General features: G+C 40.6%; 4 protein-coding genes and 1 pseudogene across 4 annotated transcripts; 3 read left to right on the forward strand and 2 right to left on the reverse strand.

The window, feature by feature from the left end:
* The first annotated feature begins 6,825 nt into the window (after positions 1-6,825).
* Positions 6,826-10,869, forward strand: LOC130134751 (omega-amidase, chloroplastic-like; annotated as a pseudogene).
* Positions 10,870-32,044: 21,175 nt separating this feature from the next.
* On the forward strand, positions 32,045-34,323 carry LOC115674567 (WAT1-related protein At5g07050-like). The gene is made up of 7 exons (XM_030596979.2): positions 32,045-32,354; positions 32,473-32,535; positions 32,645-32,761; positions 32,874-33,123; positions 33,227-33,385; positions 33,467-33,618; positions 33,830-34,323. The coding sequence occupies exons 1-7, from the start codon at positions 32,149-32,151 to the stop codon at positions 34,092-34,094; spliced, it is 1,212 nt and encodes a 403-aa protein (XP_030452839.2). The 5' UTR covers positions 32,045-32,148; the 3' UTR covers positions 34,095-34,323.
* Positions 34,324-42,533: 8,210 nt separating this feature from the next.
* Positions 42,534-46,372, forward strand: LOC115674564 (cytochrome P450 98A2). Its single transcript, XM_030596976.2, has 3 exons — positions 42,534-43,115; positions 45,089-45,483; positions 45,617-46,372. Exons 1-3 carry the CDS (start codon positions 42,629-42,631, stop codon positions 46,259-46,261), a joined length of 1,527 nt encoding a protein of 508 aa, XP_030452836.2. The 5' UTR covers positions 42,534-42,628; the 3' UTR covers positions 46,262-46,372.
* Positions 46,373-50,372: 4,000 nt separating this feature from the next.
* Positions 50,373-51,388, reverse strand: LOC130134752 (secreted RxLR effector protein 161-like). The gene is made up of 2 exons (XM_056302410.1): positions 50,658-51,388; positions 50,373-50,397 (listed from the first exon to the last, which is right to left on the reverse strand). The coding sequence occupies exons 1-2, from the start codon at positions 51,386-51,388 to the stop codon at positions 50,373-50,375; spliced, it is 756 nt and encodes a 251-aa protein (XP_056158385.1).
* Positions 51,389-57,892: 6,504 nt separating this feature from the next.
* Positions 57,893-60,394, reverse strand: LOC115674565 (cysteine proteinase inhibitor). The gene is made up of 3 exons (XM_030596977.2): positions 59,963-60,394; positions 59,106-59,325; positions 57,893-58,198 (listed from the first exon to the last, which is right to left on the reverse strand). Exons 1-3 carry the CDS (start codon positions 60,158-60,160, stop codon positions 58,191-58,193), a joined length of 426 nt encoding a protein of 141 aa, XP_030452837.2. The 5' UTR covers positions 60,161-60,394; the 3' UTR covers positions 57,893-58,190.
* Positions 60,395-60,948: the final 554 nt, after the last annotated feature.

Here is a 60,948-nt window from a genome sequence, read left to right on the forward strand (position 1 = left end):
ACGTCTACCTTAAAAGTTTGCTTGATCATGCTCCTCTCTTCCCTAATCATATTGACACCATCAGCATGGTTCGGCAACGGATTCTGTTGGACATTAGGTGGTGGTTCCCTAAACGACAAAATACCCTTATCTATCAAGTTTTTAACTTTGTGCTTAAGCGTCATACAATTGACTATATCGTAACCCTTCTCGCTCATGTGAAACTCGCAGTATTTTGACAAGTCGAATCTAGGGAACCTATGAGGGTTATCTAGAGGAGTCTCTTTAACTATCATCCCTCTCTCTAATAGCATGGGAACAAACTTTGACAAGAGTCTAGGCAGATGAGTGAATTGCCTCGGTGTCTTTTTCCTAAACTCATAATTTTGGTACGCCCCTCCTCGGAACACGGACGGACTCTGGGAAGATGTAACAAGAGGCCTCGGCCCAGCTGGAGCTTGCACATATGCCACTTCTACCTCATTTTCTTTCCAATATGGGAATTTTCGATTTGCTCCTTCGTTTAACCTACCATCACGCATCGCTCCTTCCACTCTTTTTCCAACCTCCACTAATTGGGGGAAAATCAAGCATCCAGAACCAACCATCTTCAAATAAAAGTCATTGGATAAGGCTTTGAGGAAGATGTCCACTAGCTCCTTTTCATCGAGAGGGAGACGGACTTGAGCAGCTAAGGTGCCCAACACTCTGAACGATTCGCCCCTTTTCTTCTCAGTCCGAGTTAGCACTTCACAGGTCGGAGTTATTTTAGTGTTATATTTGTATTGGAGGATAAATGCCTCAGCCAACTCCTCCCATTTTTCCATCTTCTCCATTTCCAGTAAAACATACCACTGCAATGCTGGGCCGGTCAAACTCTCTTGGAAAGTTTGATTCATTAGGGGAACATTATGGGCGTACCTTCCCAATCGGTTAAGATGATATTTCAAGTGACTTATTGGGTTCCCCGTTCCATCATACTTGCTAAAATTAGGGATTTTGAATTTCTTAGGGAAGTTCATTTGAGTATATCGAGACAGATCCTCAATCGCATGTTCTTCGTACCCTTGCAATGCTCAGAGCTTTTCCTCTATCTTTGCGAGCCTCTTGTTATGCTCTTCCTCCACACGTGCCGCGATAGCTTCCGAAATGGGATCGAGTTCAACCACTACGGGTGCAGTATTCGATGTCTCTTCAACAACATTTCTCCTTACAGACCTCTCTACGGGCTCGGGGGCAGCTTGCGGTGCGGCTTGATTGGCATTTGGTGCCGCTAGTGCGGCCCTCACCTCATTGGTGAATTGAGTGAGTTGAGTAGCTAGCTCATTGATTTTGTTGTCAAGTGTGGTGAAGCGGGCATTTTGCTCCTTGATGTTCATCCTCGCTACTCTCGAGCGTGTGCGAATAGCATTTGGTGCCGACATATCTTCCTTGACGTTCATCCTCACTGCTCTCGAGTTCCATCATAAGAAAATATAAAATTAAAAGGTGTACAACTCTTGTTTTGTCACTTTACGGCATACTAATTCCGGCCTTCTTGTTTTATTTAATGAAAACAAAATAGGTCCTGAAACTACGGCTTCTTGGCGGTCGCCTATTCGCATACACTCGAGAGTAGTGAGGATGAACATCGAGCAAAATGCCCTTGTTGTTCGGTGAAGCGGGCTTTTTGCTCCTTGTTGTTGATGAGACATTGAATACTGTACACGTAGTGGTTGAACTCGATCCCATTTCGGAGGCCATCGCGGCCTGTATGGAGGAAGAGCATAACAAGAGGCTCGTGAAGATAGAGGAAAAGCTCCGAGCATTGTAAGGGTATAAAGAACATGCGATTGAGTATCTGTCTCAATACACTCAAATGAACTTCCCTGAGAAATTTAAAATCCCTAATTTTAGCAAATATGATGGGACGGGAAACCCAAGAATTTATTTGAAATATTATCTTAACCGAATGGGAAGATACGCCCAGAATTTTCCCCTAATGATTCAAATTTTCCAAGAGAGTTTGGCCGGTCCAAGATTGTAGTGGTATGTTTTACTGGAAATGGAGAAAATGGAAAAATGAGAGCAGTTGGCTGAGGCATTTATCCTCTAATACAAATATAACACTGAAATGGCTCCGACCCGTGAAGTGCTAACTCAGACTGAGAAGAAAAAGGGCGAATTGTTCAGAGCGTTCGCTCAAAGGTGGCACACCTTAGCTGCTCAAGTCTGTACCCCTCTCGATGAAAAGGAGTTGGTGGACATCTTCCTCAAAGCCTTACCCAATGACTTTTATTTGAAGATGGTTGGTTCTGGATGCCTGATTTTCCCCCAGTTAGTGGAAGTTGGAGAAAGAGTGGAAGGAGCGATGCGTGATGGTAGGTTCAACGAAGGAGCAAGTCGAAAATTCCCATATTGGAAAGAAAATGAGGTAGAAGTGGCATATGTGCAAGCTCCAGTACAGTTTGAGGCCCACTTGCTACATCTTCACAGAGAGTCGCCCGGTGTTAGAGGAGGGCGTACGGAATTATAAGTTTAGGAAAAAGACACCGAGGTAATTCACTCTTCTACCTAGGCCCCTGTCAAAGCTTTTTCCCATGCTATTGGGGAGATGGATGATAGCTAAAGAGACTCCTCGAGGTAACACTCCCAGGTTCCCTGGATTCGACTTGTCAAAGTACTGCGAGTTTCACGTGGGCGAGAAGGGCCACGATATAGACAATTGCACGATGCTTAAGCACAAAGTTCAAAACTTGATAGACAAGAGTATTTTATCGTTCAAGAACTGCCACCTAATGTCAAACAGAATCCGTTGCCAAGCCATGCTGATGGTGTCAATATGGTTAGGGAAGAGGGGAGCATGATCAAGCAAACTTTTAAAGTAGACGTCCCTAAGCTATACGAGTTATTCGTACTGGCTAGGCACTTCGAGGGAGAGGATGAGATCTCGATGGAGGAAAAGTTTGATTGTATTTCTAAAATGGTAGATATGGGTGTAATTCGGGGTGTTAAAGAGGAGGAGTCAGACAATATGATGATGTCGGTGGCCGTGTTTGAGAAGGAAGAAGTTGAAAAAAATGTCTGCCAAGCTTTTAAAAGTTATAGAAGTAGCCAATGAGGGTGAAGTGGTGCTTTAGACCATAAATGACAATGAAGGAAGCCGTCTAAACGTTGATTCCGAGCCTCGAACTATGAAAGTCCGCTGGAATAGTGAACTCACATAGATAGGGAAGTGATAAGCATGCCGGGTCAGCCTAATGGAAAGTTTGACTATAGGGTAAAATACTCGCCTCCCCCAAGCTTCTTTGTTAACCTGAAAGATGTTATCCGGGACGGATGAGGGGATATGGATGACTTGCCTAGGCTGGAGGAAGAGATGGTTAGCATGATTACTCCTGTAGTGATCGACCTATCCGTCAAGGAGGATCTGTGGACACATGAAGAGGGAGGTGTCGAACATGTAGTCATCGACCTTGCGTTTGAAGAGCTCAGTACCCTAGAAATCGGTGACCGCGTTATGAAGCCAGTAGTGATTGAACTTCCACTTGAGGACGAAGAAGACTTAATAGTAGAAAGAGCCCCAAGCTACGATGCCAAGGCGGTCCCTTAGAGTTATAAGACAAATGAGGTTGATGCCATCACCCGTTTAGGCCGTTGCTACGCGCCTCCTGAAGCAGTCGAGAAGAAAGCAGTCTCAGACGAAGAAGCGAAGCAATTCTTGGCGATTGTTAAAATGAGCGAATTTTATGTAGTGAACCAGTTGAGGAAGATGCTTGTCCAAATCTCACTCTTGGATATTTTCAAATCATCTGAGAAGCATAAGAACGCACTACTCAAAGTCCCTAATAAAGTGCACGTGCCAGAAAGCATCGACGAGGGTCAATTAGAAAAGTTTGTTGGATCCATTTTACCGAGAGATCAAATCTTGTTTGCTGATGAGGATTTTCCTGCTGAGGGCCGCAACCACACCAAAGCTTTACTCATTTCTGTAAAATGTCGCGATAAGATAGTAGCTAGGGTATTAATCGATAATGGGTCGGCCCTAAATATTTGCCCTCTAGCCACACTCCGTCGCTTGAGGATTAATGAAGAGAAGATCCAGACCTCAAGGTCTACTGTTCGTGCTTTCGTTGGCATGAAGAAGGAAGTTATCGGCGAGATCGAGCTCGAACTCCTGATCGGCCCTGTCCTCTTTCTGGTCAACTTTTAGGTTCTTGATATCCCTAGTGCCTTTAATTTTCTATTGGGACGACCCTGGATACACATTACTGGGGTTGTGCTGTCGAGCTTGCATCAGAAGGTCAAATTTATTGTAGATGGAAAGATTGTGACTGTGTATAGAGAGACCGACTTTAAGATTTTTAATGACACTACAATCCCGTACATAGAACCTGAGAGTAAGACAGAATCGAGCGATCAGACTTTTGAGTTAGTCTTGATGATCCATGTGCCCGTTGGGACTATTATGCGAAATCCAGAATTAGTTAAGTCATCGATAATGTCGAGCAAGGTATTGCTTGAAAACGGTCATAGCCCCAGGAATGGCCTGGGACTGCATGGCCAAGGCATTAAAGAACCCAAGTTTTCAAAAGACACGGAAGGGCCGGCTTAGATTATCATGGAGGCAATGGAGGTTGTGGTGACTATGGAGGCCGAGCCAAACTTGGGAGCCGTGAAGATCGTGGAAGTTTGTTTGGGTTAGATGAAGGTTGTCAGGGTTTACTGCTGTCCGAACTGAAGGAAATTTTTTCGGGACCGCCAAAGCTGCTGTAGGAGGAGGAGGGATCTGTTATGGGCATAGCCGATCTGTTCGAGAGAGAGTTCGCATGCGCCGTCATGGATAGCGAGGAGACCGAGTCGTCTACTAGTATTGCCAACCCTTTTAAGTAGGGATGCTACTTTTCCTAGTTTCGTTTTGTTTAGTCTATGTATCTCACTTGCATGGGAAATCTTCGTTAGGTTAAGCCACTGCTTTCATTTGTAATCAATGTCTCGGACTGTGAGCCGTCGGTTCGAGATCTTTAGTCATGTAAACGGCCTTATCCTGTTAATAGAAGCATGAGCATATTTTATTAGGGACTTGTGGAAGTACCACAAACGAGTCCTATGATGATGCTTTGAGGTTTAGACTTCCACACGCTTCCAAATTTTCAAAGATTTTTAGGGACATAGATGTCCAAGGATATGAGGATGAATCTCTCGTTGTCATTTTGAAAACTCTTTTGAAATGATTTCAAAATAAAACATATCATCAGTTGCAACAGTGTTTACCTGTTGGATACTAATCTCTTGCATAACATCTCAGGCATAGCATTCCGTATAATCATGATAGGAAAATATGTGATTCGGACTTGCTTGAAGAAAATTCTTTTGAGCCCAAAGACGGCGATAATGACGATGATCAGAAAAACATTGAACGAGATTGGATTCGTCATGAATAGTCTAAACAGCTGACAGTAGAACAAACGGTTACAATAAACCTGGGTGATGTGGAGAATGTCAAGGAAATTAAGATCGGAGCAGGTCTCTCCAAAGTTGAAGCGAAAGGATGGTCGCGTTTTTGAAAGAATATCAAGAAGTGGTCACATGGTCTTATGCGAATATGTCAGGATTAGATCGTGAAATCGTAGAACATGCTCTGCCCACTGATCCAGCTATACCGCATAAGAAGCAAAGGCTCAAAAGAGCGAAGCCTGAATTGTCGAAGAAAATTGAGGAATAAGTCATGAAGTTGCTAAAAGTGGGCTTCATCGAAGTATCACACTACTCTGATTGGATCGCCAATGTTGTCCTGGTCATGAAGAAGGATGGACGAGTCCGGGTTTGTGTTGACTATCATGATTTGAATCGAGCGAGTCCAAAAGATGACTTCCCGCTATCTCACATTGGTGTATTGGTTGACAGCACCGTGGGGTTTGAGTTATTTTCCTTTATGGATGAATTTTCAAGTTATAATCAAATCCGAATGAAAGAAGAAGATAAGAGTAAAACCTCCATTACCCTATGGGAAACCTTTTGTTATAAGGTAATGCATTTTGGCTTGAAGAATGCCGGGGCAACGTACCAAAGAGCAATGATCGCCCTGTTCCATGACGTGATGTACAAGGAAGTGGAGGTCTACGTAGACGATATGATTGCCAAGTCCAAACATGGAGAAAATCACATCGAGATGTTGCATAAATTATTTGACTGACTCCGAAAATTCAAGCTTAGGCTTAACCCCAACAAATGTGTGTTTGGGACAAAGTCTGAGAAACTATAAGGGTTTATAATTAGTAGTCGAGGCATTAAAATTGACCCATCGAAGGTTAAAGTCATTTGTGATTTGAAACCTCCCTCAACTGTTAAAGAAGTTTGGAGTTTGTTAGGAAGATTGAATTATGTGGCGAGATTCATTTCTCAATTGTCTGAGACTGCTAAACTTTTCTTTAAGCTCTTGAAGAAGAACGTCAATATCGAGTGGGATACCAACTGTCAAAAGGCTTTTGAAGAGATAAAGCAGTATCTTTCTCATCCGCCAATTCTGTCCCACATGTTTCTAAGGTGCCGTTGATACTCTATCTGACTCTTCATGACGAATCATTGGGAGCCTTGCTAGCTCAGAAAATGCCGAGTGATGGTAAAGAATGTGTTATACACTATCTTAGTAAAAAGTTTATTTCCTCCGAAATGAATTATCTTGGAGTCGAGAAGACGTGTGTGGCTTTAGTGTAAGCATTACGCCACTTGCGCCAGTACACACTCCATCATCGGATTTTACTTGTGACTAAGAACAATCCCATCAAGTACCTGCTGGAAAAATTCGCATTTGTCGGAAAGCTAGATAAGTGGCAGATTCTAGTGTCCGAATTTGATATCCACAGCATGGCACATAAATCCGTTAAGGGAAGAGCCATAGCTGACATGTTGGCAGAGAACAACGAAAGTTTTGGAGACCATGATCAGTTGGATCCCATAGAGGAGCGCGTTTTAGAGGTAGTGAGTGATAAGTGGACCATGTACTTCAATGGTGCTGTCAATTTAACTGGTTATGGGACTGGGGCAGTTCTCATTTCCTCGATAGGTTAACACTATCCTGTAGCCGCCAAATTGATGTTCCCTTGTACCAACAACTCAGAGTACGAAGTTGCATTCTCGGGTTACAATTGGCTGTCGACATGAAAATTAGGAAGCTACAAATCTATGGCGATTCTGCCCTCATCATTCTTCAGACCGGGGACAATGGCAGACTCGTGACCCCAAATTAATCCCTTGCTATGAATTCCTGGAGGAGTTGATAAAGGAATTTGAGGAGATCTTTGAATATTTACTCCGATCGTAGAATCAGTTCGCTGATACCCTGGCCACGTTGTCATCAATGCTGCAAGTTATGGAAGGGTTAGACAGCGAATCTCTGAAAATTGAAATTCTAAGACGTTCGACTTATTATTTGGCAATCGCAAATGAACCTGATGGGAAGCCTTGGTATTATGACATCATGACTAACTGCAAAAGGGTGAATTCCCTCGAGAAAGTGAACTGGCCGATCAAAAATATATTAGGAAGATAGCTACAAAATTCTTCTTAAGCGGCAATGCTCTTTATAAGAGGTCTTTCGACTCAATTTTGTTGAAATGCGTTGACCCCAAAGAAGCTAATCAGTTGATGAGAGAAATACATGAAGGGGAATGCGGCCCGCACATGAACGGCCATCTTTTGGCCAGAAAAATCATGAGATTGGGTTATTTTTGGATGGCCATGGAGGCCGACTGTATCCGGCATGTTCGTTATTGTTGTCGGTGCCAGATTTATGTGGATAAAATCAATGTACCGTTAAACAATTACGTCAAATGTCTGAGCCATGGCCCTTTTCAATGTGGGGGATCGACATGATTGGGCCAATTAATCCCAAGGCTTCCAATGGACATCACTTTATCTTGGTGGCCATTGATTATTTCACCAAATGGATCAAAGCAAGCTCATATGCCAATGTCACTACCAAAAGTGTAACCAAGTTCATTTGTCGTGACTTTATCACTCGCTATGGAGTCCCGGAAGTGATTGTTACTGATAATGGCTCAAATCTGAACAACAAGGTTGTTGATGGTTTACTCGACGAGTTTCATATTCGTCACCTGAATTCTTCACCTTATCGCCCACAAATGAACAGAGCCGTAGAGGCGGCTAACAAGAACATCAAGAAGATTCTGTCTAAAACAGCCTACAATTATCGTGACTGGCATGAACAGTTGCCTTAATGGCATACCAAACCTCGATTCGCACTTCGATAGGGGCAACTCCTTTCTCGCTTGTCTATGGCATGGAGGCAGTTTTGCCTATAGAAGTTGAAATTCCTTCATTAAGGATTCTCTCACAAGCTAACCTCTCTGAAGAAGAGTGGACTCAATAGAGATGTGATCAGTTGAACATGATCGATGAGAAAAAACTTAAGACTTTATGCCATGGTCAATGCTACCAAAAGCGAGTTGGGCTAAGCTCAGTTAGGTAGAGCACCTCGTTTACACATGCGCCAATGTTTTTCAGGGGAGTCCATCACATCATGTGATCAAAAGAATTTATCTTATCGAGAAATCCATGTCTTACTCCATAAGGTTTAGGGAATAAAACAAGAGAACAATAGCTTGACAAAAGGTTCTCGGTTCGATTCGGGTGCCCATTTCAGTTAAGCACTAAATAAAACCCATCCTTGATTTGAGATATTGATAGGGTGAATACCCAATATATTCAATGCTAGGCATAATGAGTCTAAGGACCTTTGCAAAATCCTTTAACTGCAAAGTTTGACCTCGATATTTTGAAACCGAAGATCTCGTGCTAAGGAAGGTGTTGCCCGTCACGCTAGTAACGGGTCAGAAGTTTGGCCCGAACTATGAGGGTTCGTATGTAGTTAAAAAAGCGCTACATGGGGGCACCTTAGTTCTTGTAGAAATGGATGGCCAAGAGTTACCAAAACCTGTAAATGTCGATTCGGTGAAAAAGTATTTTCCTTGAACGAAATCCAAGGCCTGAGAGCCACTTCTGATCCAAGTCATTGTAGGCTATTCACATTGTGCATATCATGCATCCATGCACACATATTTGTTTTGCAAGTTCCAGATGATTCACGAATTGACCCGCAATCGACTGAACAGTCTTGGTAAGCATTCAGAAAATCCAATCGGTTGATCCTAGTAAAAAATATCCAATCGACTGAACAGTCTTGGTAAGCATTCAGGAACCAGAACTGTACCCGGAACCGACGCTCTTCCTAGTAAAAAATAAAACCCTAACTTTTCTTCACAAATTTCTCTCTCTCGGTTGATCCTCCGTTGCGCCCTCTCCACTTCCCACACCCACGACTCGACGAGACCCTCTCGCCTCTCCTCGCTCCGTTCGGCGTCCCGCTCGCAGCTCTTCCTCTGTCTCCATCAACCGCGGTCCGGCTCATCCACGGCGGATTTCCGATTCCGGGTTTTTTTGGTGACCAATCGAGCGGCTTGTGGTGGAGGCGCAAGAAGGGAGCGAGCAAGGACAAGTAAGCGTCGATTGACGCCCGCGCTCCTCCTCGCCACTCCTCCTCGCCAAGGCATGGGCTCGAACCCCTCGACTTCGATCATCGATGCGACCTCGAAATTTGACGTCTTTTCTTTGGGTGGTGTGGTTTCAGTTTCAGATCGGGCTATGCCAACTTTCGGTGACGGCGGATAAAGAGAGGAACATTGCCCATGCTCGCGACGCGATTCGGGAGGCCGTGGACAAGGGCGCTCGGCTTGTTCTCTTGCCCGTGAGTCTCCCGCATTAGGTAGACTTAGCGAGGTTTAGGCAATTGTAGCCCGTCTTGAATGAAAAGGGTCATTGAGCATTTCGTGTAGCTGCGGAAAGTTTGGATGTGCCTCTCGATTGCAAAATGGGAAATTTATGGCTTACAAGAACTTTATATACCTTATCAAATGCCCTTTTGTGAAGGCGTGCACGAGAAGAAAGAATGGATAAAAGCATCTTGAGCGGGCACGTGTCTGTTTCGTCAGTTTTGGGTGACTTTCTGTGGCTAAGTTCTTATTGATGCTTATGTAATTGCTATGTTTTTATACTGCAAGCTTTGGTTTCCAGTAAAATCAGCCATATGTGCAACCTGCGCCGTTCTATAAAAGGAGGGAAAAATCACGTAGCTTGCCTCATGGTTTTGTTGACTCGTGCCGGAAATATGGAACAGTCCCTATTCAAATGATAGCTTCCTGTTTATGCTTTGAGGACATTGATGGAGGTTCATCTCCTTCAACTACTATGTTATTTGAAGTCAATGGTAAGGCCTTGAAGGTTACCATAGTAGGCGGTTCAATCCCGAGAAAGATGTGGTGATCGATTGTACAACGCTTGCTGTGTTTTTGGTTCCATTGAGTCTTTGAAAGCCAAGCACCCATAAGGTAACTTTTCTTTCCTTAAGTAACTATGTATGGAACATTTAGTTGCACGAGTCTTGGTCTATCTTTTGTTTGAGTTGTTTTCTTTTCTTTTCTTTTCTTTTTGGCTCTATGCAGACGTTGGACGTATTGGTATAGGCATCTGTTATGATATTCGGTTTCAGGAATTGGCAATGATTTATGCTACAAGAGGTAGGTTTCATTTCCTCTTCGTCTATTATGCATTTCCTACAATATTGATTTGCATCTTGGTCTTGTTTGCCACTAGCCAGTCTATTCGATTCGAAAGTAAGAAGATTTCGACGGTAAACATGTATGTCTTAAGTGGTGGACCTTTGGATTGTTTTCCTTTGATTTATTTTCGTTTTATCCCTTCCAATGATTTTTAAGTTGAACATCGCAAAGTAAGCCTTGCACAAAGGGGCTTAGGTTTGTATAAATGCTTTTACGACATTGCGATATGTCCTCTATTGCTTTTTGTATAGAAGATATCTCTTTGCAATATTGAGTCCTAATTAGCTAGTTTTTGCCTCCTCCACTATTATATTGTTTTAAGTTTCTTTCCTAGATTAATGAGGTTTGCTATTGGTGTTGCTAATTGGCCTTTTATTGACAATATCATTCTACTAAATATATTTGCACTGATCCATTGATAATGAAGTTATATGATGCTAAACTCTTGGTATTTTCTATTCTGCATAAATGGATCTAGGTTGTTAGATAATATCCCCTTTCTACTAAGTGAAATATTGTTTTTTAATAACTAGTCATTGTTGCGTTTATTTTCGTTTTGTTTAATTAAAAACGAAATTAAAAAAAAAAGAACCTGTTGAAACTTGGAACCGACCTCGGAACTGTGACGGGGTAAGTTCAGTACCACGTTTCGACGGGTAGGTTTCGGGTTCCAAAAATGAGGAACACGTACTCGAGGTAGGTTCCAGGTTCCAAGCAGAACCAAACCGGAACCTGGAACCGCTCACCCCTAAATCATGCCAAGTGAGAAATATTTAGGATGAGGAAAGGCAAGCCATTCTCAAACATGCCCCGTAAACGCTTCAAGAGTTGAGCGGAAAAGAAAACCCGTGTTGTTTGAGTACTAGGGATTCATTCACGAGTAGTACATGGATCAAAGTGAAAAGAAACATTTCTTTCATATATCCTACACACTACATGTGATCCTAGTTAAGCCCATTTGAGCCTTTAAATATGAAGGATTAACAAAATACCCCTGTCAAGAACTATCCCACAATGGGGCAAATATGGAGATTTCGATTGACATTATTTGGTAAAGAAGATGGAAAAGACTTCTTTGCTTTTATTTGCATTAATCTTTTTGTGGTAACTTAAGGTGAGTCCTTATGGAAGTTTGAAGCATCCCGAAATGAAGAAGTGCGTTTCTTTCTCTACCCAAACACTTATATCCTTTACTTAACTGAGTTAAGCCTTAACATTCATTTCAAAAACCCAAGTGGCGATTATCTCCCCACACTGGGGCGAGGCACATGATTTACCTAAGAAAATAGTGCTTATGTGACAATGTATATAATGTATTGAAAGTCCAAAGAGCTCAAAAAAAAAGTCGAAAGAGCAAAAGTCAAATGAAAATTAGGGGGCATGAAAAAGCAGCGTGCCTGGTACAAGCAAGGCCAATGCCCATAAAAAAAGGAGGAAGGTTGCATCAAGAGAAAAACTCTCGTGTGAAAAAAGAGGTCAAAGGAAAAATGCTGGCAGTAAAAGAAAAATCATTGCAAATGCAAAAACCATTAGAAAAAGAGCAAAACTCTTATGTTGAAATGATTAGCCGATGGACGTTCAAGACAATTTGGATTTCAAAAATCAATTGCCTTTGAAAAAGATCAAATGAGATGGTAATGATGCCATGATAATTACTAACTTTTAAATCTCTTTCAAAAAACTTGAAGCCTTTTGAGCCTTTCATCAAATCAGCGTTACAACTCGTTCCAAAGTCTATTATGATTGGCATAGTTCAAGCAGAAATTTAGATTTCCAAAAAAGCTATCACTTGAAGAAGTGAGGGCAAGGTTATCTTATCTTATCTTAAGGTTTCTTGATTTGTAAATCTGGCGGAGATGCTGATCGACAATTATTTCATTTCTTGGCCAATAATGCTTATCCACTGTTGAAACCATGACTAAACCCACATTACGGTCCTTTAAAAGACTATTGGATTGGTCAATGCATACTTATTGCGAAGGATTCTCAAAGCCTATGACACTGGTAGTGTGAGGTATATAGAGAGATCATGTGTACTTCCCACATTAATGGAGGGAATCAAACTGCCTTCTCGAGAGCTTGTGAGAAGCCCTTTCCGACTAAAGAGCTCTTGTTTGACATATTTAAAGAGCCATTTTCATGGGCCAAGATCATTTTGACAAAGATTTGTCTCCCAAGGGAATTTGAGAATTGATGATATTTTCCAGATCCAATGGCAATTGTGTGATGTTCAATGATGCCAAATGTTTTCCAAACAATTGAAGTTAGTTTGATTTGCTCATGCAATCAACATTTTCTCGGTGATGATATTATCTATGATTCTGCCTAGTACGCCTTCGCTACCAAAGTACTTGTTATAACACATTCCGTTAGATGTGTAAGTACCTCCTCGGAATTTTCTTAATATTTGGCTGATATGGTGAGTATTAGTAGCCCGAAACTATTCTTGCATGACAGGTCTCCTCACGTGAAACCTCGATTTCAAAAGATTCATGGGTCTATCCTTAAACTATGCTTTTTACAACATCAAGTCCTGAGTGAAAAACCTTAGGTGTTCCTTCAACGTTTTATTCCTACTACCGTTCATAAGGTTTTAGTTCATAGGCGGGATTTTTGCTATTTTTAGGGCTTTAGTCCCGATGCGGAATCTTCGACATTTATACGGTTTTAGCCCCTAGACGTACTTTCAGGGTTCTATCACATTTGCCGTTCATAGGGTTTTAGTCCCGATGCAGAATCTTCAACGTTCATAGTGTTTTAGTCCGTAGATGTACTCTTAAGGTTTTATGCCCTTTGCTATTCATAGGGTTTTAGTCTCGATGCGGAATTTTCGACGTTCATAGGGTTTTAGCCCCTAGATGTACTTTCAGGGTTTTATCCCCTTTGTCGTTCATAGGGTTCTAGTCCCGATGCGGAATCTTTAACGTTCATAGTGTTGTAGACCCTAGGGGTCCTTATTTTTTTTCCCTAAAAAAAAAATCCAACCACTCCTCTTGCCTCAAGTATTGCGCCATCCCATGCCCTCCGTCAACAAAATTTAGGTGTCTTTTGTTTTTTAATGAAACTTCTTTGAAACCCCATTCAAAGAGGGGCAACTGTTAACATCTAAATTTTGACTATCCATTTAGGGTTTAATTGCATATAAAATTAGGGGTTAATTTTAACCCCTAAACAAAAATATTTTCATTAAATTGCATAGGCGCCGGCTTCCGCGTGCAGAAACAGACAAGAGCGTCGGCCGAGCAAGGTTCGACGATTAGTCGACCATTTCTCCTGGCTATTAGCCTCGACTGGCTCAGTACCGGGGCGGCCCCCTTCCGACTGACCCAAGTGACTAGCCTCGGCGGCCGCTGGCCGAGCTCCAACCAGGGCCGTTCAAGCCCAAACGTTGGTTGGAGCTAGGCCAACGGACCCAGACCAAATTTTGATCACTATTGGTCTCCTATGACCACCTTAAGGCTATTCACAAGGACCCCAGCTCATCGGATGCCTACATGCTCGCTAGCAACAACCAAAACCAAACTGGCCTCACTGAGGCATTTCCTCAAACACCTGCCATGCATAGACAAAACAGGGGGTTTTCGACCTATTTCAGGGCCAAGGTCTACTCCGGTGGCTATGGCTCACCTCCGATGGTGAGTATAGACTAGGATCAAGAACGGTATGGGTTGGGAGCGAGTCCCGACCCACCTGTATAAGAAAACATGAGATAATAGGGGAGCTGGGAGGAATTGCCGGTCGGGGTTGATTCTGGGGGTCGCCAGTCGGTCTCCGGGCAACGACGAGGCCGGCTGGCTTCCTCTTCAGATCCTGCAAACATTCGGCCTCATCTTTTCTCTCAGTCTTGCTCAAACTCTCTGCAAATCTCGCTTTCTCTCTCTGGGTGCTCTGTTTTTTTACCAAAGGAGATCGACCATTCTCTCTCTCTTCTCTGCCGTTTATATAGCGGTCGCCGGCCGCTGCTCTACTCCATTGGATTCCTTGCACCAATCTACCGCTCCTACCAAGACTTTCGTGGCCAGCTTTGCGCGGTGGAGCGGGTATTTCACATCGTCCCAAGTGTGGTCAGGGCAGGAGAGAACATAGGAGAAAGGAGGGGGGACAACTGGGCTGAGGAAGGAGAAGAGGAGGCACGGGCTAGTCTGGGCCCAGCTCGCGCGCGGGGAAAAAGAAAAAAAGAAAACAAACTGGGCCCGGGCAGGGGAGAAAGAAAGGGCCGGGTTTACCCGATCCGACCTGATTTTTTTTATAAATAATTTTTTTTAGAGAGGAAAAGAAAAATATATTATAATAATACAAATGTGTCTAATTTCTACATGCAATGCAATTGAAATTGATTTTTTTTTTTGCTTTAGGAATTAAGGACATTAATCCCTAAATTTTTGCATAATTAATTTTGGGCAATTAAAAATAAGTGTCAACGAGGGCACATTGGTGAGAGAAACTTGAAGGTTCTAAGTGAAATGAATCTGTTGTGTGTTTATGTGGTGGAGGAACTGAACGTATACAATTAGGTGTTGTGACTCGAACAAACAACCTCAATTGCTTGTCTAACTCGAGTGTGATTATAATTTCCATTTTCTCGCTTGATTAATAGTGTAATCTTGTGTTGTTATTCATGTGAACATATGTCACAATGGCCAAATCATGTAAATTTAGGACAAGAATTATAACAATTCTGTTTCCATGTTTTTCTATTTTTTTGTTCCTGGAAACAAGTTTGGAACGGAAATCCGTTTGGTAAAAAAAATTTATTTTTCTATTTTCGGGACAAATTTTTAGCCAAATATAGGTTTGGAACGGAAATGAGAAGTTAAAATTTTCTACATTTCTGTTTTCGAAACAGAAACAGAAATAATAACTCTCTTTTATTACTTACCCTCTCCGTCCACCGCCACGCGCCCGCCACATGCCACCGCAGGCATTCCGCCACCTGTCCATTGCTGGCCGCCCATCCACCATTGCCCATCGTCGTCCGCTTGATAGCCATCCATGTCCGCTCGTCGACTTGCCGCCAGGAACAGAAATAATAATAACCTATCAAATGAATTTTTATTTCGAGAACATAAATTTAGTGCCGTTATCAAACGCTACATTTTGCTCAGAAACTCGTTGAAGGAATAGAAATAGGGCTGGGGAAGAAAAATTTTATCACTTGCGTCCTTAGTATCCAATTTATTTTCTTTATCTGTTTATTTTATTATTCGATCATTTGTTTCCGTAACACTATGATTGGGTAGGCATCTCTCTCGAACTGGATCAAGTATTAGCACCTCTTCAATGTTAACTAATAGCCTTATTAAACTCCAAGTTCACAACCATGGCTCTCTCTTTCTCTTTCTCAAGCAATAATGTCAGAAGAGTTGGAGAAGACAAGACCGAGAATCCTCAAATCCCTCGTCGAAATCGCAACTCTCCGCACGGTCACACTCTTCTCACACTCCCATATCTCCAACCGCCGATCACAATCAAACCTCATTCAGAGCTGCTTGTAGAACAATTGGTTGCAGCCCCGCAAAATCTCGCATCATTAACTCTTGGTAGTAAAGTTTGAGCACCCATATAGTTTTGAAACTTATACGGGATTATGACACACCATCAATGAATTAAACTGGATGTTTAGACTTAAATCTCTATAAACAATTTTATCTACCTGAAATCCTTATGAACCTCACAAGTGAGCATATTCTTTGGTTCGAGAGGATCCAACTCAAATTCTAGTATCTTGGTCTTGCTCGGCTAACATTATTAAAGCAATTTCGTTTGGTTCGACAAACCATTAACAACAGGCCAAAGTATTTCTATCAAATAAATTCATAAACACCAATCTTTGTAACTGTTCTCAATTTCGTCAATTGTACGTTCATGGGCTCAGTCGATGATGTGACAAGACTACTTGTGAACATTGGACGTGTGGCCAAATCAAACAACACAAACCTCGATGTCCTTTTCGTTTTCTATCGGTCATTCGTAATCATTTCCTTTCGTCTGAATTTATAAAAGGAAAAAAGAAATAGAAAGATTACGTGAAACCTCCGTGAACTTTCAAGGTAATATCTGTTTGCTCCCGAACTTAGCTGTTACATAATATCCATTGAATTATCATGTTAGAGTCGCTAACCATCCGTTATTTTTAGAATGTGTAATGCTAAAAGTGTATTTTCCTATCTTTTTTTAGGGAAATCTCTTTTTGACTCTTGATATTGCTGTAAAAAAATGAAAAAGGACATAGCAAATGAGAGAATACTAAGTCAATATAATACTGATATTAGAAAAAAAATCAAATAATAATCTTAAAAAAAAAAGAAAACATCTATTAAAATTTGATGAATATAGTCCCTTTTATCGATCTAAATAGGATTACTTAAAAAGGAAAAAAGAATAAACACAAATTATGTAAAAAGAGAGAATGCCTCAATGATTTTGCCATGAGTATTCTTCCTAGGGGTGTACAATCGGATAGGGTTTACACGGAAACCAGACCGGCCCACCTGAAAAATAGGTCCGGGAACCGGTTCCCATTTGAACCGGTTCCATTTTTTGAGAACCGGTCCGGTTTCCGGTTCCAAGTGAAAATCCACCCTAACTGATTTTAGAACTAGTTTTATATGGAGGTCCACTTGCAATTTTATATGGCCGGAATTCAAAGCATTAAATTAGGAAAGATGAAAGAGGTGATCATTATTTTTGGATAGTGTAACTCAAGGGCTTGTAAGCATTATAGGGAGCAATTTCCTTTTTTCTAAAATTTTTGTTCTGTAACGAAGAAACTACATATCTAACTGGAATATATGTTGTTTTATCACGTCTATTAAATTATTGGGACTAAGATAACTTGCTTTTGTATGAATACTTAAGATTGTTTGCACAATCAAACTTATAACCTTTGATTTGAGTTATAAGTTTTCCTATTTGGTACCTGGAAAAAATGAAACCAAAAAAAGGAACAAAAAAAACAGGTTCTCGGGAAGACCCTGGAACCGGACCGAAAAAATAGGGTAGGTTCCAAAACAGGGTTTAGGGCAAACAGGGTAGATTTGAAGTTCCAAAAACTAGGAACCAGTTATACCATGATTGGTTTCAGGTTCCAAGTCTAGAACCGACCCACCTTGGAACCAATCACTCCTAATTTTTCTCAGGAATAATGCCAAGTCTTCCTCAAAACTCGAGTTTGGAAGCAACTGAAGCTGTCCCTACTCATGATCACTAAAGCCTGAAGACATGGCGAAATTACCTTCTGCAATTTTCATTTGGTCAGGGACCCTTTCTTTATAGATTCTAAGGTTAACTAGGTTTGAATTATTCTTTCATGTCTGAGCTTGCATCCTCCAAGACTCTATTACCGCACACACCGAGGCGAGTAGTTAGAATGAACAAGAGCGCTTAAGAAGGGCAGCTCAGGCGGATTCTCTCGCAGCAGCTTTAACTGTGAAAAGGAGTGTCGCCATGAAATTTTTTATCGGCTTTTGGCGAATGCCTCGTAGTTATACCACATCTAAAGCTGCAGCGGCCGTAAGGTACTGCAACTTCAGAACACGAATTCCCAAACCTACGTACAAGTAACAACATTTCAAGCGAATGCATAGGTCAGAGAGAGAGAGAGAGAGAGAGAGAATGAGTTTTAACGTTCTTTTGAGGGCCTTAAGAGTCAGATTGAAGAGCACGAAACTTCGCAATGCTTAACTTAGCGCCAGAGATTAAAGCCTAATAACAACAGCTCACGGCCATAATCGGGCCGATCAAGAAGAACAGCTCTTGTCGGCCTCTTGGGATTGGACTCCTACCGTAGGAGGCCGAGCCCGGGCGTCAGTTTCCTTGGATTGCAATTTGCCCCATTAGGGTCTATTCAATTCAATCATGCTGTGCAATTCTGACCCACGAAAAGAAAAATATTCGTCTGGTGGCCTTAGTCTCGACAGCTATCCGGAGATTGAAAGCGATTTTCAGACAGCTCGAACAAACCGATTTCACGTGCAATTCGTTCGGCAAAAACTAAACTAAAGTTGCAGATCCCTTGATTTTCGACCATGCTTGGAACAAATTGCACTGATCCTTGAGAATTAACAGAAGTGACTGTAAGAATGTTGCCCTTCACTGTCAACATTACCACGGGAACAAATAACAAGGCAGTAGTAGTTAAGAAACATATCCGGTGGTGGCCAAAATTAAATATTTTTAAAGTAACTTTAACCAGGCCGAAAGCTTAATTGACGCTTGATTTTTACTCGTGCCCTCTTTCCCTCCTTTTGAATGTGATGCCGATCCTCCTTTCTGGTATATAGATTCTCATCTTCCGGCGACATCGATTTCTGAACCACATAAATCTCGTATGTGTCCCAGTTCTTTGCCTGATTGTCTATTCGATTTCTTGACTTTCTGTCCACGCTCAACCCCCAACATATCATCTAGTCCATAGTGGGAAAGTTTGAGGCAGCACACCATACCAAAGCATTGTCGGGCCTAATCATGAGCCTCTTGTAAAAATCAAAAGAAAGTCGGGAAGAACAGAACACCATTAGAGAGTGAGACTAAGCATGTTTTTGGCATGTTTATTTCCTTTTTTCTTCTTTTCCTATCGCAACATAAGTCAACCAAGAGCAATACGTGGAGAACCGTAGCCGTCTTGGCCGTGGTGGGTCGTATTGCGAAATGCGAAAGGGTGCCATCATCTGCGTAGCATTCCAACCGAGAAAAATTCAGACGTGGGGGATTAACTTTAATTAAGACCAAATGGTTCCTTAATTATTAATGTCCACGAAAGTGGTAGGCACTCGTAGCTGTCTTTGATCTCTTTTATCAAAAGGGAGATTACATTGCACGAAACACACTTGCAACTCCTAATTGAAGACAACTAACCTTTTCGTACAGAAGAAGAGATGTTGTAGTCCCAAAAGCCATCTTCCTAAGCATCAATTTGTCGAATTTCGACGACTTCTTTATACTTACTTTTTTGTTAATTATAAGGGTCGGGGGGTCATTCTTTAGCGAAGCCCGGTTCGTGCTTATGACCATAACAGCACTAAGACAACGTTAACTCCACGTTGATTTAATTAATAAATCGTATGAAGGTGATTCGGTGAGTTTCTGAAGTGCAGTCGAGTGGATTCCACTAAGTTAGCTTTGTTCTGTTCTCGTTTTTCTTGGACAAAAGGGAGACGGAGTCGTTTTTCTTCGAGCAGTGTTTTGTTCAGTGCAATCTGACTCTAACAAAGTTAAAGTTTTGTAGCTCAATATTTTATTGTTTTGTCCCTTCTTTAAAACAAAAATAGAAGAAAGACGGATGCAGATGTTCATGGATATGATCGTATTCTTTCAGAGGTTTTATGGTTATGTTTCGAGGAGTTCGTTTTGGGAATGTGAATCTAGCTTTACTAGGCTTTTGTCATGTAAATTTGCAGCCCAAATATATTAGGGTTAAATTTAAGTGAAGGCATTGATCAAGAAGAAGACATAGAAGGCAAGAGTCGAATTACACTAAGTTCAACCTCGATCTGGAGCTCTTCCGGCCTAACTTTGACTTGATATGTGTAATAGTTGATCTCCATCCGAAATTTACTTGGGGTTGCTTCAATTGAAATAAGAGTAAGAGCGCCTCGATCTACTTGAGCTAAGAGCGGGGATGGTTACAAATTTAATTAGCCTGTGTGAGAGGAAAGTTATTGCAAAACAAGATCTACTTGAGCACAGAAGAAGAAGACACGCTCGAGCTATGCCAAAGCTCTATCAAATTCGGCTTTCGAAGCGATGTCTTTCAATTTCAACTTTGGTTTTACGGTTAAGTTTGTTGGTTCTAGGGTGAAGTTATTTCAATTCCGGTGAAGTTTATTTTAAGTGTTTGAATGTCAATTTCTTTTATTTCCGGCGTACTCATCCCTTGATTTCTTTCATTACTCAAATCCATGTCCATTCCACATGAAAGACTTGCTTTTGTGTAAGTTTGATCACTTTGCGATCGGGCTCGAACCAGAATACAAAATTTTTGGTTTGTTTTCCCAATCACCTATCTATCAGATCTGCCTGGATCGATTTCCATCCAACACTTCACACATACTAATCGCTCGAGTTTCATTGGACGATGATTAAAAAAAATTATCAGATGTGTGGACATTTGAGGTTATTGCATGGTTGTCCTAGAGAAAGGAAATTCCATATCATGGCAAATTTTCTCGACCACATACGTAATATCCCATGAAACAGGTTTAAGGAGGCGTCCGCGTCATTAAATATTTGTAATCTGCCCCAAAATAAAAAAAGGCACTTTGGCGGGGGTGAATGCATTGGAAATTCGATTTCACCCAATGACAAGGGTTGATTAGTGAAGAAGGGCTCTTCAGTTGATTCCGAAACGAAAAGTAAATCTAAATCGCGTTATCTATTTCATTTTTCAATATTACATTATACCTTACTTTACCTAATGAAGAAACCAAAGTAATTCCCTCAATTATATTAATGAGGTGCTTCTTACTTTAGGATGTCGAATTCGAAGTTTAGAATAGTTGTTACGTAGTTTAGTCTGCCACGTTGAAGTAAACGGGTGACGGTGTAATCTTTTCTTAATCCATTTTGATTAGTTCACCTTCTGACCTTTGCTACCATCTTCGTGATTCTCATGCCATGGTCGAACACAAACCATCTATAAGCCCTAATTTTACTATGTTTATCTCTAAATACAAGTTTGACTTCACAACAATTAGCGCTAATTTAATTAACTTTTTGTTAATCTATGTATGCCATTGGTCTTCACTAAAAGGGAGATTGAGAGAATATTTTCCAATATGATTTTCATTGCTGTATTTCAATGATATTTATAGTACATGTACAAGGATGGCAACAACTAAAAATATGGAGAAAATCTCAACTAATTGATTGCTATTTACAACAATGAAAAGGTTGAAATTATGGAGGACAATTTGAATTTTAAACTGATTCTCTTATTCCCCTTTCTCAATTTGAATACATGGGCGAAAGCATGGTAAAGACTTGTTTTTTGTGTATGGCTGAAGCCACGAGTAGCATAGGCATCCGAAAATTCGTAGTTTTAGGTAGTTCAGGGGTTTGCCGAGGAGGCGGTGATATGAAGACTTAAGATTAAGGATATATGTGGGGCGGTTTGGAAGGCGTAGGTCCAAAAAGTGGGAGGTAGGCCGGCTTTGTGTAGTAGGGTTAATCCGGTTTCGACGATGTGTCGGTGACGCCTTTCAGCGGTGCTGTTATGTTGTGGGGTGTATGGAGGTGTGGTTAGGTGTGAAACTCCGTGTTTTGCTAAAAATGATTTGAGTTTAATGAATTCCCTGCCCCCATTGGAATAAAGAGTTTGTATTTTTTGTTGAAATTGTTTTTCGACAAGTGTTTTGAACTGTTCAAAAATAGGTGCAACATCGGATTGGTTGTGGATGGGATAAAACCAAATATAACGAGTGAAATGGTCAACAAAAATAACATAATAACGGAGACCATCAATAGATAAAGTAGACGTCGGACCTCAAACGTCCATATACAATAAATCAAGTGGATGTCTACCTTCTAAAGTTGAAGAATGAAATGATAGCTTATGACTTTTATTGCAACGACAAGAAGCACATGGTAACTTATTTCCTAGACTAAACTCATTTGACGATGGAAGTGAAAAATGCTTAATGGTATGACGTAAAATATCGATGATGCATGACCTAACCGATTGTGCCACGTAGTTGATCGCGTCCGCTCACCAACCAAAGCCTCGTGTGAGACATGTGGCTGCCAAGAGGATGGCAGCCATCGATAAACGTCGTCTCTAAGTTCTCCTCGAAGTAGCGTCGCCCCCGTGCGAAGTACCTTCACCAAAAAATGAGAGGCAAAGAATTCAATCGAGGCTCGGTTAGTACGACAAAATTGTGAAACCAAAATTAAATTTTTGGTTATGTTAGAAGTGCGTAAAACATTAGACAAATGAAAGGAAGTATGCGGGTAATATAATGTAGTAGAACCAATGTGAGTGATACTCAAACCTGAGCCATCGCCAATAACTATCACATCTGGGCTTTCATACTTGCTATGCAGAGATAAATTAGCGATATCACTTGTAACATGATGTGAGGCTCCTGAATCAATCAACCAACCCGCTTCTCGGGTTGAACATGGGCAGGCTGCAACATTTGCAACCGGAGCATGGATTGTGTCTCGAATACGGAAACAATTTTTGGCGGAGTGTCCCATGCGATCACAGTATTAACAAACGGGCTGGGAGCTATTGTGCTGTGGAGATCGTGAGTCACTGCTTCTGTGATCTCTCCAGCAGTCTGAATTGGGGGTGCTAAGGGAATTTTTAGAGTCTCTAGCAGGCTGTCCAGAACGGCTAGAATTGTTCCATCATGATGGGGCTCTCGAACCTCGAGTGTTTCGAGTGCTAAAATTGGCTGTTACCGGCAGGACTTGAGCTGCCGTTTCTTCATGTTGAAGGAACATTTTATAGGTGACTAATTTGTCGTGAAGTTCCTCGAAAGTGATTGTGTGTTCACGAGCACGAATCGCCGCTGCAATTTCACGATATTCCGGTCCTAATCCCCGGAGAGCATGGATGACAAGGTCATCATCATGGAGAGGTGAATCAATCATTGCCAACTCATCTGCAATAGATTTTAGTTGCTGTAAAAAAATCAAAAATAGAACAAGAGTTGCGTTTAACCTTTGATAATTGATCCTTGAGATGCATGATACAGGGATCGGGATTTGCTTGCGTAAAGTGTTGCAAGTTTGTTCCATGCACTTTGAGATGTTGCACAAGAGGCAATAAGGGGAATGATGGCTTCGGAAGTGGAAGCAAAAATCCCATTGAGCAAGAGTTGGTCTTGTTTAATCCAATGAAAGTGGGCAGCATTCGAGACTGTTTGATTGCCGCGGGTGATCTCTTCCGGTGGGCAAGGACGCGTTCTATCGATGAATCCTTTAAGGTCATATCCAACTAACAAGAACATGAATTGAGCCCGCCAAGAAGCATAGTTGGTGGAAGTCAGCTTCATAGGAAGTTGCGCACCAGCAGAGATTGCAATAAGTCCGGTTGAAGTGGTTACAGGAATTTCGAGGAGGATTATTTCAGAAGCAGAGTTTGTGGCAGCCATGGCTAGGTTTTTTTTTTTTTTGGAAGATGAGGTGGAAAAACAAGTTAAAAAACGGGATGAGAGAAGCTCCTAGGAGTAGACACGCTCTGATATCATAAAAGGGAGATTGAGAGAATATTTTCCAGGATGATTTTCATTGCTGTATTTCAATAATATTTATAGGACATGTACAAAGATGGCAATAACTAAAAATATAGAGAAAATCTTAACTAATTGACAGCTATTTACAATAATGAGAAGGCTGAAATTATGGAGGACAATTTGAATTTTAAACTGATTCTCTTATATTCACCAACATTTTACACGATAGAGTTGTGCTCGAAAAGTAGAAAGGCAATATAAAGATGACAAACAATATATCATCACGAACACTATTTACCCTAAAAGTAGCTAGCTAGATCGTGACGACGAGGAAAATCGAGTCGATGTTGTAGATTTATAATATGCCCATGGACAATGAGAAAAGAAATACGATACATCCAATTTTTTTTTGTTTAACTGATCCTCATAAATACATTCAAACTATCCCGTCCGAGTGTATCGGATAAGGCTTCACCCACGGAGCGACAAAGGCAAATCCTAAGGTTATTCTGGGTGCCTAACTGGAAGATGCGGCAACACAGAATCTACCCCATGCAAATCAAATGTTTAATCAACTCTTCTAGCAAAGATAAATGTTGCGACTACCATCTTGAGTCGCAGCGAGACATATATGGAAAATGAGAAACCATGCCACTATTTTTGGTCAAACGAAACCACTCTTTGCCTTTTCTTTCTGTATCTTGCTTGGTTTTATAGCTTCATTCATGGTGAGCAAGCACAACACAAACAGGATAAAAGAAGGAATTCATCATCAACTTTACTACTATAAGCTTTTCACGTCCCACGTCTCTTTTCGTGGCCGCATCGACGGCAAATCACTTGCTTTTGGTAGTGTATCTCCCTGTCCTATTGGCATGACCCCGATCATCATCAATATAAAGAGAAAAGTTTTCCAATTTCAAACGTTATGTACTTCTTGTGAGATTTGTGGGACCACTGTCAATTGTTCTAAAAGCTTAACCTTGTTAGATCAAGGTGTGATTTATTATTTAAATATTCTAACACTCCCCCTCATGCTTAGTCTAGTCTTTTTGCTTAGTACTAAGCGTGGAAAAATATTTAATTGGAGAGACAAATGGAGCCTGGAAATATTCGAACTCAGGACCTCCAGCTCTGATACCATATGAAATTTGGTAACACCACTGTCTATTATTCTAAAAGTTTAAGCTTGTTAGATCAAAGCGTGGTTATTATTTAAATATTCTAATACTTCCCACCTCATTGGGGGATGCAATCAAAGTCTTTCTGTCACATTCCCGCTGCATCCCCGAACAATGATCCTTTCTTCTTTTCTCCACGCCAATATAAAGCTCGGCTTTCGATCAAAAGGCAAAAGCATAACGAACAAGATAAGCTTAGGTTGTTCTAGTCCTGTGCGGCATGATTGGCCACATCTTTAGTTTCACAGAAAAAGGGCCAAGAGCAACACCATCTTGATCGATCGGTCGATCACCACGCTGCGAAGACTTGCACGGTTTCGAAAAGAATGAATCCTTTTGACTAGAAACAGCTTTTCTGGACCAGACATGAAAGACGAAAGATGCTGGTTAATGGTTCGATCATGGATGCCATCTTTATATCCAGAAATGGGAGTTTTCGCAAAGCCGGAAGATCATCATTCATAGAGTATTTGAAAGCTACAATTTCTTTCCTTCTGAAAGATGGCGACACCTTTGTGATTAGGTTTCTTCGGAAGACGAACCACTACTGCATTATTTCCAGTGACAGATCAAATTTTGTGGAAAATGTGGACGTGTGTCTTTCGATAAGGGTTTTTTCCAGGGAAAATTGCCGACCCAAAGGGAAAAAAGAAAAGAAGACGTGGGAAAAGAACGGTGCATATTCTTGCTAATCCATTCTCAGGCAATGAACGACGAGGAATTTGCCAAATGCATGCGTGAACGTTCCCTCTAAAACGTCTGAAAAGGACAAGCTTCGGCTCCAAGTGCACGAGAGCTTTGCAACAGTGGTCCTTCAGGAGAAAGAACTTTGTTAGTTTCTCATAATGAAATTAAAAAAATCTTTCTACTTTTCAATGTTGATGAAAATATCTTCTTCTTTTTCTCTTTGGTGCTTGAGCAAGTGAGTGCATTCGAAATCGTGTGTTAATCAAGTAGGTTTTGACGTGTCATTCTTTTAAGAGGTTACGCAGCTAATCTACTCTCATTGGAGTGGACAAAAAAATTCGACTACCAACTAGCCTCTAAGTTACTTATCTGGTCTATTTCTTCTTTAATTAACAGCTCATCATTTACCAATTCTGATATGAAATTACCAGCTTTAATTTAAGTTATTTATCAACTTTTTTCCAATTAAGTTTTTGACTTATTATGAGTTATCAATTCTTATTTGAGTTACTTATCAAATTTTTTTTTTCAATTTGCCAACTTTTCTATTGGGTTACTTAATCGGGAATAAAGTTGGAAAGTCACTAAATAAAAGTTGGTAATTTTATGTAATAGTTGGCAAATTTAAAGTGTGAGTAACAAAGTTAAAGAAAAGTTTTGTAAATGATAAGAGTTGGTTATGCAAAATTAGTTGGTAATTTAATCGGATTGACATTTGTAATCACTCTAATTAAGGTTGGGAACTTCTAGAAGGAATTGATAAATTTAATGTGCTAGTAAGCAAGATAAAAGAAAAAGTTGGCGATTCAATAGAAAAATTCAATAAATTTGGCAAAAAACAATCTAATAAATGTAGGACATGGTCATGTCACGTAGGACAACCGACGTTCATGTCAGCGATTTCCTGTCAAAATTAGCTAAAATGATTACATTGACTACAGGTTTAAGACTAAATTGACTAAATTAAAAGGTTTAAGACTAAATTGGTATCTGTATAATAAATTTAGGATTTTTTTTGATAATTTTCCTATTTAAATTATGACATAAAGGGAATACCTTTAACTTTGGCTATCTGTCGGTCAATCTTTACCAAACCCCAACTTCACCTAAGAAAAGGCAAAGCAAGAATTGAATTAAAAATGCGCACCCATTACAAGCGTTTGGAAAAATTTGTGACCTTAGAGACACTGTGCCCCATTTCCACACAAGGCCACCTCATTGGAATCTTCCACTAGTTACTTTTTTTCAAAAGCCTCATGCAACATGTTAAATTAATCCGTGACGACCCTTTCCATCATGCGAAGCGATAACACAACATCATCGAGAAATTTTTAAGTATCCTCACAAAATTTTATATGGGTATGAATCAAAGTCGCACAACTCTAAAAAATCAAATAAATATATTATGGGCTTTGTTAACGTTGCCTCAGTTCGTCATATGACCGAGATAATCGCGTTATCTCATTGACATTTTTCTGATATTTGCGCTCCAACAAGAATACGGGATCAAACCTGGCGGTGGGGTTTCCTTCCTCCTTATTTGGTTTTGTTTGCGGGCTCTGGGATGGTGGCGGATCTCGGTTACAAAAAAAAAAAAAAAAGAATACGGGATCAATGATTCGCATCACCAATGTATCTCCAGGAATTGCCTAGGAAAATTCCAACACAAGACACTTGCAAGGGGACCCATGCCCTTATTGCTCAAGGCACTCTTCCAACCATGATCTCACGACCCCTTTTTCTTATTTTTCTCTCCCATTGCAATTCACGTTCGTTTGTAGGACACTGTCCAAACGCTGTTCGAGAGAACGGTAATGCCCCAACTTTCCAATGTCCCCCAAATATCCACCTTGTGGCCGGCGGCATTTTGACCCGGACATGAAAGGAGGCCCCTATCATGGATTGTTGGGACATGAAGAACAACGATGATGAGGGTCGAAGAAAACTTTGCATTCGTCACCGAGCGAGGCAACTGTCGCGAACGAGGGCCGATCCGACGTCGTGTGACCCAACAATGTCGGTATGATGATTAGGAGCCCATTGGCTAGACCCGGGTGCTCCATTTGGCTCGAATGGGTCGAACTGTTCTAGGGTTACTGTTGCTTGCCTTTTGTGACGTGAGGCAGAAAAGAAAGGGCTTCTCGGTCATGGAGATATATGCAATCTCACTTGGTGTTTTCGCCATTTCTTTTTATTTGAATTGATGGCCACTTAGATCTAGCTTATCTCGAGGAATGTTAATCTGGCTGTACGATTGGCTTTCATCGCTGATGTGTTTGAATCAACTGGCAAGTTCAACAAATTATGGTTTTAAATGATACACCTATTCAAACTTGCAAAAACGCCATGAGCACAATTCATCATAAAAGCGTCTCACATGTCGATCATACTCCTTAGATAGAAAGAAAGTATGGATTTTTAATGGAACGACATCAAAGTGGAGCGGTTTGTCGAGTTTATGTCATGTTAGATTGTTAATGTACCTATATTGCCTCAAATTAATAATTTTTGGAAATCATATATGCTAGATTGTTTTTGTTATACTTTTGTTGTAGAGCCATCGCATTCTCTCGTGGAGTATACGTACGAGAATGCTTCTCAGCTTGGCTCTTGGATAATGCGACAAATGACCCTCTTAAAAAGCAAACGGAAATTGACATCAGCAAAGCAACTAGCGAGCGCATGCGATTCCCATAATTGGCACAAACTAAAAGCAGAGGTTCTCTAGTTTCTCATTTCCTTTATCGAAAAAGAAAAAGTAAGAAGAGAGAACAAAAACACAATGCGAAAACGAGAAGGGCTCTGATGGATAGGGCTCTTCATCCAGATTGAATTGTACGCTTTGAGCTGCCGATTAGACATAGTTTGCATCAAAACTTGCGAAGCTGTTCATCGAAGTAACTTAACATGTTCACCCAACATGTTCTCAGATTGTTGAGAGATTCCTGTCCTTTTCTGTGAACATCTGGATATTATAACCTTCAAATATTAGTAGGTGATTTCACATTCAATCTAATTCGTATTGGACATATAATAACTCGATCGATCAATTCACTATCTTCATGTTTTGTAAGCTCGTTTTCTATATATCTAGGGTCTATTCAAGATGTGGTTTTCCATATTCCACCCGGATAAACAAGGCAAAAAAAAAGGGGCTCGAAGCAAGCTTATGCACGACATGAAACGAGAAAGGAAGCGACATGAACATGGTGAATCTAGAAGCACGGGTTGATGTCATCCTTATCTAGGCATATTGCTAGATGCTGCATTGCCAGATTCTTAACACCCAGAATAGTTTAGAAGAGTTTGTGCAGATAATGATTCGATTTCCTACTGAAACGCATCGTCGCATTTGGGAGGATAATAAAACTGGGTTGGGACGTGATGATTGCCGTCTGTTCTTTGGTTACGTGATCGTGGGCCATTCCCATTAGTCGGATATCGGATCTTAGAAGTGCACCATATATTCTCCATCTTTATAGCAATAGTATATTTACATAAATAGCCTATGACAAATGAAGTGGATAAAGAATATAAGTTGGCAAATGGTATCGAATAATTCATAATGCTTGCCTAGATGTGCTCGAATACTACAAAAAAAGAGCCCAAAAATATAGCCATGTGATTGAAATATAGTATGAAGATCTGAATTAGGGTAAATAACTATCAAGGGAGTCCTTTGTTTGTTACAGCTCAACTATTCCTATAGTCTGAGGAATAGATAGGCTTTACGTCGACAAGGGCCAGCCGTCTTCTTTCCAGTTGGTGTTGATGCTTCGATTTACATTTTCCAACCAATATGTATATCCAAATATGGTGAGAAACAAATGAAAATGTAAATATATAAGAGCGAATATAAATTGAGAATTTTGCCAGTAGGGTCGCACTTAGTTCGAGAAGGCTAAAAGCGGTTTCGTCTCGTCGCAAAATTTTGCCTGAATATTCCTCCAGCACTCCTTGCTATGACATAAGATACTTGATCTATTTCGTCTAATCACATTGTGCAGAATATGGCCTAGCTATTCACAGTGGCTTATAAAATAAGCAAATTGATTTCCTTCTAAAAATGTATATCTTTTTAAATTCTTTCATATCTCTAAAGTGCTTGCATTGAAGAGAGATTAATTCAAAATCACGAAAAAAGAAAAGGGACGCTAACAGAAACAGCTAACACACAACAATATTGTACTCATACTTTGTTTTGTTTATTTATTTTGGACAAGCAATATTACTTTACTCATACTCGCGCCGATCATAATGGTTATTTTAGGAACTAATTGTGACAATTTTTGAGGTAAATGTGAATATCAAGAAAATTTGACTGCTACTTCAAGTATCACTTATGAAACTTAGATGTCTCGGGGCAACACTTCTAATTCATTAAACAATAAGAATCCCCAATAGGCATTAAACAATCATGTTTTTGGGTTTTTAACAGTTTAAGCATATGTGCTAAAGTCTGTCGCATTACTTGCTACGAGGTTTATATGTTTTTTTTATACATGTGGTCTTTTTCCTCTTATGAGTTTAAGTTTTGGGTTAAGATTTTAATATTACCAACATAATTATCTGAAACCAAAAAGGCAAATAAGTTCCTGATAGCATTATGCACAGCTTGGCACTTTTCTCCAATTTTGTCACTTGAAAATAATGGGGATTTAAGTTACAAAGAGAATCAATTCGCAGAGAGGATCACACACCTTAAAACTTCTAGTTCTAATCTTGCCCAAAATGATGTCTACAAGTAAAGCAACATCTTTGATTCCCTTTCCATTTTTCCACTCAAAAAACATGCGAATAATTCAAGGTAAGTGCAAAAAATGAAAAGCTCTCTTCTTACTACAGGATTCTTGATTGATTAAGCATCCAATCTCCATTTTATTTTACAGAAAATATAATTAACAATTCCAGGGGCTCATCGAGAACAAGTTCTATCGTCATCGAAGCATGTCAACCTGCCTCCGTGACTGTGCATAGTGCTCTTGCCACGGCAAGAGGAACAACAGAAGAGATGCTTATAAAGTGCACGATTAACTTATAATAACTACGGATACTACTGGAGTTCAGATGCTGCTAATTGACAAGTCTGATATTCTTAGCATGCTAGTTAAGATATCTTCAAGTTCAAGTGACACTGTTCTTGGGTTTGCTAGGTTCTTACTCAGCTAATGAAAACGTTTGCTGATTGGAACCAGTGCAAGAACTTGATCTTTGCTTCAAAAGAATGAAGTCTCTCATTCATTGTGGTAGCTATCAACTATAGCTACTTGAGATGTATTAGCTTGAAAGTTCTTGCGTAATACTTCAAAATGAGAGATCACAAATCATTTTTCATTTCTCCTCTGTGAACTGGTTTTTCACCTATTTTTATGCAAATAATAATTAGTCTTTTTTAATTACTCACTAGGAGACTAGCATCGCTCTTCCTTTTCTTTTATAACCCAAGGGGACAAGAAAAAAGGACCAGCTACTTGGAGCCCTTGAAACAGCCTGTCAGCACCATGATTCAGTTAAGTTCAGGCTTTTGGCCTGCGGAGGTGGCTCGAACCCGAAATCGTTTGTGGGATTTGAACGAATAACCTTCGGATCCTGAACTGAAATTCTATCCACATCCTCAATCAACCGCATTAATACTATGAGTGCATTATTCGTCCTTTCTTATTCCCTTGGTACAGAAGTGGGGCTAAATGACTCTTTTCAAAAATATGTGATGCATCATACCGCCGCGTAGACGATGTGATTGGGCCACCGCCATCGAATTATAAAACTCCTCTCTTCTTCTTGCATCAGCAAGCACCACCATGCCCTCTCTCTTTCATTTGCTTCTTTTTTTTTTCATCACCACCTCAGATCAGCAAAAATCCACTTGGTTAAACCATAACTAGTGGATCCCACATCACTCTCACTTCTCCCTCTCTCTCGAGCAAATATTATTGAATGTAATTCTAAATTGAACATAGACCATTAAATTCGATACGTGAAAATATTTAATTGGAGAGGCAAATGAGGATCTTGAAATATTTTAACTCAGGACCTTCTCTCTGATATTATGTGAGATTTTGTAGGACTACCGTTAATTATTCTAAAAGCTTAAGCTATTAGATAAACGTGTGATTTAATATTTAATTATTCTAACAGGTTTCAGGTGAATCCCATCAAATTCAATTTAGTACATATAACATAGTCACTGAATAATTATTTCTCCCTCTCCCTTTCAAACTCTCTCTCTCTCTCCCAAAAGAATATTCAAACAAGAGATGCAGAAGGAACGAACACTCACACGAGCGAGGCCAAGATTCTCTCGCACGTACCACCCCAGGAACTGTACCGTAGTGGATAAAGAAACACCCCCATGGCCTATAAATACCGACCTCGCTTCAGCAATCTGTACTTAGGAGACAAGCACAGTGTCCTCTTTGAAGTGTTTTCTTCCTCTGCATCTTCATCAACCCCTTCTTTCCCTCTCACCTTCTCTTCCATTTCAGTTCCCTTAGAACGACCCGAGAAATGGAGGGAAAAGGAGGGCGGTTGAGCGACTTCATGCAGAGGGCGAGGCCGTATATTGCGATGGTGTCACTGCAGTTCGGGTATGCAGGCATGAACATCATCACCAAGGTCTCCCTCAACCGTGGCATGAGCCACTACGTCCTCGTCGTCTACCGCCATGCCTTTGCCACCGTCGTCATCGCCCCGTTCGCCCTCATCCTCGAGAGGTACTTATATATATATTGAGCGACAGAGCAATCCATCCCAACTTCTGTTAGCTGCTTATGAGAGAGATCAAGAGGGACGAAGAACATGCGGGATTAATTGATTTGGAATAATTTGCAGGAAGGTGAGGCCGAAGATGACATTCGCCGTGTTCATGCAAATCTTTATGCTGGGACTGCTTGGGTATGTAATAATGAAGAACACTGCAGCTTTTATTTCTCGACTTCAAAAAAATATATTGTTTATGTGAATTCTTATGCTGTGTTTTCTTTTCTTGTTCCGCGGTACTCAGGCCGGTGATAGATCAGAACCTGTACTACGCGGGTCTGAAATTCACGTCCCCAACCTTCTCATGCGCCATGAGCAACATGCTCCCCGCAATGACATTCGTCATGGCGGTTATCTGCAGGTACCGCATTTTTTTAAAGTGATGGACTGCTCTTAGTATATCTAGCATCGTATCATAGACTTTATCCTTCTTGAGCATTCGATGACATGCTTACACTCAAACGGTGTAACAGGATGGAAAAGGTGGATATGAAGAAAGTGAGGTGCGTGGCGAAGGTGGCAGGGACAGTTGTGACGGTGGGCGGCGCCATGCTGATGACTCTGTACAAGGGAAATGTCCTCAACTTCCCGTGGTCAGAGCACATCCACGGCCATGCTTCGAACAGCTCTGAGGCGCCACAATCCGCCGACAAGGATTGGGCCAAGGGCTCCATCTTCCTCATCATCGCCACCCTCGCTTGGGCCGCTTTCTTCATTCTCCAGGTAACTTAACAAACACACAAGTTCATATATGTAGCTAAACACTCGTATATTCACTTATTAGCACTATGTGAGACGCTCATTTGTTCAAACATTGAAATTACAGGCAGTGACCTTGAAGAGATACACAGCACATCTTTCACTGACGACCTTGGTGGTGTTCATGGGCACTCTTCAGTCCATTGCTGTGACGTTTGTGATGGAGCACAAGGCTTCCGTTTGGTCCATTGGCTTTGACATGAACCTTCTCGCCGCCGCCTATGCTGTAAGGAAATTTACTTTAAAAGAAAAATCAACAGCACAACTTAAGTCTATATCATGACCAACATCGTTGCACGTCAAACAGGGGATAGTGTCATCGAGCATCGCATACTACGTTCAAGGGTTGGTCATGAAGAAAAGAGGCCCAGTCTTCGTCACCGCCTTCAGCCCCCTGATGATGATCATTGTGGCCATCATGGGCTCCTTCATCCTCGCCGAAAAAATCTATCTCGGAGGGTAAATTCCTCTCGTCGCCCTTGCAAATGTTTTCCTTTCAATATTGTCCCCATCAATAAAGATGCAGAAACTGTGGCACCATGATTGAAGAATGCCTTCTCTTGGTTTTTGTTTCTCCCACATAACTTGTGATCACGTCATCTATCAATAGGATCACTGTACTATATATTATGTATGTTAATATATAGTATTTATTCGATATGTGGTACAGGGTTCTTGGTTCTGTCCTGATCGTGGCCGGGCTCTACTCGGTGTTGTGGGGCAAGTACAAGGAGTTCCAGGAGAAGGAGGCAGAGGAAATCCCTGAGCCAGTCAAAGACCATCAAAACTGCCACACACTCGACATCGAAGCCGCTAACAACGACGACCTTGAGATGCAGAACCGCGGCTTCCAGGAGACAATGGCGCCGGTGACCGTGACCGGCCCGATCATCCAGCCTCCCATGGTCGCCGTGAAGGCCCCGAGGCCCAACTGATCTCCCACACTTTGACATTGAGAGAAAACTTGAGAGTTTAGTAATGAATGAGAATAAGAGGAGGGAAGAGGGAGGGGCTTCTGTGCTTTCAGTTTTCGCTCTTCTTCGATTTTTCACTCTTTGAAATTTTCTTTTTTATTTTTTGAGATGACTGACTAGCGGCCTTTGGTTCTCTGTAACACTATGGTTGAACACGAAAATTTGAGAATGCAAACTCCATTTTGTTTAATTTCTTCTAAATTTTTTTGTTGAGATAAATGATTTTGCATTGGACTAAGTATTTTTCGCGATGGATAATTTCGAGAATCTCCTCGGCACACGTGTCGGAACTGCTGATGTCTGATGCAGATTCCACTCGAGAGCCTAAGTGACTGACATATAGATTCCCATTAGAAACTCTTTGGTTGGGTGATCGAATCTTTATTTGATCTAGCATCTCATTTTTCTAACTTCAAGCTTTCTTTGCTCCTACAATTTCAAAATTTCAAAAACAAGAAAGAAAGAAGGAATAAACTAACATTGTGATTTCAAAGTAAATATATCACGAAAAGGTCACATGAATGAGTCATTTTTAACCCTCGGATAGTCACAACTAGATGAGATGTTGAGAGATTTTTACCTCGGAAATTGAAGGTCGTATGTTCAAATCTTGCAAATTACATACAAACTGCTCTGAACTAGGCCCACGTGTACAAGTCGAAGGCATGAGCCTTGCTGATGTATGGAACATGTAAAGTGTTTCATTGAACCTCCAAGTAATCGAGTTTTCTCGTCCGTAACCTTGAGTTATCAAAATACATGTAAAGAAGAAACAAGGAGGAGTTATGGTTCGGGACACGGCCCCCACTTTCTTTTTCCAAATTGGTATATTCTCTATTGCCTTTTCTTATGGTTGTATTGTCAAGACATACAATCAAATCGTCATTTCTTCGATAGAAAGAACAACCTCTCATTTCATCACGCTAGATTCATCTGCCATTATTGGGTCGTCAAATATGAACATTAACATCACACAGGTTCTAATTTTAAGTTTTTGTGATCAATCGCTCCACCTAGAATCATGTACTACATTAAGAACCGATTTCCATGTACATGAAACGGGCAATCTGTTATATTCAATTGGGATGGAAAAAGTTTGGGGTGTTTGAAGTCTCACATGAGGAAGGGCGATTCCTACTCATATCTTAATAAATTTGTTCATGGCTTTTGACAACACAATTGCTTAGTTGGATTATGGTTCATCTTGCTCTATGAACGAGTAAATATCTATGTGTGTGTGTTCGTGTCCACTCATCTGTTTCAACCTAGTTGTCACACACACATATATAGCATCCTTCCTTTTATTAAAGATTACGTTTTGCTACATAAAAGCTTATAGCTAGACAAAAAGCTTTCCTATTTGCTAAATTTAATCGGGCGTAGTTTAGTGGGAGAAGAAGAAGACAAGGAGGCAGCAAAATAAGGTGGTGGTGGCTATAAAGAGTCATTGAAAACACCCACTAGGGCATTGCCTTTTCTTTTCATTTTTCTTTTCATTAATCTTGTTAGAAAATTCAATTTCATTTATTTTGTCCCTTGATGGCGAAGTCTCCACGATAAATGATGAACTCTTTCTATTGAGATTTATCACAATACCAATTATTTTTAAGATCATTTCTTTCGTAGTTAGGTTATACTAAAAGTCCGCTTTTGGTCGCTAAACTTAGTGCATTTTTTCAATAAGAACTCTTGGATATTTCTAATCAAAGTTCTTGAACTTACATAAGTTTTGTAATCAAGTCTAGTCAGTTCAAACCGACGTGTTATTGGAGCTAGTAAGAATTTCCACATAGAAAGTTCGAGTGATAGCCGGTGGTGAGGTATTATTGCTTAAGGTCTTGTTGTGGGCTTCATCTTCGAAGTTCTTAGTCCCGCAAATTAGATGACAGTCCACGGCAGTAGAAAAATTTTCCGCGCCATACTCTTAAGTTCAAGGGATTGACTAAATAAATTAAAAGTTCAAAAACTTAATGGGAAAGAATGCGCAAGTTCAGGGACCAATAATGTACTTTCAACTTAGGCTGTATCTGCACTAGGTAACATGGTATTATACACTAATTGGTGGATTAAGGACCAAACATTAGTAGACAATTAAACAAATAGCCAAACCTAATCAGAAATCTCTCTCTCTCTCTCTCTCTCTCTCTCTCTCTCTCTCTCTCTCTCTCTCTCTCTCTCTCTCTCTCTCCATCACCTTGTTCGCCGTTGCCGTGGCCACGACTGTCAAGCTGCTTTGATACCGACAATCTTCGATATGGTTGTAGAACCCTGAGGTTCATCATCTTCAATGAGAGAGAGATGGGAAACCCAATTTGGAATTTTTAGTGATAGCTGAACTGTTTAAGGTATTAAGTTCACATGTAGATCATGGAAAGAAGTGAAGAATGGCGGTTTTATCACCGGATATCAGAGTTAATATTGCTATATATCAGCAGCCTAATGTAATCTTTTCTTTCATCCGCCATTTCCGGGCAAAAATTGACGAGGCCCAAAGAGCAAAAACTGGTGATCCACACTCTTATTGGCCGTCACCATCCATGGAATGGAAAAAATAATCATGCCAATCTTGAACATCTGATTTGCAATTATTTGAATAGCACCCCTCCCAAAAGAATTGATCTCCACATGCATGAGAGCAACACGTTTTATCACGCCAAAACAGCGAAAGATCGTGTCCAACAATGGCCACCAATCTAGCTAACTTCAATGACGATTTGCACCATCCCCACCACACAAAACCTCGCACCCGGAACTGAGTGAGCCTCACTGATCGCGCAACTTCCATGAACGTTGGTCGGGACTGTTCAATCGTGATTGTTGCGACTGCCACACCAAGCGACGGTATCGCTCACTAAGTGATGAGACAGCATAGGCACGCAAGTCTAATACGCGATAGCTGATAAGGACTTCAGAGGAATACTGGTATAAGATGCCTCTGGAAGAAGGAATAATGCTTAATCTGCATGGAAATCACTAGCAAGCTTCGGACAAGAGATTGTGCGTCTGCGATTCTCCACATAACTTTTGCTTCTTCCATATCTGCCTCGTTGTCTCTAATTAAGCACTATGTGTAGATCCTCTTGTCCTGTTGCCAGGAGACACTCGACTAAATATAACACAATAATATTGTTAACCCCCCACTAATGTCCTCATAATACAGTCTTTCCACGCATTTAATTACTCCCATTATTGTCATAATGGGTGTCGTCATTTGTTCACTTCTGGTAGACTTTTCTTGTCCCAAGATCATTGAAGCAAATCCACATTTCGCAATACACCAAAACATGAGAAGCATCCAAGATGTTGCTAGGGAAAAGTCGACCTCGAACGCTCGCTTCACTCCATTTAGTTCAAAAACCTTCCGTTTGCATCTCGAGTTTCGAAACTTATGGACCTAACTGGAGGAGGATTTACAGATTTTTAGATTCATTTAGTAAAGAAGCTAATGATCAGCTTACGTTAAGTGAGGTCTTAATTTAGACAGTCAAGCAACGCCATCAGAGAGTGCTGTTGTGATGAAGACAGAGAGAAGTATAATCTGTCAAGTATGGTGACCTGACCCTAGGGTTCAACCTTATCCATGCAAGATGTCATGAGAAAACAAGATGAAATTCAGAGGAAATGATGGTTCGGACACCATCGTTGAAAATTTGACCACCTGAATAGTGGCCAACACCTTTAAACTGTTTTCCTTTGTCTGATTCATCTCTCTCTCTCTCTCTCTCTCTCTCTCTCTCTCTCTCTCTCTCTCTCTCTCTCCATCAAAATGCCATCAAAATGTACTAGATTGGAAAAGAGATGATGTGGTCGAATGTAGATAGGGTATAGTGCATCCCAAGCATGGTGTCGCTATGCTAGAAGGCGTTTGGTCCGTGATACATTATACGGCGTTCATGTGATTTGATTTGTCCATACCAAATGAAAATGTGGAAGAGACGCCACAGTATTTTTCCAAGGTGCTCAAAGAGTATAATTTTGCGATTTGATTGAGCATGCACATCCTTATTCATGCTTAAGACATTCTATTTATAGTCATGAGTCTGTAGAACCTCACTTTTACGTTCTAAAACTCATTTCTAAGCCCAAGTTTTGGATGTTCACCCCTAGTTTTGGACATAGGCCGCACTGGCTGGTATCGGTTTTGGACATGTCCTTATAGTCATGAGCCTCTAGGATCTCGATTTTACATTATGAAGCTTGTTACCAACGCTTTGGACGTGTTCTTCACATTGTGGATGTGCTTCCCATGTTTTGGACACCACTGATTTCAATTTTCAGTAACAGGTTTGGTATCCATACCAATTGTTTCACCATGTATTCTAATCTGCTTTTGCCATGTGTCTAACCATAATCTCCACCGCTCCTATATTTAAAGGATAACATTTGACAAGAAACTAACCCTCCTTGCACTTTTCTCGAAATTTTAACAGGTTTAGGGTCAATGCTAGCCGCTTGTGCCGTATATCAAACCCTTATGCCACGTACATGCCAACCATTTTAGCCATGTGTCTTCCAACCACTTATGCCACTTTTATACCAACTACTTTGAGACAGGCGTATGTCAACAGCTTCTAACGCACCAATCTTCGTTTCCCCTCTTCGAACCAACCGGGCATGTCAAATTTTGGTGCCAACATTGGCCAATACCACTCTTGTACATGTCAATCCTCCTGTTGACCAAACTTAAGCCAATCACATTCCGATCGATATAATCTAATGAAATCTTATAAATATAAAGTCGATATCTTCCGATGTGTCCCCAAGCCGGTCTCTTTTTCAAAATGACCGATACCTGTTGTAGTCTTATAGCCATTTTTGGGTTCCCAGCAACATCCTTAACTTACTTTCTTAAAAATTGAAATGGTCATGATTCAATTTTTTTATTTTTTTTATTTTCGTAGGACCAAAACAGGTGCACAATCAATTTGGGCTACACTACCAATTTGAACATTTTTACCGACTGAAAGCGGGCTTAGCCCTTTAGTGGGCTTACTCTGCTGAAAAGGTTGGGCCTAGCAACTAGTATACTCATATGCTACATAACGAGGGATTGAGGCTCTTGGAGAGCCCAACTACTTCAAATCGATTATGAGAAGGCTTCATCTCAAATCTTAATAATCACCAAAAATCAGCAGGTTAATGTTAATCAGGTTAGGGTTAATCTTGGAAAGCTCGACTAAAATCGGTTTTCAAGTTCGAAAGTTGGCGTTAACAAGAAAAGGAAAAAGGTAAACAAGAGGTCCTAGAAAGGATGGACTTTGGAAATCAATCGAATCTTAACATCTGAGGATCCAACAGAGTCGTGGGCCTAAGTATTTCGGACTCAACTTAGGATAATGAGTCTGCCTAATTGTCCAGTCCCTTCAATGAACACAAGAAGATGTCTACCTAAGAAGAATGGCTGGTTCATTCTAATGATAAAATTAACGAAGATATATATGATTTCCACGTCGAACACCAACGCTGATACCCGGGTTAGAGGGTTGAAAACCAATGTGAACCGGAAGATTAGATGGATCCTGGGTGTCGAACCGAACCGACTCGAAAATTCTTGATTTTATCGCCTATATTCAGTTTGATTTATATCTAAAACATTCTCCGAGACACACAAATTTCTTCTGCGTACACTGGACGGTACTCTTTTCTCCCCTCTTGAAATGTGCGGGCTTTAGTCTTACTTGAAACAATGAAGCATATTTCTTCAATCAAAATGGCCAGATGGTCCAAAAAGAAAAAACGGAGATCGGAACTATTGTCCAGCGATAGAAAATGCCTCTCGGATTTATTGGCACATAGATTGGCCCTAGGAAATGCACTAATAATTTCATCTAAAGTAATTCGACGAGCGTCCGTCTATTTAGTCGAGCGTGAAATATTTATCTAGACGGGATCATCCGCAAATCAGGTCACTCACAACCTTACTAGCGATGTCATTTTAATACGCCACTGGTCCTAGATGGGCCTCATTGCGCCCAGAGCGAGGGATCACAATGAGGACAAAAGTAGGCAGTACTATAGTACTAATCCGAGACCTAGACTGGTTTGAGATAGATAGTCGAATCGGTACTTTGTTCCCGACTTGTAAGGATCTGGGCCTTACTAGCGATTTTGCCGAGGCAAACTCCACAAGTATAATCCAACATACCATAATCATTATCCGATCCACATATTCAAATCCAATTTGTCTCAGTCGAGATTCGATTTTAGCTCTCACCAACAAAGACGGCGACATCCGGCTCTTTCTCGAGCTGATAGACCCACACGACCCGATGATTCGCATGAAGGTGGGGGACCGATGCAAAATCGAGGGTACCCAGTGATTTTTCCCGGCTCGCGGAGCATCTGCCGCGAGTACACCCAAGTGGGGAAAGACATTGGACCCGATCTAGAGAAACAGAGACAATTGGAGATGGACAGACAATAAGTCGAACCCTTGATGTCGGATTTGGTCACCTAGTCGTCATCAAAAAAGTTGGTGAGTTTGGTCCAAAAGGGTAACCGAAAATTTAGAGGGAAAGGGTCTAATGAGTTTGGCAAGCGCCACAAGATAAGAAAAGGAAGAGCGTCCCCTTGTGGTTGGAATGATTGGGCAGACACAAAATCACGATAACAATAATATTATTATTATTATTATTATATAATAAGATTAAGATTAAGATGAAGATGAAGAAGAAGAAGGAGAAATTTCTCCATCTCACCAACCCTCCCGGCCTCACCAACCCCGAGAGGGGCCCCGCTTGACCCACCAATCACCGACCGCCACTTTTACACGCCACCAAGTCCTCACCCACCTTCGCATCCCCCACACCGCAATTTGATCACCCCAAAAGTTCTAAAAAAAAAAAAAAAAAACGCACATCACAAATTTTCCATTTCTTCTGTTTTTTCCCCTTTTTTTCCAGCTTTAAAAACCTTGCCAACCGACATGCGGCCCTGCCGGTAAAGACATTAGAGCAATGAGACTGGAAAGTACCAGGTCCGGGGCTTGATCCCCGTAAGCACCGCGCGCATATATACATAGAAGGAAGGAGCAATGCAGAAAGTAAAAAGCCGTTAAAAATCTTAATTAGCGATCATAGAATCTTCGCGCGCGTAATCATAAAATCGCATGTAAAAGCGCTTTAGGCACCTAACACTTTTTTTGTGAGTTTTGCCATCACGGTAGGCGAACCCCGTCTCGTCCGAAAACCACCCGAGAATCAACCACCCCGACACGGAATTAACGTGCGTAGCAATTAATGGCCAAACCTCAACGACCGATGATTGGACGTTAAGCGCGCTCCCCGTGCGTCTGGGGGTCCAGCCAAAAACCCACCCGGCAGCCAAAGCTGTCCGCACCCCACGGGAATGAATTTGGAGTTGCCCACAGTTTCGCTGAATACATGTACGAATACGCGTGCGTACATGCGTATGTACCGCGAGGAACACGCTTTCCAGTCTTTTTTTTTCCGGAGGCTCGGCCGTTACCGGCAAATTTCAAAAGGCGAACCGCGACGCGAATTAAACGGAGCCTAAATTGCGAGACGGTCTTCGGAGGCTAACGGGACATTTAATTAATTCGTGAATACACCTGACGGTCCTTTTTGGCATTAATTATTACTATTGTTCCGATTTTTTTTTTCTGTCACGGCCGTATGTGAAAGATTAGGGAATACAAATCGGTCTCGCCCGACTTTTCTCTCCAGTTGCTCTTTACCCAGAAAGTGGCTCGCCGTTCTCACCCACCCACCACCTCCCCTCAAGAAAGTCCCACGAGAATTAAATTTAGTGATAACAGTATAAATGGTGTCTGAATTTTAGCCGAATATATAATATCGTCCTTAAATTTTTAATATATATAGTATGATCGCTGAATTTAACCCAATGTGTAATGTCGTTTCTTGTTAATATTAGTAAATATTCAATAAAATCACTCATATTAAAATGTTTAGAAGTTCATAAATCACGTTGCATATTGATTTAAGACGCGCCATATGAGGGCAACAACAAAGAGTGATTAGTCTTTTGTGGTCAGAAAGAAAATACGTAATCATATGATCGAGAAATACGGTTTATTTGAAATACCCAGGAAGAAATTTAATTCGATTTTTTCTTTTGTGAAGTGGGTTGGGCCTAATGAGCTTTGACCTGGGTATAAAGCGGTTAGACAATTTGAATCAGGGTATATAAAAAAGAAAGTAAAATGACGATGCATATATATAATAATAATAATTTTGCACCAAAGACCGCGTTGAGAGGACATGCATACCCAGTAGTTTTGTAAAAACAAAATAAATAAATTGAATCACAGCAAGTGACATCTCATTCTTTGAATATTGAAAGTGATTTTGCCCTAATCATCACCATGAAGGCTTAGAAAGAGAAAAGTAAAAGCAATACATGTCCATTTCACCAACTCCCTCTCTCTCCTTATTAGACCATCCTATTTCATATACCATCAACCTCCCTCCTATATTCCAACCATCTCTTCTGCCTCCGCCCAGAAAGAATCACCAATGGCTCTCCCGCTGATCCTCGTATCGATCCCCCTCGTCCTCCTCCTCGCCCACCGGCTCTACCAGAGGCTACGGTTCAAGCTCCCGCCGGGGCCGCGGGCCTGGCCGGTCGTCGGCAACCTCTACGACATCAAGCCCGTGCGGTTCCGGTGCTTCGCGGACTGGTCCCGGGCCTACGGGCCGATCATATCGGTCTGGTTCGGGTCGACCCTGAACGTGGTCGTGTCGAGCTCGGCGCTGGCCAAGGAGGTGCTCAAGGAGCACGACCAGCAGCTGGCGGACCGGCACCGGAGCCGGTCGGCAGCCAAGTTCAGCAGGGACGGCCAGGACCTCATATGGGCCGACTACGGCCCCCACTACGTGAAGGTGAGGAAGGTGTGCACGCTGGAGCTCTTTACCCCCAAGCGGCTGGAGGGCCTCCGCCCCATCCGGGAAGACGAGGTCACTGCCATGGTCGAGTCCATCTTCAAGGACTGCACCAACCCTGGTAACGTCTCCTTTTCCTCCTCTTTTCTTTTGGCATTGTCAGCATTTTGTCTGTTCTGCATTAAAGAGAAGAGACTGATCTACCAACTTGTTTCGTTAGTAATGCAAAAACCCGTGATCAGTAATTAAACAAGCGAACCTCGTCCGAAACGACAGCATTTCCATCATGTCGCGCTCTACAAAACGATCTTTAAACGAGACTTAATGGATTCTTAGCAGAGGTTTGAGTTGGAAACACGTTTTCGGAAAGAACAGCAAAAGGAAAGACTCTCTTGTCTCAGTTTGTTCCGTAAATTCTGCTTCAATATGGCAAGGTCGTTGAGCACGGCACGTTGTTCTGTCAAAAAATAGGTCTAGGAAGGAAGGGGTCTTACGAAACTTTAAATGAGGATGTAACACAGTTGAACCAATCAACTCTTCTTCCCTGAGGCTGTATTGGGTGATCTCCGAATATCGATTAGAATGCGTGAAGGTTTTACTCGTTATCGAAGTTGATGTTTTGCCGATGTGAAAGGTGAAGTTTCTCACGATCAAGAAAAGCTTAAGTCTATAAATGAATGATGAATAATATTTGACCCTGTCCAACCAGGGATGGTTTGCTCTTTATCCATTTCTCTTCTCTGGTCGTAGGAATATAAAAAGATACATATAAAAAAGGTTAAAAAGTCATTTGGTCAGCCGGATCTGACAAATTCAACCTCGAACTGGGTGTCAGAAACGAGGATGATCTGGTGGTACTTGATTCGTGTTGCGTTTGCAGTTGTCCTGACCACGACGTTGTTAGCAAATATTACGCATTATGCACTCGAAAAAACGAAATTTTATCAATTTTTAAAGCGGGGTTTTTCATGTATTTTGCACAACCAATTAGCTTCGATTAAAGCTGGCCCGAATTTGCTGTTGATTAATTTCAAAAGATAGGAAGAAAGGGGTGGACCGTTATTTAATTATAGGGGCCTTCTTCATTGAATGTGAATATTAAAGGGTTGGTGGCCACCGCCCGCCACCATCCTGACATAATTGCGGGCGAAAGAAGAGGAAGGAATTGGTCGCCGAGACATTGACTTTGGCCGTTTGGCGTTAGGATAGAATAAAAACTTTGATGTTCTCCATTTCCTTGGCAAATGCCACGAAATTGGAGTCGCTCGACCACCCTACCAATCTTAATGCATTTGGATTTCAAGTGGTCCGAACACGAAATTGTTTACATCATGATATACGAAAAATCGAACGCTTATATTGTGTGTGTGCTTCGTGTACACAAAGTGGGCAATTTTGGGCAAGTCAATTTCCTTGGAGCCCTAGGTCGATCTTTCCAACTTCTCTTTCCGTGTATGAATTTAAGACAGCTTGTCGCATTTAAAGGCGATGAGCAGTGCCCTTTTTGGCTCACCTAATCATTAAACTCTGTGGGTGCTGACCCAAAGAGCTACTATCTCTTCCATTTATTATGATGCTTGAGAGACTTCTGAGCCAATGAAGAGGGAAAAAAACAAACTATTCATGATGCTGAGAGCGACAGCATTGTGACTGGGTAATATTTCAAGCCGTCACGAGAGAGAGATTGTTCTGTCTATTCAATCCAATTCACGAGATTAAGATCACACCCCTCCTTGTTTCTCCCTTGGAAATAAGTCGTGATGTGGATGTGGATGTGTAGTGTGGTACTCCAACTGCACTTGAAAGCTTGGATTCTGGGGCTAAATGACTTGGCCACTATTAAGGGCCATGGAATGAAAATTTGCTTGTGGATGGTGCCAATCTGTTTAGGATCTTCTTAAAACATCATTAGTGCATTGATTGAACTCTCTCTTCTTAGGAAATTTGGCTGCTTCTGCTTTAAGTAACTAATTATGTTTGATATGATGAATGATTCCGAGTCGAATTAGCGGCGTTGGTTGATTTCGGCATTTTTAGCCCTCCTTTTTGCGCGCGGTTTTGTTAAAAATACAGTGATTTGTGATACGGGTGCAGATAATTTAGGGAAGAGCCTGCTGGTGAAGAACTACTTGGGAGCGGTCGCCTTCAACAACATAACAAGGTTGGCATTCGGGAAGAGGTTTATGAATGCCGAGGGTGTGATAGACAAGCAGGGTCTCGAGTTCAAGGCAATCGTGTCCAATGGGCTGAAGCTTGGCGCGTCGCTTGCCATGGCGGAGCACATCCCGTGGCTCCGCTGGATGTTCCCACTGGAGGAGGAGGCGTTTGCCAAGCACGGCGCGAGGAGGGATCGCCTCACCCGGGCCATCATGGAGGAGCACACGGTGGCCCGTGAGAAGAGCGGGGCCAAGCAGCATTTCGTCGACGCGCTGCTCACTCTCAAGGACAAGTACGACCTCAGCGAAGATACCATAATAGGACTCCTCTGGGTAAGTTTAACGACTGAATCAGACACCGTGAAAACGCCTGGTTTATTCCTAAACCAAGATTTCTATTGCAAAGTTTAGGAATTTCCTTGAAATTGGAACTAACTCTATAGTCCACACCATATTCATTATGCAGGACATGATCACGGCAGGGATGGACACGACTGCTATTTCAGTGGAGTGGGCGATGGCCGAGCTGATCAAGAACCCGAGGGTTCAACAAAAGGCCCAAGAGGAGCTCGACCGGGTCATCGGGTTCGAGCGCGTGATGACCGAGTCCGACTTCTCGAGCCTCCCTTACCTCCAGTCCGTTGCCAAGGAGGCGCTCCGGCTGCACCCTCCGACCCCGCTGATGCTCCCCCACCGGTCAAACACCCATGTCAAGATCGGTGGCTATGACATCCCCAAGGGGTCGAATGTCCACGTGAACGTGTGGGCCATCGCCCGTGACCCGGACGTCTGGAAGAACCCACTTGAGTTCAGGCCCGAGCGTTTCCTCGAGGAAGACGTGGACATGAAGGGCCACGACTTCAGGCTGCTCCCGTTCGGCGCGGGCAGGCGAGTGTGCCCTGGGGCGCAGCTCGGGATCAACCTGGTGACGTCCATGCTGGGCCACCTGTTGCACCACTTTGTCTGGAGTCCGCCACAAGGGACTAAGCCAGAGGAGATCGACATGTCCGAGAACCCCGGGCTGGTCACATACATGAAGACGCCTCTGCAAGCCGTGGCCACACCTAGACTGCCCTCGGAACTGTACAAACGCGTGCCATATGAAATGTAATTTCCCCTTTAATTGCTTTAGATTTCGGGATTTTTGAACTTTCTGAGAAGATTGTAAAATTTGGAAGATGTCATCGTCGTGGACTCATGAACCTGAAGATGGTTTGAATAACGCGATTACGATCTGGGAAGAGCAAGAGTTGTGCAGGGAAAAGGGAGACTCCGTCGAAAGGTGATCCTCATATGAATCAAAAGACTAGTTCATTCGTTTAAAGCATGTCATGGTAAGTTTGGCATAAACTTGACAGAGAATTACCAGGAAAACAGATGGCCAATGCCAAGCATGGCATGATGAAACAAGACATTGAGTTTGGCATCATAGGAAACTGAGCATTTACAAACGATTCCTAAACAAAAGTATGGTCGGCCCCGCCGATGTCGGTGAGATGATCGAATGGTTGCAGCGGCTAAATGGTTGCTTGCAAGTGGAGCCAACAGTTGTGGCCACCGCTGTTAAATGCAGGGCAACATGCCAGAAACCGACTCTTCTGAGTAGGAGAACACGGTCTCTTCCTCTAAAATGGGGAAAAGAAAACACGAATCCTTCGCACAAGAGTTCCTTCCTACTTACCATTTTAAAGCGTGGCTAGTTTCACGCCAAACGAAATTCAAAGAGGATGACTACGAATTACGAATTGGCCTTCTCAACTCCAGCTCAAAAACAAGTTTGGGTGGTCAGTTGAACCCACCAAAAAATCAAACTAGGAAAGTTCTAATTTTTTCAGGCTAAAATAGAGGGTTTATAGTTTTTATATGGACTAAACTTCTTGGTGGGAGGGACGTATCTGTATCTAATAGCAATCTGATCAGAACGTATATACTAATGATCAATTCTGAGCTGTAAAGGCAAACACATAGTCTTCAAAGATAAGTCAAAAATCATCATTCGATTTGCAATATTTCTCACTGATCCTTCTTCATAAAGAAGAAGAGGGCAGAAATTTCCAATAATCAAAGTAGTTTTTAACCCGAACGCACCATCGCATGGCTTAATCCAACAACGAGTTTGTTGAGCCCGTCACAGAGGAGGTGCTCGACCTTGTCGATCCAACGGGTCACGACCAAGGGTTCGCCAGTGACCCAAATGTCAATTTCTTCATTGTAGAACACAATCGCGAGTGAAGAGAGAAGCTCTCGCTAATTTTGACCGTTCGGGATTGTTGAGTAGGAGTGAGTGAGCTGTGATGGGAAATTGTGTGAAGAAACCGAGTTAAATATAAATAACGTTGTAGGGGATGTATTAGTTAGCAAGTGTCTGCACAAATTCTTGATCCAATGTTCGCCTTTTTGAAAACAACCCTCGCCTGGGCAAGGGTCACCCTCACCAGAGAAAACTAATTCTCTCCAATTATAAAGTTTAAAACTAAAGTTAAAATTTTCTTTTATACGGGATTCGAAATAGTAATACATTCTAGAGGATATTCTCTTCCCATTTTTTAGTCTCTGTAAATCATAGATGATAACTTCCTCTTTTAGGTCTTCGTGGATGCTCTCATCCTTGCCATGGACCTAATGTTCACCTTGTTGACCTTTGCCTAGGCAAGGGTCGCCCTCACCGTGAGGAAACTAAGGTAGCGAATGATAATCATTCTGTTCCAGAATGAGTTCTTGAAACAGAAATAGATTTTTTCATTTCTGGTTCCAGGATGAGTTTCTGAGAAAAGAAACCCGTTTGATAACGACAAAAAATTTCTATTTTTGGAACAGAAACCCGTTTGATAACAGCACAAAATTTCTATTTCCTAAAACAAAAACCCGTTTGATAAACAACACAAAATTCTATTTCCAGGAACAAAAATCCATTTTTTAGAAATGGAATAAAAATAATTAGAAAATCCAAAAAATTCCTAAAAATCTCAAAAAAAATCAAAAAATCCAAAAAAAATTGAAAAATTCTAGAAAAATTCATCACAATTTCCAAAAAATAAAGAAATTCAGATTTCGGGAAAATAGGAAATTTATTGAATTTTTTCAAAAAAAATCAAAAATTTCAAAACTTCATAGAATGGCTTAAAATACCTGTGGCCACCCACTTTTAGTGAAATTTAAATTTTTTTAGGTGTCCAAAAAAAATCAAAATTTCAAACTTCAGAATAGTTTAGAATACATGTGGCTACCCACTTTGAGTGAAATTTAAATTTTTTAAGGTGCCCAAAAGAATTCAAAAACTCAAAAATTTCAAAACTTCACAGAATAGCTTAGAATACCTATGGCCACCCACTTTGAGTGAAATTTTAATTTTTTTAGGTGAAAAAAAAGCAAAAAATCAAAAATATTAAAACTTCACAGAATGACTTAGAATATCTATGGCCACCCACTTTGAGTGAAATTCAAATTTTTTTAGGTGCCGAAAAAATAAATAAAAACATAAAAAAATCAAAAATTTTAAAACTTTACAGAATGACTTAGAATGCCTCTAGCCACCCATTTTGAGTGAAATTTAATTTTTTTTAGGTGCCCAAATGGTATTTTTGATTTTTTAATATTTTTTTGACACCTAAAGAAAATTAAATTTCACTCAAAGTGGATAGCCACATGTATTCTAAGCCATTCTGTGAAGTTTTGAAATTTTTGATTTTTTGCTTTTTTTTCTTTTTTTTGGCACCTAAAAAAAAATTTCATTCAAAGTTGTTGATTGGTGGCCACAGGTATTCTAAGTCATTCTGTGAAGTTTTGAAATTTTTGCTTTTTTGCTTATTTTTATTTTTTCCCGGCACCTAAAAAAAATTAAATTTTGCTCAAAGTGGGTGGCCACAGGTATTCTAAGTAATTATGTGAAGTTTTGAAATTTTTTATTTTTTTATTTTTTTCGGCACCTAAAAAAATTTAAATTTCGCTCAAAGTGGATGGCCACAGGTATTCTAAGCCATTCTGTGAAGTTTTAAAATTTTTGATTTTTTGCTTTTTTTATTTTTTTAGGCAACTACAAAAAATAAAATTTCGCTCAAAGTGGGTGGCCACAGGTATTTTAAGCTATTCTGTGAAGTTTTGAAATTTTTGCTTTTTTGCTTTTTTTTATTTTTTTTGGCATCTAAAAAAAATTAAATTTCGCTCAAAGTCGGTGGCCACATGTATTCTAAGCAATTCTGTGAAGTTTTGAAATTTTTTATTTTTTTATTTTTTTCGGCACCTAAAAAAATTTAAATTTCGCTCAAAATGGATGGCCACAGGTATTCTAAGCCATTCTGTGAAGTTTTGAAATTTTTTTTTTTTGCTTTTTTAACTTTTTTCGGCACCTAAAAAAATAAAATTTCGCTCAAATTGGGTGGCCACAGGTATTCTAAGACATTCTGTGAAGTTTTTAAATTTTAGATTTTTTGATTATTTTTTAATTTTTTTGGCATCTAAAAAAATTAAATTTCGCTCAAAGTGGGTGGCCATAAGTATTCTAAGCCATTTTGTGAAATTTTGAAATTTTTGATTTTTTTATTTTTTTATTTTTTTCGGTACCTAAAAAAATTTAAATTTCGCTCAAAGTGGGTAGCCACAGATTCTAAATCATTCTATGAAGTTTTGAAATTTTTAATTTTTTGCTTTTTTTTCCCACCTCAAAGATCGTGACTTTCATATGAACATGTGTTTTGAAGAAAGAGTTCTCTCAGAAATGATTCTCATTTTTTGTCTAGAAATAGAAAACCTACTTTTTTTTTGTTCTGATTTCTGGTTCAGAATCGGTTCTGGAATAAAAAGTTGTTCCAGAAATAGAAAAATGGAATTGCGTTACCAAACGGGTTTCTGGTCCAAAGCTATTTCTGGGAACAGAAAACCAGTTCTGGATAGAACCAGAATGGTTATCATGCGCTACCTAATTTTCTCCAATCATATAGTTCAAAACTAAAGTTAAAATTTTCTCTTATACAGGATTCGAAATAGTAATACATTCTAAAGGATATTCTCTTCCCTTTTTTTAGTCTCTGTAAATCAATAGATAATAACTTCCTCTTTTTGGTCTTCGTGGATACTCTCATCCTTGCCATGAATAAGCTCCTTAGACAATTACTCAATAGGGCTAAAGGCTAGAGAGAGAGAGAGATCTTAAACATACTCCATCATGCATCACAGTCTTAGGAGTTGGGAAGAAAGTTCATTAGAAACAGCTAACAGATCAGACATTAGAAAGAAGCAAAGCCATACAAACTGTTAATGATAAAAGAGTAACTTAACTTTATTTCAGAGATAACAAAGAGTATTTATAGACTTAAGATTAAGCCTAATACATTTACACAAATACCCCCAACTTGCTAATACTCTAAAGTAATAAACCCAACACTCCCCCTCAAGTTGGAGCGTACATATCAAAAAGTCATAACTTATGACAAATATATGAAACTCGTCCACGTCGAAGAGGCTTTGTGAAAATGTCTGCTAGTTGCTCTTCAAAACGTGTGTGTACCAACCGTATGTCTTCACAGTTCACCTTTTCTCGAACAAAATGACAATCCACCTCTATATGCTTCGTTCGCTCATGAAACACTGGATTGCTAGCAATATGAATAGCAGATTGATTATCACAGCACAGAATAGATGATCCGGTCATAGATAATCCAATCTCAGCTAACAACATACGAACCCATTGAAGTTCACTGGTAACATTAGCCATAGCACGATACTCAACCTCTGCACTAGATCGGGAAATAACAAACTGTTTCTTACTTTTCCACAACACAAGATTACCACCAAGAAATACACAGTATCCCGAAGTAGATCGGCGATCCATAGGGCAACCAGCCCAATCTGCATCAGAATATCCTGTCACCGCCAAAGATTCAGGGTTAGAATAACCAGCTATACGAAGATGACCTTGATTATGGAACACAAGTCCTTGACCTGGAGCTCTCTTCAAATATCGAACAATTTGTAGAGCAACTTGCCAATGATTAGTACGAGGAGAGCTCATAAACTGACTCACCACACTAACAGCAAATGAAATATCCGGACGGGTAATGGTAAGATAATTTAACTTGCCTACTAACCGATGATACTTCTCTGGATCATGAAGAAGTTCTCCCTGTTCATTGTCAAGCCTCACTCCAGGATTCATAGGTGTGTCACCAGGCTTAAAATCATGTAAGCCAACCTCCTTAAGAATGTCGAGCATACTTTCGCTGGGAGAGAGCAATGCTACCATTGGCATAGGCAACTTCAATGCCAAGAAAATATCGCAGACGACCTAGGTCTTTAGTATTAAACTCCTTTTGAAGAAACTGCTTGAGTTGTCGTATGCCTTCAACATCGCTGCCTGTAACAATGATATCATCAACATAAACAACAAGAATAACACATCCTTTTGAAGATGACATACTAAATACTGAGTGATCCACACTACACCGATGCATGCCAAAAGTAATAACCGCATCACTGAACCGGCCAAACCAAGCACGAGGAGATTGCTTAAGCCCATAAAGAGCTTTTCGCAATAGGCACACCTTCTCCCCCTGAGCAACAAACCCAGGTGGTTGCTCCATATATACTTCCTCGTGAAGATCACCATGAAGGAAGGCATTTTTGACATCAAGCTGATGAAGAGTCCACTGAAATCGAGCAGCCAAGGAAATAATGATACGAACAGAAGGAACTTTGGCTACCGGAGAAAAAGTTTCATCATAGTCAATACCATAAGTTTGAGTATAGCCCTTTGCCACAAGACGCGCCTTTAAGCGCTCAACTGAACCATCTGGATGGTGTTTGACAACAAAGACCCAGCGACAACCTACCAATTGTTTATGAGCTGGCAAGGGAACGAGCTCTCAAGTCTTATTATGATGTAAAGCAGCCATCTCCTCATCCATAGCGCGAGCCCACCCTGGATGGGCCAAAGCCTTTTGGACACTATTAGGCACAGACACAGAAGCAAGAGATGACACAAAGGCAGACATCTGAGGGCTTAAGTTATGATAAGACACAAAATTAGAAAGAGGATACCGAGATCGAGTACGGTGAGCAATAGGAGAACTGTCAGGAGACGGTGGAAGAGGATCGGAAGCCTGGACCGAAGTTGGTGGTGGTGGTGGTGGAACGCTTGCTGGTGAAGATGTATTACCCCAAACAGAACGAGAACCACGTGTATAGACCTGAAGAGGGGTCGGTGCTGGTGAGCCTGGATCCGGTGGAGTAGCATAAGAAGTAACAAATGGTGGCTCCTGCTGAGATGTAGGTGCAGAGGGTGGCAGAAGGTCCAGGGTTAAGGGTGCTTGAGGACGATCATCGCCAAAGAATGCTTTATCCTCAAAGAAAGTCACATCAGCAGAAACATACTCCCGATGATAAGTGGGATTATAACAAACATATCCCTTTTGAGTTCGGGAGTAACCAACGAATATACATTTTTCAGCACGAGGTGATAATTTGTCTAATCCAGGAGACAAAGAATGAACAAAACAGACACATCCAAAGATACGAGGGCGAACAGACCATAAAGGACGATCAGGATGAAGAAGAGCATAAGGAATAGCTCCTTTCAGCACGGAGGACGGAAGACGATTAATAAGATGACATGCTGTAAGTAGAGCATAGCTCCAGAATGATTTAGGTATATGAGTGTGAAGAAGAAAACGAGCAACATCCAACAAATGACGGTTCTTACGTTCAGCAACTCCATTTTGTTGCGGAGTGTGAGCGCAAGAACTCTGATATAAAATACCATGAGATTTGAGAAACGGAATAAAGGTAGATGAAGAAAAGTACTCACGAGCATTGTCAGTACGCAAACACTTAATAGAACAATCATACTGCGTACGTACTTCATGATAAAACTGGCAGAAAGACTGAAAAACTTCAGTCGATCTTTTATTAAATATAACCAAGTTGTACGAGTACAATCATCAATAAAAGTGACAAAATACCGAAAACCAAATGAAGACTCTCGACTAGGACCCCACACATCGGAGTGAATTAACTCGAATGGATGTGACGTACGACTCAAAACACGAGGAGAGAAAGACTCACGATGGTGTTTACCTAACTGACACGTTTCACAATTAAACTGAAGACTTGAACTAGACACGAAAGGAAACCGTCGGACTATGTCTGCTGATGGATGACCAAGACGACAATGTAATCGATAAGGATCATCCACAGCTTTATTCTGAACTGTTGTAGCAGCAACGATAATCTCAGGTTCCAGGATGTACAATCCACCAGCTTCACGCCCACCACCTATTCGGCGTCCAGTCTTCCGATCTTGAAGAACACATGAAGACGAAGAAAAGATAATATCGCAATCAAGATCACGAGTAATAGAACTGACTGATAATAGATTGTAAGGAAAGTGTGGAATATGGTAAACAAAAGGTAAGGAGACAGAGGAACTCAATGATACACAACCTGTACCAGTAACTTTGGATTAAGAACCATCTGCTAAGGTGACTGACATAGAAGGAACAGATGAGGTGGATGTGAGAAGACGAGGATCACCAGTCATATGATGAGTGGCACCCGAATCAATAACCCAAGAACGAGGAGGAGCTGTACTGGACAATAGACATATAGGATCATTACACTGTGCTAAAGTAGCAGTAGGACCAGAGACAGCACCACTCTCACTCTGTCGTGCTCTGACCAACTCATCATATTCTGCACGAGTCAACTGTAATGTACCCAGTCCAGAAGAAGATCCAAGGGAAGGAGTCCTAGGCTTAGTATCAATAGAAGCATGTAGACCCCGCAGTTCAGGATGGAGGTCATAACAATAATCAACAGTGTGCCCAGAAAGCTGGCAATGAGTACAAAAACGGATCGCTCGACCACCACCACGTGCTCCTCTAGAAGTATTACTACCACCACCACGAGCGGTACCTCTGCCTTGAAAACCACGACCACGACCACGGTAAGAACTATCAGAATTCCATTGTCCACGGCCGTTAATACGACCACGAGTCCCTTGACCTCCACGAGCCATCATAGCACTACTATATGAAATTGTTGAAGTCTTGGGACTGGAAGTGTAACGAGCAGCTCGAGAATACACTTCTTCAATGGAAGGAAGAGTGCTCTGAGAGGTAATCTGTTGACGAAGAGCACTATGATCTAGACCAAGGCTACGAAGAAAGAGCACGGTTATCATGTCCGTTTCTCGTTGCTGCATCTGAGTAACTGTGGTAGCAGGTGGAAAATAAGACTTGAGGCGCTGATGCAAAGATGCAAAACGAGCATAATGTTCTGCCAAACTAGCATCACCAATTTTGGCTTCAAATAAAGCCTCCCACATGTCACAAATTCGACTCATGTTATTCTGGCCAGAATACAGTAAAGCACACTTTGTCTATATCTCACGGGCTGTAGTGCAATCCATGAAAAGATGACGAATAGATTCAGCCATACTTCCACATAAAAGTGTACGCAAAGTAGCATCTACGTACTTCCATTCTTCTAGACTAGCTGAATCTGCAGGTGATTCTTCTTCAAGCCATCTAGACTGGCGATTAGAATAAATAAAAGTCGAAAGAGCCATCGACCAAGAAGGGTAATTGGTACCGTCCAACTTGATCAAGGTATTGTGCAGATTAGTCATACTATAATATGAACCAAACGATACTGAACTTGAAGAAGTACTAGAGGAGCCCAACCCCGAAGTAATAGACGGTGAATTAGATGAACCAGTAGACATCCTCACAAACCACTAATCATTGGAAACTTAGGTAGCGAATGATAACCATTCTGTTCCGGAATGAGTTACTGAACCAGAAATAGATTTTTCTATTTCTGGTTCCTGGATGAGTTTCTGAGAAAAAAAACCCGTTTGATAATGACAAAAAATTTCTATTTCTAGAACAGAAACCCGTTTGATAATGACAAAAAATTTCTATTTCTAGAACAGAAACCCGTTTGATAACAGCACAAAATTTCTATTTCCTGAAATAAAAACCCGTTTGATAAACAACAGAAAATTCTATTTACAGGAACAAAAATCCATTTTTTTAGAAATGGAATAAAAATAATAAAAAATCAGAAAAATTCATAAAAATCTTTAAAAAAATTCAGAAAATCCCAAAAAATTGAAAAATTCCAGAAAAAATCATCAAAATGTCGAGAAAATAAAAAAATTTAGATTTCGGGAAAATAGGAAATTTGTTGAATTTTTTCAAAAAAAATCAAGAAATCAAAAATTTCAAAACTTCACAGAATTGCTTAGAATACCTGTGATCACCCACTTTTTAGTGAAATTTAAATTTTTTTAGGTGCCAAAAAAAATCAAAAAATCAAAAATTTCAAAACTTCACAGAATAGTTTAGAATACATGTGGCCACCCACTTTGAGTGAAATTTAAATTTTTTAAGGTGCCCAAAAAAATTCAAAAACTCAAAAATTTCAAAACTTTACAGAATGGCTTAGAATACCTGTGGCCACCCACTTTGAGTGAAATTTTAATTTTTGGAGGTGAAAAAAAAGTAAAAAATCAAAAATTTCAAAACTTCACAGAATGACTTATTAGAATACATGTGGCCATCCACTTTGAGTAAAATTTAAATTTTTTTAGGTGAAAAAAAACATAAAAAATCAAAAATTTCAAAACTTCACAGAATGACTTACAATACCTCTAGCCACCCACTTTGAGTAAAATTTAATTTTTTTTAGATGCCCAAATGGTATTTTTTTTTTTTTGGTTCCTAAAGAAAATTAAATTTCACTCAAAGTGGATAGCCACATGTATTCTAAGCCACTCTGTGAAGTTTTGAAAATTTTTCTTTTTTGCTTATTTTTATTTTTTTTCGACACCTAAAAAAAATTAAATTTCACTCAAAGTGGGTGGCCACAGATATTATAAGCAATTATGTGAAGTTTTTTATTTTTTATTTTTTTATTTTTTTCGGCACCTAAAAAAATTTAAATTTCGCTTAAAGTGGATGGCCACAGGTATTCTAAGCCATTTTGTGAAGTTTTGAAATTTTTTCTTTTTTCTTTTTTTTTTTTTTTTTCGGCACCTAAAAAAATAAAATTTCTCTCAAAGTGGGTGGCCACATGTATTTTAAGCCATTCTGTAAAGTTTTGAAATTTTTACATTTTTGCTTATTTTTATTTTTTTGGCATATAAAAAAATTTAAATTTCACTCAAAGTGGTGGCCACAGATATTTTAAGCTATTCCATGAAGTTTTGAAATTTTTTATTTTTTTATTTTTTTAGTACCTAAAAATTTAAATTTCACTCAAAGTGGATGGCCACAAGTATTCTAAGCCATTCTGTGAAGTTTTGAAATTTTTGATTTTTTGCTTTTTTATTTTTTTAGACTTAAAAAATAAAATTTCGCTCAAATGGGTGGCACATGGTATTCTAAGATATTTTGTGAAGTTTTTAAATTTTAGAATTTTTTTTTTGGCAACTAAAAAAATTAAATTTTGCTCAAAGTGGGTGGCCATAGGTTTTCTAAGCCATTTTGTGAAATTTTGAAATTTTTTATTTTTATTTATTTTTTTCGGTACCTAAAAAAATTTAAATTTCACTGAAAGTGGGTAGCTACAGATTCTAAACCATTCTGTTAAGTTTTGAAATTTTTGATTTTTTGCTTTTTTTTCTCACCTCAAAGATCGTGACTTCCATATGAATATGTGTGTTGAAGAAAATGAATTCCTCAGAAATGGTTCTCACTTTTGTTCTAGAAATGAAAAACCAACTTTTTTTTGGTTCTCATTTCTGGTTTCAGAATCAGTTTTGGAAGCAAACTTGTCCCGGAAATAGAAAAATGAAATTGCGTTACCAAACGGGTTTCTGGTCCAAAACTGATTCTGGGAACAAAAAACCAGTTCTGGACAGAACCAGAATGGTTTTCATGCAGCATCTTAACCCGCGTATGTAATAAATAACACACCCCACTTATTATATAACTTCTGCAAGTATCCGCAAATCTCAGTAACCCCACATGTCACTCCAACTAGTTCAATCAATTCAATTCAACCACACTAATTCAGTCATTCCAAATTCAGCTACTCTAATTCAGCCAGCCAAACTCAGAACTCTATCCATACAATTCAGAACACCATTTAACCCTTCGTAACATCATATAATAATATATAACAATCAAGCCTCATAAATCAACTACCCCACATCCAAATGTCACTTTCAGCAGCCAAATATCACTTCCACACAACCCTCGGCCTCAGAAACTCCCCTAATAACATCGATTTATGGGTTTCAATACATCAAAAACACACGAGAGATCTGAGGCGAGTGAATTAATGGTCAGACAACACTGATTTCTGACCTAGATCTCGCCGGATCTGAGGTCGCCGGCCCTGGGCGACGCCGGACGAAGGGTCGCCGGCCCTAGGCAACGCCGGACGGAGGTCCCCGGCCCTGGGTGACGCTAGACGGAGGTCGTCGGAGGTCGCCGGCCCTGGGCGACACCGGACGGAGGGTCGCCGGCCCTGGGCGACGCCGGATCTGAGGTCGCCGGCCCTGGGCGACGCCGGACGGAGGTCGCCGGAGGGATCTACAGCGGTGGTGGCTAGGGTTTGTTGTGAGAAGTGTTAATTTTAGGGTTTAGGTTTTTAATTTGTGCTCTGATACCATGTTAATGATAAAAGAGTAACTTAACTTTATTTCAGAGATAACAAAGAGAATTTATAGGCTTAGGATTAAGCCTAATACATTTACACAAATACCCCCAACTTGCTAATACTCTAAAGTAATAAACCCAACACAAACAAACTACATACGCAAGATCATAAAAAGTTTTAACTTTATATGTACATAGTGACTGAATAGGTACTATTTTCCCAAACTCGATGTGATATCTCAAACGTCAAAGAGCTAGATAGCGCAGCTCTTCTGCATATGGACTCAATTTACCATACATGTCCACAAATTCTTTTACACATACCTCATAATTATTTTAACATGGAATGGATGTAGTCCACCCATTGATATAGATAAAGTCTGCTATTTCTCCTTTGCTTCCCCCCTCACCTTCAGAAGCAACCGAGATCTGGCAGAACTCTCAGTGACCTACACGTTAAGCAGAGGTTTCGATCAGACACCCAACAACAAAGCAGAAAAGCCACTGCTCGGGGCTGCTTATTGTCTTATTGTTTTTCTCACGTGGTTAACCAAAGCGTGCAACTGCTAGCATTCACTTGCCTCATGAGCTTCAGCCATAGCCACTAGAGCACTGGCCCAGTTCACCACTAGAAAAATCCCCCAACCCCAAACACTGCATTGAGGTTAAACAGAAAACCAAGAAATACTTCTAAAGAGCTTGGAGATTTGGGGCTGGGAAACAAAATGTCTAGTTAGACCATATGAAGAGCCATGATTTGAATGCGCTTAATTTAAACTCGACAGAGAATTACATAGTAAAAGAGAGAGGAAATGCAGATGAGTTGCAGAACGACATGTGGCATTATCCAGATATAAATATATGAGTACTCATTACACCATTTTTCGAGATTCATATTGACATAAAGAGCGGGCAGAGAAAGATGGAGATGAGAATATGCAGTTAAATTTGAAATAGCTCTCTGAAGCCATAAGATGAATTGGAATATTCACAACTGTGGACAGTTTTGGCACAGACTATTTGAGCCTCTGAACTAATTACGACTTACAATAGTCACTTCATATAAAAATATCGGATCTTTTTTAAATCACCAACCAAATTCAAAGTTTTCTTTCCATCTTGGATTCCTACGGTATGACACACTACATTCTGTAAATTTCATGCACAGTAATACCCCTCATGCATTCAAGTAAAATATTCTACATCAATCAGCTTTAATCCTGATTCATGCTAATGTCGCAATGACCAATGAATCTTTTCTTTTTTGTTGATTTTAGATTGGTTGTCCTGGAAATGGACAATCAACAGCTAAGTAAAGTCATGGACAAACAGGTTAATTTGTGCTTAGCTCGATACCTCGTTTAACGCCAAGATCAGAAGTCATGGAGGTGGGCACATCCTGAGCATACTTGAACTCCTGCAGCTGCTTGAAGTTCATCCACGGCTTCACCCACACTTTCGCTTCATAGATCTTCTTCTTGCCGGTATCAACAGCCTCAAGGGTAAGATGGTACATAGTCCCAGCGACTACCTGCTCTTTGGCCTTCAACACACGAGCAAACTCGAGAAGCGCATTCTGCGATGAATCAAATGGCACAATCGAAGATTCAGAGGAGATCAAATGCAACAACCAGACAAAATGAACAATAATGGCTATAAGTCTAGTCTAAATGATGCTCCAATTACCAAACCTTAAGGGTGCCTTTGTTTCACTTAAAAACTGCGTGATAAAAGAAAATATTTTTCATGAAAATCATTTTCAAGGAAAATGGCTAATTTTCATTTATTTTGTGATTTACGAAAAGTGATTTCCTTCTCGCTAGAAAGAGGAACTTATTTTCCTCAATCTACTGTTCTCGATCTATGGAAAACGATTTACCTAGATTGATTAATTTTTCATCATCTAAACATCGGAAAATCGGGAAACAATTTTCCCAAGAACAATTTTCTGTCAAACGAACGAAACCTCAGTGGCACCAGCAACCCTCTGCGTTATTACGCAGCACCTTGAGAACAAGGTAATCCCGGAAATAAATCCAAACAGATCACCAGAAAAATGGATAACTAAAGTCAAGATATGCTCGACCAGATTACTTTATCAAAAGCAAAACATGCTTGTACAAGATCAACCAGACTTCGATGGAAGGAAACACCAAAGAGGGCAAGAACCAAAGAAAGAGAAGGAATCAAAAGGGGGGAAAAATTAGAAAGACCTCATTTTTATTGTGCTCCTCAACAGCGAAACGAGCCAGGCTCTCGATCTGGGCGCTGTTCTGATGACCCTTGCAGTTATGAACCCCTCCAGGCTTCATCCTGATGATCTGGCCATGCCTGCACAGACCCACTTCGCTCGACGCACACAGGACCACCGCCACGACCGCCAGAGCGGCGCAGAACTTGTTGAGCTTCATCGGGACACTCGTAAAAAAGCGATCTTTGTCCTCCCCCACCGCAAGAAATGGATTCCTCCGTAAAAATTCTTCCTTTGTTTGCCAAAACGATACAGAAACGGATCGAGAGCGTTCGCGTGTGACTTAAGGAGGGGGGAATCTTCTCTTCTTTGAACGGTAGTTGCGGATGGCGTAGGTGCTAAGGAAAAGTCTCGAAGCCGGCATCGTTTCGGAGAAATCTGCGTACCGGTCAACGGTGGGAGTGAGCCATACGATGGAATTTTGATTGCCCTCCTCCATCTTTCTTCCTTATTCGAGACAATTCCTCAAAATCCCCGAAACTTTGTCACCATTGCATAATAGTCCCTAAAAAAGTTGCAGAATGGCCCCTCTTAAGACTTTAATTTCCGTTACAGCTGCTGGTTTTTCAGCCTACAAAATCATTCAGTACTAACCGAAAACGGACCAGTTCATATTTACTGACCGATGTAATCTCTATTTCATTTTATTAACCATGCATCGCTCTCTTTCTTCATTAACCATGCAGCAGAGCTTACTTTGATGAAGAAACAAAATTGAGTTAATGGTTATGCAAATGAAAAAGTTTACGGCTGCAACACAAAAAAACAAATCTCTAGGAGCTTAATCTACGGCTTTTTCAATCACTGGCTGCGTTTAGTAAGACTTTGCCAAAGCCCTTTAGGGCTTTAAAGGCCTTGGGCAAATACAAACGTGTTGGGCGAAATTTTTTGGAGAATCTTGAGAAATGCAATTGCATTTCTAATAGCCTTTAACCCAAGGCAGGTCCA

Source organism: Syzygium oleosum, unplaced genomic scaffold, assembly GCF_021117445.2.
Source record: "Syzygium oleosum isolate NSW1041296 unplaced genomic scaffold, Sole_v2.1 Sole_v2.23, whole genome shotgun sequence".
Classification (NCBI taxonomy): domain Eukaryota; kingdom Viridiplantae; phylum Streptophyta; class Magnoliopsida; order Myrtales; family Myrtaceae; genus Syzygium; species Syzygium oleosum.

Bases quoted from the DNA above. Each gene is read 5' to 3' on its own strand.
- LOC115674567 (XM_030596979.2), top strand. From the start codon at position 32,149: ATGGAGGGAAAAGGAGGGCGGTTGAGCGACTTCATGCAGAGGGCGAGG. The intron at 32,762-32,873 runs GTACCGCATTTT...ACGGTGTAACAG, and splicing joins GTCATGGCGGTTATCTGCAG to GATGGAAAAGGTGGATATGA. The intron at 33,386-33,466 runs GTAAGGAAATTT...CACGTCAAACAG, and splicing joins TTCTCGCCGCCGCCTATGCT to GGGATAGTGTCATCGAGCAT.
- LOC115674564 (XM_030596976.2), top strand. From the start codon at position 42,629: ATGGCTCTCCCGCTGATCCTCGTATCGATCCCCCTCGTCCTCCTCCTC. The intron at 43,116-45,088 runs GTAACGTCTCCT...ATACGGGTGCAG, and splicing joins CAAGGACTGCACCAACCCTG to ATAATTTAGGGAAGAGCCTG. The intron at 45,484-45,616 runs GTAAGTTTAACG...TTCATTATGCAG, and splicing joins CCATAATAGGACTCCTCTGG to GACATGATCACGGCAGGGAT.
- LOC130134752 (XM_056302410.1), bottom strand. From the start codon at position 51,388: ATGGTAGCATTGCTCTCTCCCAGCGAAAGTATGCTCGACATTCTTAAG. The intron at 50,398-50,657 runs GTTGGTACACAC...TATCATTAACAG, and splicing joins GTGAACTGTGAAGACATACG to TTTGTATGGCTTTGCTTCTT.
- LOC115674565 (XM_030596977.2), bottom strand. From the start codon at position 60,160: ATGAAGCTCAACAAGTTCTGCGCCGCTCTGGCGGTCGTGGCGGTGGTC. The intron at 59,326-59,962 runs GTCTTTCTAATT...GATTCATCGCAG, and splicing joins AGGAGCACAATAAAAATGAG to AATGCGCTTCTCGAGTTTGC.